The 60,463-nt window shown below is 50.1% G+C and overlaps 4 protein-coding genes, 2 long non-coding RNA genes and 2 other non-coding genes across 11 annotated transcripts; 3 read left to right on the plus strand and 5 right to left on the minus strand.

Moving 5' to 3' along the window:
- Nucleotides 1-8,479: 8,479 nt before the first annotated feature.
- LOC112897746 lies at nucleotides 8,480-9,698 on the plus strand. Its single transcript, XR_003229735.1, has 3 exons — nucleotides 8,480-9,092; nucleotides 9,250-9,497; nucleotides 9,561-9,698. It is a non-coding gene; the product is annotated as an uncharacterized LOC112897746 (long non-coding RNA).
- Nucleotides 9,699-17,085: 7,387 nt separating this feature from the next.
- Nucleotides 17,086-17,743, minus strand: LOC112898004. 2 transcript variants are annotated; one of them, XR_003229814.1, is made up of 3 exons: nucleotides 17,559-17,743; nucleotides 17,328-17,479; nucleotides 17,086-17,216 (listed from the first exon to the last, which is right to left on the minus strand). It is a non-coding gene; the product is annotated as an uncharacterized LOC112898004 (long non-coding RNA). The 2 variants fall into 2 exon arrangements; XR_003229815.1 differs by having other exon boundaries at nucleotides 17,086-17,253.
- Nucleotides 17,744-17,880: 137 nt separating this feature from the next.
- Nucleotides 17,881-20,315, plus strand: LOC112898003 (protein PHOTOSYSTEM I ASSEMBLY 2, chloroplastic). 2 transcript variants are annotated; one of them, XM_025966410.1, is made up of 5 exons: nucleotides 17,881-18,088; nucleotides 18,301-18,374; nucleotides 18,693-18,870; nucleotides 19,656-19,748; nucleotides 19,959-20,315. In XM_025966410.1, exons 1-5 carry the CDS (start codon nucleotides 17,974-17,976, stop codon nucleotides 20,087-20,089), a joined length of 591 nt encoding a protein of 196 aa, XP_025822195.1. In that variant the 5' UTR covers nucleotides 17,881-17,973; the 3' UTR covers nucleotides 20,090-20,315. The 2 variants fall into 2 exon arrangements, with proteins under 2 accessions (XP_025822195.1, XP_025822196.1); XM_025966411.1 differs by having other exon boundaries at nucleotides 17,884-18,088; nucleotides 18,301-18,371.
- Nucleotides 20,316-20,742: 427 nt separating this feature from the next.
- LOC112898655 lies at nucleotides 20,743-20,816 on the minus strand. Its single transcript, XR_003229915.1, has one exon. It is a non-coding gene; the product is annotated as a small nucleolar RNA snoR117 (small nucleolar RNA).
- A 2,181-nt stretch (nucleotides 20,817-22,997) lies between these two features.
- On the minus strand, nucleotides 22,998-25,404 carry LOC112897014 (activator of 90 kDa heat shock protein ATPase homolog 1). 2 transcript variants are annotated; one of them, XM_025965174.1, is made up of 3 exons: nucleotides 24,416-25,402; nucleotides 23,400-23,479; nucleotides 22,998-23,296 (listed from the first exon to the last, which is right to left on the minus strand). In XM_025965174.1, the coding sequence occupies exons 1-3, from the start codon at nucleotides 25,307-25,309 to the stop codon at nucleotides 23,203-23,205; spliced, it is 1,068 nt and encodes a 355-aa protein (XP_025820959.1). In that variant the 5' UTR covers nucleotides 25,310-25,402; the 3' UTR covers nucleotides 22,998-23,202. The 2 variants fall into 2 exon arrangements, with proteins under 2 accessions (XP_025820959.1, XP_025820960.1); XM_025965175.1 differs by lacking the exons at nucleotides 22,998-23,296; nucleotides 23,400-23,479 and adding an exon at nucleotides 23,554-23,907 and having other exon boundaries at nucleotides 24,416-25,404.
- A 460-nt stretch (nucleotides 25,405-25,864) lies between these two features.
- On the minus strand, nucleotides 25,865-25,946 carry TRNAS-GCU. Its single transcript has one exon. It is a non-coding gene; the product is annotated as a tRNA-Ser (tRNA).
- A 4,649-nt stretch (nucleotides 25,947-30,595) lies between these two features.
- LOC112897013 (probable E3 ubiquitin-protein ligase RHC1A) lies at nucleotides 30,596-33,986 on the plus strand. The gene is made up of 2 exons (XM_025965173.1): nucleotides 30,596-31,837; nucleotides 33,777-33,986. The coding sequence occupies exon 1, from the start codon at nucleotides 30,728-30,730 to the stop codon at nucleotides 31,814-31,816; it is 1,089 nt and encodes a 362-aa protein (XP_025820958.1). The 5' UTR covers nucleotides 30,596-30,727; the 3' UTR covers nucleotides 31,817-31,837; nucleotides 33,777-33,986.
- A 19,475-nt stretch (nucleotides 33,987-53,461) lies between these two features.
- LOC112898309 (homeobox-leucine zipper protein HOX27-like) lies at nucleotides 53,462-55,138 on the minus strand. Its single transcript, XM_025966658.1, has 4 exons — nucleotides 54,904-55,138; nucleotides 54,449-54,807; nucleotides 54,245-54,324; nucleotides 53,462-54,126 (listed from the first exon to the last, which is right to left on the minus strand). Exons 1-4 carry the CDS (start codon nucleotides 55,136-55,138, stop codon nucleotides 53,721-53,723), a joined length of 1,080 nt encoding a protein of 359 aa, XP_025822443.1. The 3' UTR covers nucleotides 53,462-53,720.
- Nucleotides 55,139-60,463: the final 5,325 nt, after the last annotated feature.

A 60,463-nucleotide genomic window follows, 5' to 3' on the forward strand; every position in this document is an offset into this window, starting at 1 on the left:
TTCTTCAGTGTGGATCAGATTTCGTTTTATTATGACCAAAAACCAGAAACTACGGTTCTTTTGCTAAGCCGCGAAAAGAAACTACTGGCTTATTCTGAAAACATGGTGAATGGCAAATTAATTTAATCATCGCTCCCAGTAGCTCTGAATAAAGGTAGTCTTTTTATCTCGATTTGTACATTTGACCATTGATTAATGATCAAACCGCTAGCTAATTCTACAATCCGCGCCGCCTTCTTGAACAATTTACTTCATTCTGGATTGAATGGGAAAAGGAACATTGGTACTAATGTACATATACACTTCGACAAATATATATATATATGCATGCTTATTTTGAATGTTGTCAGTTGCATCTAGGATGGCATACCCTGGAGCTAATGGCATGATTTGAGTGGTAAATGGTTGCCAATTTACTTTGAATGCAATGCAAATTTGTAAAATTTATTTTTTTAATATCCTTTATTACACCATTTTTCTGATTTAGCGGCTATTATATGAAGCTAATGGCTAGGAAATTATTAATTGGTTTACCCATTGTCCTTTGAAACATATATAATATGAAGCGCTTTTATACAAATGGAAATTATTCTCATGGATGCCAACAAAAACTGCAATCTGCCTTTTAAGGAAAAGGCTGGAAAGCTGTTGTTCAATAATTGCATATTCCTTAAAAAGAGCGCAGCGGCGGCAGTAGAATAATCATACCATCCATCATTATATGGGAAAGTCAGCCAACAATTAAGCGAACTTTGAAGCTTTGGGGTCGTATGTTTAGAGCTTATTATGTACTACACCTGATCGGTTAATAAACAAATCCATCTAGTATTACTTCTCAGATTTCTAAAAACAGGTGCAGCATAGAGTAGTACAAAAGCTATTGCATTTCATGTTGATCTATGCTACTACTTTTTAAGTCAAAACTTTGCGTTAATATTATTAATTCATTGAGATCAGCATTCAATATTTTCAAACATGTATATCCTTATATTTGACTTTTTATGGAGAGGCAATGTGCTACGCAATTACACTCGGCGTAGATAATAACTCGTAGACTAAAGCAGTGAACCAAGCATGAACAGTATTCATGTTGAGAGTTTTGTTCTGTCAAGTCCATCGTGTTGGTAATGTTAGCTGCCAACAACGCCCCTCCCAAACATTTCGCAAAGGAACATATGGTGCTAGCACACACTACTGAGCTTCATGCGAAAATGTGGGACGGCAAGAAGTTGTGTTTTTGTTGGATGATGCTCGTGCTATTTACTTTACTTTTTTTTTATACCCAGAAGCTTTATATTTTGTCTCGGATTAATTATGTTTGTGCAACTTCCAACGTGGCGTAGACTCCCCCCCCCCCCCCCCCCCCCCCGGGGCCTCCTTCAATTTAATTACCACAAATAAAGATGATGCGCACAAGCCCACCCTCACGCCTGTGCTCATCACAGTATGCATGCAAATTTGTTTGCACCATGTATTATACATGAATACAATTTAACATGATCATCATCATCATATACGCAAATGCCCACAAGCCTGAAAGAAAGGACCACATCATTGTCAAGCAAGAGAGGGCCACATACACCCAGACTCCTACATGTACATGTAACCAACCAAATTAATCTGATACAAGAGCAGAACCCATCACGTGCATGTATATGCATGACCACTTAATTTCGTATGCGTACAGTCGACATCGACCTCATGTGCAACATGTGTGATTGTTTTCACTGTCGTCGAGTTCGATCGGTAGCGAACTCGTGTAGCTCTAGCCTATACATGCTCGTGTGTACTTACTGTAGCTCTAGCCTATACATGCTCGTGTGTACTTACTTTTTTTTTTGTGTGTGTGTGTACACCGTAGCGTACCACGTCATGCATGCATCTCTTTGGCCTAACTAGGTTTAGCTTCGTCTTCTCCGAGGAGCCAGGAGTTGGAGCGAGGCCAGCCAAATGGCCAGCTGATCGATAGAGAAGCTGAAGCAGCTGGAATCATGCTTAAGTATGTTGACTTCTCGTTGTCTCAAGCAAATTGACTGCCAAAATAAAGCTCACTTCTGTAGCGTAGGATGGAGTTACTATATATAGGCCGTTCAAATCCTGCAAGCAAAATCAGAAAGTAAATGACCAGAAACCAACATGAGCATGTCTAATAACTTTCAACTTGTAAGGCGTGTGAGAGAGAGAGAGAGTGGATGGCCAAACTGGCGGCTAGGCCTGTGCTGTGCTGTGCCCCTGCACGGCGCTGCAGGGCGGTCAGGACGTCAGGAGCTGCCCACGCAAACCGCCACCAAACTGATGAAATACATGCACACTAGTCAGAGCTAGCTGCTGCAGTGCTGCTGCACGTACATACAGAGAGGCGTACAGCGCGGATGCAACGTACGTAGCGTACGTACACTGCGATCGAGTAGCTACGTGCCAGCCGAGAGAGCCCAGGCCGGCTTTGCACCTGCGGCGGACTCATCAGGCGGCAGCACGCGGCTCAATGCAACAACCACCGCCACTGTTCTGTACCGTAGCTATAGCTGAGACGTATGTACACATGTAGTAGTAGTAGTAGCAGCAGCAGCAGCTGACATGTTGTTATTCATGGGCACTGCATGCCAGCGTGCCAGTACTAGCTGCCATATGCCCTCCGGCCGGCCCACGCAGCGCCACAGCCGGCCACGGCCGGCCGGCCGGCCTCTGCATCTGAAACTCTGAATGCATGGCAGGCAGGCAAACGGCCGTCCGGATACAAACAAACTCGATCGATACATGAACTCGGCAGGTGTGAGTTATGACCATACAACCTTGATCTCCTAGCCTGTATCGGCGTGCTCACGATTGGTTTGTGACTTTGTGTATTCAGAGATTAGATACGATGGCACAAATGGACGGGGTTGCTCTGTGTGTCGACGGCCCCTCGATGGTTTTTCTGGCCGGCATCCCTGATGCGTCGCCCGAGGTTTCAGTTGATAGATAAAGCTTGTGCGTTGGTGTTTGATTTTGGGGAGCAGGTGAGGCTTCAATCTTGGATGCCCTTTGGATAGAAAGGCTAAAGAAAGGGTTGTAAAGTTTAGCGGTGATCACAGCCATTTGGTCTTTAGCTTCCTTTTACTTTTAGGTTGTTACACTTTTAGCTTTTGCTGTCAATATAATAAGACCAAGCCAGCTGCAATTGGCACTGCAATTATTCACAATTTCCGGTCTCCACTTTGTGTTCTAGTTCTAACAGTTGGTAATCAGAGCAAGGTTTGAGCTTGGGTGAGGATGTCTACCTCGTCCTCTCGCCGGAGAGCAGCTGATGCAGTGGCCACCGCTGCGGACGGGCGCGAGGCGCCCATCATCGTGGCCGAGCAGGCGGCTGAGACGGCCAAGGGGACCATCACCACGGCTGAGGCTGCGGAAGCCACCGCCGCCACTCTGTGCGCCGAGGACGACGCCAACCGCCGGCTGCGCGAGTCGCGGAGCCCTCATAGGCGCCGCAACATCTCGCCATCCCCAGCTCCGCGCCGCGCCGCCTGTGACCCACCCCCAGTGGTTCAGCGCGTCATCAAGGAGTCCGGCGGGAGCACGCCGTGGCCCATGCTCACCAAGACGAACTACAACGACCGGAGCTTGCTGATGAAGGTGAAGTTGCAGGCGTGCCAGCTCTGGGACGCCGTGGCCTACGGCGACGTTGAGTTCCATGAGGACCAGCTGGCGCTCGATGCTCTTCTAGCTTCCGTTCCGCCGGAGATGGTCTCTTCCCTCGCGGACAAGCCCACCGCCAAGGACTCCTGGGATTCCATCGCTGCGTCGCGCATCGGCATCAACTGCGCGCGCAGGGCGACCCTACAGAAGCTGCGCCAGGAGTGGGACCGCAATGCCTTCAAGCTAGGGAGGACGTCGACGACTTCACTCTCCGCCTCTCCGGTCCGGCGCAACAGCTGGCGCGGCACGGCGATGGTGACATCAGCGAGCAGAAGGCGGTGGAGAAGTTCCTTCGCATCATCCCCACCAAGTACACCCAGATTGCCTTGTCGATAGAGACCCTCCTGGATCTCTCGAGCCTGTCCATCGAGGAGGTAATAGGCAGGCTGAAAGCTGTTGACGACCGCAACGAGTCGCCGCCCGCTGACCCCGTCTCCATCAGCGGCAAGATGCTTTTCACCAAGGACCAGTGGCTTGCTCGCCAGAAGGAAAGGAGGGGGCTTGAGGGCGTATCCTTATCCAAGGACCGACGCAAACGCCCGCACAAGAAGGACCGGTCCGGCAGCAACTCCGGCGGTCCAAGCGGTGGAACCGGCGATAGATCCCGTGGCAACTCTGGTGGACAGGGCAGCGGGGGCGAGTGGAAGGCAACCCGCGATGACAAGTGCCTCAACTGCGGCCGTGGCGGGCACTAGGTCAAGGATTGCCGGCAACCCAGGCGTGGGGCGGCCCACTTGGCCCAGGCCGACGATGATGATGAGCCGTCGTTGTTTCTGGCCCATGCAAGCCTAGAATTACGGCTCATGAGGGCGTGTGCGGAGGCAACAACCCTAGCGCCCCCTCCTTCCCACTCCGCGCCATCACTCGACTCGCCCACCACTCCGCACCACCCCGTGTCGGCGCTGCTCCGCATCGACGAGCCTCGTGCGCGTGCCTTCCTTGGCAACGACTCCGGCGATGACAAGCTCGAAGGATGGTACCTCGACAGCGGCGCCACGCACCACATGACCGGCCATGTTGAGCACTTCACCAACCTGGACGGCGGCATCCGCGGCTCCTTCAAGTTTGGCGACGAGTCCGCGGTCGAGATCTGCGGTGTTGGCTCCATGGTGTTCATGGCCAAGCCTGGTGAGCACAAGTTGCTTTGCGGCGTCTACTACATCTCGGCGCTGCGAAACTCCATCGTAAGCCTTGGCCAGCTCGATGAAGGGGGTGCGAAGGTGGTGATCGACCACGGGATGCTCCAAATCTAGGATCCGCACGGGGGCCTCCTCGCTAAGGTCAATCGTGGGTGCAACCGGCTCTACATCCTCCACATGGAGGTCACTTGGCCGATATGCCTTGCCGCTCGCCATGACGACGAGGGCTGGCGCTGGCATGAGCGCTTCGTCCACCTCCACTTTGAGGCGTTGGGCAAGCTCAGGCGCAAGGAGATGGTACGAGGGAAGCCTCGGATCGACCACGTCGAGCAGCTCTACGACACCTGCGTGATGACCAAGCTCAAGTGGCGCCCTTTTCCCTGTCAAGCCTCGTACTGTGCGCAGGAGCAGCTCAAGCTCGTTCATGGCGACCTCTGCCAGCCCTGTCACGCTGGCGACTCCTGGAGGCCGGTGCTACTTCCTGTTGCTGGTGGACGACGCATCGAGGTACATGTGGGCCGTTCTTCTTCCGACGAAGGCGGCAGCCGCGGATGCCATCAAGCATGTTCAGGCCGCTGCGGAGAAGGAGAGCGGCCAGAAGCTCCGAGTGCTGCACATCGACAATGGGGGCGAGTTCACCGCGGCCAGGTTTGCGGCCTACTGCGCAGACGAGGGGATCCAGCAGCACTACTTCGAGCCGTACTCGCTGCAGCAGAACGGCGTCATCGAGCGCCGCAACCAGACCGTGGTCGTGACTGCCCGTGCCCTGCTCAAGCAGCGGGGCATGCCGGCGGTGTTCTGGGGTGAGGCGGTGATGACTGTGGTGCACCTGCTGAACCGGTCGCCGACCAAGAGCCTAGAGGGCAAGACTCCGTACGAGGCCTGGCACGAGCGCACGCTGGCGGTCAGCCATCTGCGCACCTTCGGCTGCATGGCTTATGCTAAGGAGCTGAACCACGTCGGCAAGCTGGACGACACGAGCACGCTGGGCGTCTTCATCGACTACGTCGAGGTGCCAAGGCCTATCGCATCCTCAACCCGATGACCCGCCGTGTGCGCACGACGCACGACGTCATGTTCAACGAGGGCCGCGGCTGGGATTGGGCCAAGATGGCCGGCCAGGATGCAAAGGCGGCACTGAGCGACTTCACCGTCGAGTACGTGCAGCTTGGAGGAGACGGGGGAGCTGAGGATCAGGCACCTGCACCAGCTTCCTCCTCTCCAGCACCTCGAACGCCATTAGCCTCGTCAGATTCATCTACCTCGGACTAGGGGAGCACCTCACGCACGCCTCCTCCCGCCTCACCAGCGGCTGATGCTCAGCACGTGCAAGTGTTTTTCTCTCCCCTGGCGAACGATGATGATTGAGTGGACGCCGCGCACGACGACACTCCCCTGCACTACCGCAACATCGACGACATCATCGGCGATCCGGTGGCCTCGGGGCAGGTGCAGCGCAACATCGACGCCGAGCTGCACCTGACGCACACTAGAGAGCCCTGCACGTTCGCTAAAGCTGAGGGAGACCCGACCTAGCGAGCTGCAATGCAGCAGGAGATGGACTCCATCGAGCACAACCGTACATGGGAGCTCATGGACCTGCCGGCTGGCCACCGTCCAATCACCCTGAAATGGGTGTTCAAGCTCAAGAAGAACGAGGTAGGGGAGGTGATCAAGCACAAGGCAAGGCTTGTTGCGTGTGGCTTCGTCAAGCAGGAGGGGATCAACTACGACGACGCGTTCGCGCCCATGGCCCGCATCGAGTCCATCCGCATCTTCCTCGCCCTTGCTGCCCAAGAGGGGTGGCGCGTCCACCACATGGACGTCAAGTCGGAGTTCCTCAACGGCGACCTAAAGGAGGAGGTGTACCTGCAGTAGCCTCCCGGTTTCATCATTACTGGCAAGGAGGGCAAGGTCTTGCGCTTGCGCAAGGCGCTTTACAGCCTGCGTCAAGCACCGCGCGCCTGGAACCCCAAGCTGGACGACACGCTCAAGAAGATGGGTTTCCAACAGAGCGCGCACGAGGCGGCGGTGTGCCGGCGCGGCCACGGCCGCTCTGTCTTGCTGGTGGGTGTCTACGTCGACGACCTCATTATCACCGGCATGGAGGAAGCAGAAGTGGAGGCATTCAAGGCTCAGATGAAAGCTACCTTCCAAATGGGCGACCTCGGCCCCCTCTGTTTCTACCTCGGGATCGAGGTTCACCAAGACGACGCCGACATCACTCTTCATCAAGCGAACTACGCCAAGCACATCGTCGAGTTGGGCGGCATGACTGGCTGCAACCCCGCCCACACTCCGATGGAAGAGAGGCTGAAGCTGAGCTACTGCTGCGAGGCAGAGGAGGTGGATGCCATGCAGTACCGGCGCATTGTCGGCAACTTGCGCTCCCTGATGCACACTCGGCCAGACTTGGCGTTCGCCGTCGGGTACGTGAGCCAGTTCATGGAGCGGCCGACGATGGAACATCAACAAGCTATCAAGAGGATCCTGCGCTACATCGCGGGTTCTCTGGACTATGGCTTGAGGTAAGCAAGGCGCCCTGGCTCAGCGCACTTCGTCGGCTACTGCGACAGCGATCTTGCTGGCGACATCAACACGAGCAAAAGCACGAGTGGAACCATGTTCTTCCTCGACGATTTCCTTGTGAGCTGGCAGTCCCTCAAACAGAGGGTGGTGGCACTCTCCAGCTGTGAAGCTGAGTACAGTGCCGCTACCTCTGCAGCAGCACAAGCTCTCTGGCTGGCCCGATTGCTGAGTGAGTTGCTCGGCAAGAAGACCGAGGCAGTTGAGCTCCGAGTGGACAACAAGTCTGCCCTCGCGCTGGCCAAGAACCCCGTCTTCCATAAAAGGAGCAAACATATCCGCATCAAGTACCACTTCATCAGAAGCTGCCTGGAGGAAGGGAGCGTCAAGGCCAGCTACATCAACACTGTGGACCAGCTCGCTGACATCCTCACCAAGTCCCTCGGGCGAGTGAAGTTCCTTGAACTAAGAACTCGAATCGGTCTGGTTCATATCAAATCTGAGGCAGCACACAAGGCTTAGGAGGAGATTGATAGATAAGCTTGTGTGTTGGTGTTTGATTTTAGGGAGCAGGTGATGCTCCAATCTTGGATGCCCTTTAGATAAAAAGGCTAAAGAAAGGGTTGTAAAGTTTAGGGCTAATTACAGCCATTTAGTCTTTAGCTTCCTGGTTGTTACACTTTTAGCTTTTGCTGTCAATATAATGAGATCAAGCCAGCTGCAATTGGCACTGCAATTATTCACAATTTCCAGCCTCCACTTTGGGTTGAGTTATTACGGCGCGAACGCTGCAGAAACAGGATCAGCGACTCAACTCGCCCGTATGATGATGGCGCATGTCCCACATGCTCGGAGATAGTAGATGGGGTTGATGATTAGATTATCCGTAAACAAACACTTCCACTTTACACTGCTGGAAACGGAAATATCCGCACCGTACGAGGATCATTATCTAAATGACCGTACCAAAACATGCTTAACCAGCAGCAACACTTAGCATTTCCTGGAAATTTGTTCGACATTTGCGTCAAGGATCCTGACGTCAGCGGCGACGGTAGTCCTCGATGCTAGTGTCTTGTATGTGCAGATAATGGATTAATACCAATTTTCCTTTCAGAATTTGGGGGCCTATATGTGAATATTCTTTTTGAAGGAAATTGGGGCCGGCGAGCGGCGACTCGGGAGTAGGCACATGGAGGTCCGCCGTCCGCGCCGCCGCCGCCGACCTCCGCTGGTTCGCCGCGATGCCGCGCGGGACTCCGCCAAATCCAGGCTCCGAGTACCCTTTGCGCGCGGCCGCCGGTGACGGCCTGAGCTTCTCGGGAGGTGCTTCCGTTGCTGCGGCGGCGCGCGCGTCGAGGGAGCGAGGTGCCCACAGAATGCCACAGTCGGTGCCTCCGAGTTGAGACGGAGACGTACATGCCCCTGCCCCTGGTGCAGAGCGAGCCGCCACATCCGGCCTCCAAGTTCCTGGTGGCTGGCTGCGCGTGAGCTCTGGCGCCCGGCGCGGCTATACGGCGGCGGGCTCCACTCCTCACCTCGCAGGGCTCCGCACTGTAAGATCCTCGTCCCTCCTCAACACGGCAAGCACGTACGGCACCATCTTCGCTTAGCTTGTTCGCTCACTCATCTCGGTCCGTGGCGCCGCCGGTTTGGATTGCGCTGCCGGCGGGGTTGCCCGCCAAGTGCTTGACGCTTTGGCTACGAGGAGCAACCAGTGCACAACGTGTTCTCCTGCAGTTTTGCTTAATGGTAAAAAATTTAAATTTTTTCAATGTGTTTTGCTATGATTCGTGTATTAAATGAATTTTTAGTGGAAATTGGAAAAGGATTTGTAGGAGCGGATGACACCCGGCCCGCTCCTAAAATCCTTTTTCTACGAGGATTGTGACTTAAAAAAAATTTTCAGATCCCGGGCGAGCGCGCGAGCAAACGCCGTTAGGCTGCCAAAAATTTCCGCCGCCACCCATGCGCGCGTCTTCTCCACCGCCGCCCGCTCCCAGCCACCGCCGCCGCCCGCTCCCGGCCTCCCCTCCGCGCGCGGCCTCAAGCTTCCCTCCGCGCGGTGCCTCCCTTCCCCACGCCTCCTCCCCGCGAGCGGCGGCGCCATTCGTCACGCCTTTGCCCAGCCCTTCGCCGGTGACGGGCATCCACCAGGTATGCCCCTCCCTTCTCTCTCCTCTTCCGGCGAGCTCTCCTCAGTAGGCGCCCCTGCCGCAGCCGCGGACGCCGTCCCCGCGAAAAGCCCGCGTCCGGCCGCCTCCAAGGTCCACGCCGCCGTGCTTGTCTGCCTCTTCGAGGACCCCAACGACGGGCCCCGGGTCCTCCTCACCAAGCGCGCTTCCTCCCTCAACTCGCATAGATAAAAGTGTGTCCACGGAAAGGGAGAGAGGATGCATATGTACTGTCAAGATTTTTAGCTTTTGTTGCAGATTAAAGATAAAGACCTTGCAGGTGGCTTGGAAGGCAAAAACTTCCACTGCAAAGGCAGTAGTAGCAAGAAGGTGGAGATATTCAGTGTGGTTGCCATTTCTGTTGTCTTCATAGCTCAATTAGTACCTCGTAGTACTTGTGTGTTCAGAAACTGGGCACGACCTCTCTGTATTTGTGCACGGTTCATCGTTTTATCTTGAATTTAAAGAAATTTAGATGACTTTCGGTTTTCTCTCTGTCCTTGTCCATAGTTCGTCGTTTTGTGTTTTTCTGCTACTTAAACACTGACGTGAGGTACGTTATATTCTGCATTTTTAGCTGGGTTACAACTGCCAAATATCAACTCATATATTAGGCACCCATTTGTTGCTGTTGGGCTGTACAGGATGCATCTGTTTATCTTTAATCCATTCAGGAATGTATGACTAGAACGTGTTCTGTATTTTCAGAAATAGGCTGATTTGTGAATAAACTTATTCACCTCCTATATAGTACCAAAACTTACTGTTTAATAAAGTGGGGTGTCAATGCACTACTACAAAAAGCATTTCTTTGATGGAAGGTTCTGGTGGTATATGTTACGAGTTTACCTGTTTAAATTGGTGATAATTAGTGCTGAGCAAATGGTGGAGACATATAGAGAGAGTGATAATATTGACATTGCGGAGCAAATGTTGACCTCTAATAAGTGCTGAGCAAATGTTGACCTCTAATGATGTATATATTTGCAGCATTTCTATTCAAAATAATTGTAATTTAATGTGAAATGTTCATGAATTAAATGTGAAATGTTCATGAATTTCTTATTTGTAAGAAATTTCTTTCTCTCATTTCGTTGTGAATTGAAATATTTATTAAAATATATATTCGATGGCTATGTAGCGTAGAAGTCGTAGATGGATCCTCCGTTGTCATCTTCCCCACGAAGGGATGATGCCGCATTGCAAGATGAGCTTGAACATATTGCATCCCAGATGGAGTGGGACAACGAGCATGACGTCGGTGACCAATCTGGGAACAAGGAGTCCGACAACGTCGGTGTCGAATCTAGGGACGTGCAGGGCCCTAGGATTGGACAAGGCGCTTGGGTAGGAAACAAGTAGCATGATCCGATTGATCCACACGCTGTTCCGGCAAGAGAAAGACGGTCAGGGGAGGCGTTCGATCCGGATTATGAACCGGAAGCACGCCAGGTAATGAATACACGATTAATTACAACGAAGCAGACCATATGAGTAATGACTTGTATGACGTGTATTATCTGTGTAGGCGGCTCCGACAGGAAGGAGTAAGCGCCGACGCCGACCCCCTAGCCCCACAGAGGAAGACAATGAAAGCTCGGGTCCCGATCCTACAAGTACAACCTCTGATAGCCAAAACAAAAGGAAACAGGGTTAGCGAGGAAGAAACCAATACCCTGAAGGGCCAATGCAATTAGCATGGCAGGAGAGCCTATAGATCCTCCGCAGATTGTAGCAAAGTTACGGAATGCTATCGGTGATATAATCAGAACAAAGATGGTTTTGGATCCAACAATCCCTAATTGGCCCCTGGTTCCTGAGAGGAGAAAAGAAGCGATGTGGCAATTATTGAGCAGAACTTTTATTCTGCCCAGAAGAACTAGAGAACAAGCAAAGCATTATGCTCTGAAGATGCTGGGTGAAACTTTCCGCCGGTGGAAGAGCGAACTGAATACCCGGTATATCCAGAAGGGTCAAACGCCATTTGCAGATTACGGAGATATTACACCAGCACAATGGGAAGAGTTTGTTCGACGGAAGACCACCGAAGAAGCTTTAGCTCTAAGCCAGAAGCAAAGTGAACTAGCAAAGAGCAACATACATAGACTCCACCTTGGGCCAGGTGGGTACCAAAGGATGGTCGAGAAGTGGCGTCGTGAAAGAGAGGCGACAATAGCTACTGGGCAGCCCGACCCTTATGAAGGCTTGGACGAACGTGGATGGTGGTGGCTTGAAGCAAGGAAGCCAAAGATAGTTGGAGGGAAACCAAAATTTAATCGACCCGAGACCGAAGCGGTGGCAGAAAAAATGTTACAACTTGCCGAGCTTCAGAAAATAGGTCAGTTTAAACCCCATAGGGAGAAGGATGTGCTCAATATAGCCATTGGGTCCAAAGAGCATGGAGGCTGTGTCAGAGGCCTGTCCTCTACGTTGAGCATCAAGGATGGGTTCGAGAAGGACCGGGCTAGGTACAGGAGCCATGACCGCTATAAAGAAGAAATCGTGGTAGCAGCAGAGAATGCAATGCAAGCAAAGTTCAAGAATTTGTTCATGGCAACACTTGCAGAGCAGCAGTAGTCGGGCTACTTATGTTCAACCCGTCGCAAGAGATGGGGCAGCAACAGATGGTGGTCTTGCAACCTCTAGTACTTTGCCAAGCGAGTCCGGCATGTGCACTGAGCAGTGATGCCTCGACTACAGCTCAACAATACCTGGTGGATACCATAACGAGTATTACTCCCTGCTTGTTGCTCTATCCGGTCGGCAGAGCTGGAAATAAAAAGAAAGTTGCCAAGACCCAGATGCATCCAGCTAGGGGTTTATTTGAGGGAAAACCGATCCCGGCCCTATATGCATGCGTACAAGTGGAGCAACTTTTGAAATAAGCTATGAGGATAACGAGATAGACATCCCCACTGCATATGGAAAGAGTTGCCTTGGAGAATGTGTCGGCAGCACCATTCTATGGCACAAACGAGATATCTTACTGGTTGGTCAGGTGCCATTGGCTGCTCCGGACTATATCTCGCCAGCACCACAACAACAAGAGCAGGAGGCAGCACCAGAGCATTCACTACCGGCCCTGCCATCACCACAACCATGAGATATTTTTTTATATCACCAGTGGCTCCAGTATCACGAGAGCCATCACTTCAGGCTCTGCCATCACCAACGGCTCCAGTATCATGAGAGCCATCACCAACAGCCTCACAATCACCGCCAGCTGGAACATCACCACCACCACGAGAGCCATCCCCACAGGCCTCAGTATCACCACTAGCTCCGCTACCGGCCCGATCACTGTTGCCTCGAGTGTTGCGGTCTTACCAAAATGAAAAGGAAGGGTCAGAAATTGTGAATAGATGGCACACCACAAACAAGAAGTCTGATGAAAACGCTAAGAAGGCTAAGTCAAAAGATAATTCAGCAGATTGTAGTGTCAGCAAACGGTGGAGCTTTTCTACACCCAACACTGACACGAAGCACAAAAAGGACATTGGGGTTGATGACCTTCCAGACTTAGATGATGCTCCTTTAAAGTTTCGGTACGGAAAAGATTCGCTACAGGACTGGGCACTAAGGGATTGTCCTAGTTTTATACGGAGGTTTTATAATTGGTACAAGAGGGCATGTATACTTGGGTTAAAAACTAAATATGCTCCGCACCATCCGGATGTATTCGGACTTAAGAGGCAACAAATCTTTGATATCACGTTTGATTTTGAAGACATCCAACATATGTTCCACCTCCAACAACTTGGTATTGAAATGGTTTAATTCTGATCCATGTAAGTGCCTCATGGATACTAATTTGATTTATATTATGACCTAAAGTACTGTATATGCACAAATATTTAATTGTCATGCATTATATTCTATAGGATGCAAACAATGGATGCTATTATTTTAAAGAAAAAGGTCCGATACCTTGACCCCGTAGCGATTTGCGAGGCCAGGCACGCCGGGCCAAAATGGATGAAGGACGACGACGACTACCTAAAGCCATTTGCAACAAAGAAAGAAAAATAAAAGGAACGACATAAATTTCACCAAGAGACTGTGAAGAGGGTTGCGCCCTACATATCGCATAATGACACGATGGGAAGATATGGATGTCATATTTGCACCGTACCACATTCAGCAAGTCTAATATCAACCATTTGATATAATAAACCACTCGATTGCTTACAAATCGTACATAATATTTTTTTCAGAAATTACTGGATTGCTTTCCATCTACAGCCAAAGCTTGGAAGATTACTCGTATTGGACTCCTTGGATTGGTCAACCAGAGACACCAAGAATTCATAGAAATTCTACAATTGTGAGTGAATTTCTTATCTTCCATATGCACATCATGCTTATTTCTATACAGAAGTATACATATATAAATTAACTTTCCATTTCTTTCATTTTAAAATAGGGCTTACCAGTTCTACATTCATAAAGGATCAAATCATCCCACCGACAAACCAGAGAAAATGACTATACGCACAAGGTTCCCGTGCCACAAGCAACCCGCGGGTTCCGTATACTATGAGTACTATATGTGCGAGCATCTAAGGGTGCAAGGGAGATATACTCCTGATCCCGAACGTGTAAGGCGCTACTCTTTATTAGGGAAAGATGCATATGTGTACATTGATTTTTTTACTGTAACTAGCACTTGGTTAGTTAATTTTACCATGGATTCAATAATAGCAGATTCACCTGGAGAAACACGGTGGCCGGCTCCACGAGAAATAACTTCTAGATGTAGTTGACGATTTGTGCCGTTTCATTATGCATGAAGTGGCCAACGTGAGGGGCAAATTTTTTCACGGAGCACAAGATTTGGCAACACAAGATAAATATATTGGACTTCGTGAGTGGGACAATCAACGGCACCATGCCACCTCTAGTAGCATTCCTAGGGAGGAATAGAGGAAAAACATATATTTAATATGCACTTGAATGATGTACTTTAATGATGTTTGATTTTCATATAATTTAATTTTGTATGCATAAGTATTTTTAGTTACCGAACATATTCCACGTCACGATCGCAAACTAGATTGAGAGATCAAAATTGGCGGGAACGCAAATCTCAAAAAATAGCGGGAAACCCATTTTTAGGGGCAGGTCACCCCCTCACCCGCCCCTGGAAATGCATTTGTAGGGGCGGGTGACGTGGAATACTTAGTCCCTATTTGTAGGGGCGGCTGGGGGGTCACCCGCCCCTGCAAATGCATTTCCAAGGACGGGTGAGGGGGTGCCCGCCCCTGGAAATGGATTTGCAGGGGCGCGTAACGCACCCGCCCCTGCAAACAGTTACTTTTAGCTGTGAAAGCTAGCAACAGATGCGCTACCCCTCCCTAAAAATACGTTTTTACCCGCTTCTAAAAATGCTTTTTTATAGTGAATGATACATACATTGCAACATGTGACTTCTCTTATTTGATCGATCAAACAAATTAGAAGTTCCAAAGAAAATCAGAATGGAAACAAAAAATGAATGAAACCTCAAGGGATCAAGAACAGTATGACATTCTTCGTTCTTTAACCACTCACAGTTGAAGGCCGAAACGAAGGATAAAAGCAAGAGTCATAAGGAGACAACTAAGAGGGAAAGACAAGAAAAAACAAATCTTTTTTTTTTACTTTGCTGTGCTGGCATTCTTGACCTCTTCTCTTCTACTCCACCAAGGATAGAAGAAACCAAGGAATAGAGGAAGCAACCATGCATTCTTCCCTGTTACTACCTAGCATCCGTTCACATAAGAAAGGCCTTACGGAATCAATTGAAATTTGTCCGATATGACTTAACGCGTTCGGTATTACCTGCTTTTCTTTTTCTTTTTGCAAATAAGAATACTTAGTCCCGCTGTCACAGACTCGCAGTCAAGTCGTCATAGTGTGCATATAGACTAAGTCAACGGCCTGTTGTGCTCATAATTGGTAGAGATAATGATTGAAGTACGTAGCACAACAAATCAGTTCCAAGTAAGGTTACTGTTGTCTCTTCATGATGGGAAGAGCTAACTGAGATACACATAACACACCATGAATCAATGACAGTCATCTCACAGCGAGCGTGAGGTGAGGAGGCTACCTCCATGGTTGGAAGAACCAACTAATATTTAAAATACCGTTAGCAGGTTACACCAACCGTTTTCCTGTAGGTCTCAAGCAGAGGTCCAGCCTTCCAGTTCAGAATAGAAATACAGTCAAAGACAGTGTGTGAAGATTCTCGAAGGAAGATTCGGATGACGACTGTCGGCAGGTTCTATTGGGTAGCAACCTTGTATAGTTTAACTACAGTATATCACTTTTATACGAGTGGAGGGACGTAGCAATTAAAAAGGCTACGCGGCAGTATATCCTTGCACACACACAACACAATGGAGAAGGCAGAAACAAGTAGAGGAGTTGGCCGCCGCCATTGTAACGCTACTACCTACTAGTGCTGCTGCCGTTCGGGGCAGCGGCAGCCACCGGGACGCGGAGTGGTGGCTGCACCAGCATCTGCGGCAACATCAGCATCCCCCACCCGTTCGGCGTCGAGCCCGGCTGCTACCACGCCTTCGGCTTCAACCTCACCTGCCACCTCTCCCACCGCCCGCCGAAGCTGTTCCTCGGCGATGGCACCGTGCAGGTGCTGGAGATCTCCGTTGAGCACAGCACGGTGCGCATCAACAGCAGCCGCGTGGAATTCGCGCGTCGCGGAGGTGATGGTAACGGCCGCGCCGTGAACGGAACATGGGGGCTCGGCCTCCCGCCACCGCAAGACGGGCCCTACTTCTTGTCGGAGGACACAAACATGCTACTGGTGGAAAGCTGGGACGTGCAGGCCGTCGTCCGGGGAGGAGAGAGGAACAAATTGGTCGCTTCTTGCAGCTCTGTGTGCTGTCAGGCAAACATCTATATAGGCTATTCTTTCTACAGCATCCAGATCAACAAGCTTGACGGATCATTCGATCCTGGTCGTCCGGAGTCAACAGATTCGATCTACATAGCTGACCAGGGTTACAATTATACCATTAGTGACACTAACTTCACGCCTCCTGAAACCATGCAAACGCTAAACTGGGTCATAGTTTATAACATGGCATGTCCTACAAATGCCTCTGCCCCAGAATGCCGCAGTGCCCCACAGCTATTGCCTATAAACACATCAGATTATGCCTGGGGTCCTGCTAAAGGGTACAAGTGCCAGTGCTCTGATGGCTATCAAGGCAATCCTTACATCGCCGATGGATGCCAAGGTATAGCAATAGAGTAAGAGTGTTGAACAGAATATGGATCTCTTGGAAGGTCATCGCGCAAGAGTGATGTGTTCAGCTACGGAATCATGCTTCTTGAAGTGTTCCCTGGAAAGAGACCCACAGGTCCTATGTTCGATGGAGTACTAAACATTGGGCAGCGGGTTCAACAAGCATGTCCTGCTGACCTTGCCTGTGTTCTGGACGATCAGCTGCTGCAAGATACTTCTTCTTCTACCTGTGGCATGAATGCCTCTCTTTTGCCAATATTTGAGCTGGGTTTGCTCTGCTCAAGCGAATTGCCTGATCAAAGGATGACGATGAGCGACATGAGCGAGAACGCACATTGTTCCCATTGATTGATTGTATCACTAGCCCTCCGTTCGCTTCTTCCGCAGTAGGACAGCATCGGCTGCAGCAAACTTCCACTACATTTTGCCTGCCCGTTCCTGTTATGAGCTCTGGTAACATTTCTGCCCAGTGTGAGATATTTGTGTACTGTGAAATGGGGAGTTAATTGATGTGCTCTAGAGATCAAAACTCTGATCCTAACTTGTAAAGCTTGTGCATACCTGAATTTGAAGATTCGATCATGAAGTTGTTTAGCTTGTAAGCGCGATCGCTACTGGTTTTCAGGTTCCAGTTTCTTAGGATTTTTTTTATTGAAATCTCCCATCGGGATCCAGTTGAGACTCGAGGCTGGGCACCAGCACGACCGGGAAATCTGCACGCAGAGCAGCCATCCTCAGCGCACCAGCACGACCGCACAAGCGGGGAATCAGAGGTCAGCTGGGAGGACGAACCGGGTCGCGGAGAACCGGCTTGGTGTCGTCCGGCGCGGGCCGGAAGGGCCGCTTCGTCTCCTCCGCCAGGCGCCTGCCGCAGCCCGAGGCGGAAGCCGGGGGGCGTGAGCGCGTGGGCGCGGACGACATGGCTCGGCCTCGGCGGCGCCACCGCCAGCGGGTGGTGCGTCCGCGTGTCGCCTCGCCGCCGGCCACTTGGGTTAGTCTCGGACTCTCGGGCTCTCGGGCTCTCGGCCCTCGTCCTCGTTGGGTCTGAGCCGGACTGGGCCGGACCCGGTCGCCCTAACATGGTCGGGTCCGAACCGGACCGGATATTTGCCATCCCCAATCTCCAGCAGCGCAGCCGCTCGCTCGCTCCTCTTCTCGTCCGCACAACACCGAGCAAGCGAGAGGCGACGGAGAGAGCCGGGTGGCAATGGCGGGCACCGGCTGCCACTCGCTCCTCTCGCCGGCCTCGCCGCTCTCCCCCGAGTTCTTCTCGCGCCGTCGAGCTTCCGCCGTCGGTAGCGGAGCCTGCCGGCCGAGCAAAGGTGAGTCTTCATGCTCTAAGGGAGAGTACTCTCGGAGTGCTCATGCTTGGGCAGCTAATTTTCAGGGTGTAGCATTGTTTCCGTGCTGCTGCGTAAACCGTAGTATTCTGCTTATTTTAGGGGAAATGGTTTTCTTGGAGAAATATGGTTGTGTTAACTTCGGTGATGACTGATGAGGCTAACTTTCAGTTTTTGGCATGGTTGTGCTTCAGTGCGACCTCAGATCAGGTGTTGCTCGAAAGGTGATGATGCACGGGGATGTGGAGACATGCGCAAGGACAAGGTTGTGAGTTATTCCCTCTCCTGATGTCCAATTCGTGATGTTCGCTAAACAAGCATCTGATTGCAGTGGCCTGTACAACATTTGTAATGTTCAAGCTAAGTTATCCCTTAGGCAGTTAGGCCTTAGGACCTACAAGGCTACAACCATAATTGAAAAACATGAATAAGGATGGTGAGCCTGATCTCATATTGTGTGTGGTAGCGCGTGGCAGGTTCTTACTATAATCATATCTTTAGCATATAGGCATTTTAGATTCTAAAAATTGCTTTTCCATTTCATTTAGAATAACAAGCTTAAGAAGCATCTGTTTCATTTATACAGGATGAAGAAACTAGACCTTCAAGACGAAAATGTCTTGTCTGCCTAGGTGCTGTAACCCTAATCAGTGCAACAGGCCCAACAATTTGTACACCAAATGGAATCGCCGCAGATATGACGAACAAGTCTGGGATACAGAAAGCTGTTTGCAGAAATTGCAACGGCAGCGGTGCTGTGATATGTAAGGGTCTCGCATCACTTAATCGCTGTGTGTTCCTGTTTTATGCTGAATGACTTCATCAGTTACAGACTTCATAAGATTTGCGTTCTTGAGAATCTGCAATCATATCAATAGAGTACCCACCTTCAGTGGCTGATCCAGGGATCGAAAGGAGAGCCTGGGCCGAGCTTAAGATAATTCTATTACGATATCCAGTAGAAGAAGATTGCGACCACAGCCGATCATGTTTGAAACGCTAGCTATTCAAACTGATTCTAGTTATTGACCCTCCTCTTTTAATTTTCTGATCTCTAGTGTTGGTTTGAATACACACGTGCTGACTACTACCTGCCTTGCTTCTCTCCAGTAGTAGCCAACGCACAAAAGAACTTCAAACATGATTTTACCGTTGCAATGTGCTAGCATTAGCTTGTTGCACCTATAGCAAGGGAGCCCGGGCCGGTGCCCACCTTCTATAAAAGAATTATAGAAACAGTAGTTTTGTTGATCGGAATAGCTAACAACTTGCCGTATGTCGTTCAGATGCAAATACAGCGAATCATGCTTTGCACTTCCGTTTCACTTCAAGTACCCACTGCCCACATCTTGTTTGCTTAAATTCTAGTAAGAACCAACAAAGCAGCAGAGTTTGCATGCTATTTTTTGCACAGCTGAGTTAATAATATTGGTCCACTATGTAGCAAGTTTTTTCCTCCCTTTTTGAACTTTATGTGGAGTATAGTTCTGGCAAAACTACAAATGGTGGTTCTTTTTCTTGGAGTGAATTCACTTTCAGCTGGATTCAGGTGATATGTGCGGTGGCACAGGAAAATGGAAGGCCCTCAACAGAAAGAGGGCAAAAGATGTCTATGAATTCACAGAGTGCCCGAATTGCTATGGTATGCTCTTGCTAGTTCTGCCTTTGTGGTATATGGAACATTTGTAAGTTTGATCATACCGACGAGATGCATATCCATTCAAAATCCACCCGTTTGGTCTTGTTATGAACACACTCCATATTTTAAGCATGTATGTTTGAACATTTTCTGAAAATTCTGTATGAGCATTTGTTTTCAAGTATTAATCATGCTACTTATTAATATCATTAGGCCGAGGGAAGTTGGTCTGCCCAGTCTGTCTTGGAACTGGGCTGCCGAACAACAAGGGACTCCTCCGGCGACCAGAAGCCAAGCAGTTGCTTGATAAGATGTACAACGGCAAGATATTGCCAGGGTCGTAGACTACACAGCCAGTCAGCCACAGGATTTTGCTTCAGTTATCGAGTAGGAATAACATTTGAGACAAATGTAGCTCTCGGAGTGTAAATTTTTGTACTAAGCTAAAAGATTAAAGCTTGGATTTAGCTTCCAAATTACCACAGATATGTAGTGACCGTGATGCAATAGTCTTCAGTCAGTTATTGCCAGCTACATTATTACACAGATATAGTGATTTTAAATCGCTCATATTGTACCAGAGCATCACCAACAGAGCAATGTCTGTCCGTTCTGTGAGCAATTTATCCAGCAGGTGAGGCTAGATCTACGCGTTCGTCCAGTAGCAATGAAAAATAGAAGCCTGCATAAATCAGCAGATCAAAGATGCAAGGGTTTTGGACTGCAAGGATCGCACTGATGCGAGACAGCGAGAGAACTGTTGGACATCGGGATGCACAAGCCGCACGAGAGAGCGGCGAATGCATGATAACTTATTCCGAGATCGCTGTCGGCAACGTACAGCGCTGAATGCGCTACGGGAAGAAGCGCATCAGAGACTCTAATTTGTTGCCATTGGGGACACCAAAAAGTTAAAAACGCATAACCACGGCGATACCAAATCAATACCAACAAAAAGAAGAAAAATGCAGCGAGCAGCGTTGGGGAGATCGATCTGGGGCCTCAGAAAATTTGGCAAATAGGATGCATCAGAAAATCAGATGGTACGGACAATAGATCTCTTCATCGGCCCCGCAACGAGAGAGGAAGAGAGATGGATGGATGGGCAAGAGGGATAGAGGGATGAAGGGCGTCGACGCGAGAGGTCGACGCTCCTACCTTCTCGCCGCGGCGGCGGAACTAGCTCCGGCAGTGGCGAGGCGGCGGGCTGATGGAGAGGAATAGGTGGACATGGGGCTGTTTATATAGTGGCCAACCCTAGGTCCCATTCAGAGTGGGCTACTTTGTTCTTCGTTCGCCGTTGGGCTGAGTCTCTGGTCCATGGCACTTTAGGCCCAGAGAGCCCATTGGAAAGCCCAGCTAGTTTTATCTTTTTTACCTAGTTGGATTTTTAGTCTCTGAATTTTATTAGAATCGCACGCGAAAGAAAAAGGAATAAGAAGAAAAATGGATTTGCTTCTATTGGCGGTGTGCCTTGGTGGAAGACTGGAAGGTAAGCCAACTTATTAAGGCGGAGGAAACTCAAAACGGTTAGATTTTTTTTACCGTGGGGGAACCGTAGGAAGAGAAATCAAATTTTAAGATGCTTTGGAATTTTAATAGTAGTTCCCTTGAGGTCTAGATCCAATGGTTAGAAAGTGAAAGTAACATATTACAATTGTTTAACGATTGTTAAAAGAATAAGAAATGTAGGATCATGTTATGGCCTCACTTTCCTTCATTTGCATGTGACATGTTACGCGGATGAAATGGATCATCTATTAAAACGGAGGTGTCTAATTTAATATCATATTCATTATACACTGAAAAGTGAAATCAAAATGTAGGTGGTAGTGAGAGTAAAGTGGTTATCTTCTCTAAGCACATGGCATAATCTCTCAGAAATCATGACAATTTGGAGTATGATCAAGTAGTTACTTATTGCAGGATATGGTTCTAGTAAAAGTGACTAAAGCTCTAAACAAAGTGATTAAAATGAGGGTCAAGCCCTCTCAACTTCTTCTTTTAGCTTCTTTTAGCTACTCTTTTGGAGCTAATGGGACTAAAATATTTTTAGTCACTTTTAGTCATTTTGTTTGGAACTTTAGTCCCTAAACTTACTAAAAGCGACTAAAAGTGGAAACCAAACAGATCCTAAAAGCAATGCTTGCTAATTGCTAATTCCATTTAATAGAGTGGTTTTGCACGCTAACTAAAGTCATGTGCAAATGCACACTGCATGAGCTCCCCGTTTTGAGAACGTTTGCCTTACGACTAATATACTAGAAATCTAGAGGAGACCATTCTCAGATATCATCCTCCAATGTGACATCAGCCATTGCTTCGTTGGGGGCATCACACCAGATGAGTCGCCAGCGCGTGGCGCTACACCACCACATCCCTAGATGATGAACACCGGTTCCGACAACTAGATTACTAGACCCTCAGTTCCTCCACTACGCCACCTCAGTTGTTTTTTTGAAAATAAACGCCACCTCAGTTGTGGAAACAAGATGTCTCATGGAGCTTAAAACGTGGCAGCAGAAAGCCTCGAGAGTTGAGACCATGTGATGTATGTCCACACAGTCATCCTTTCTCTAGTCTCCAATGTCGATGTACTAGTAGATAATATGGTGAAAATCAACAAAAGATATTATCGACAAACATACTTTGAAGCTTTGAAAAAGGTTTAAAACTTGGCCACTGCAAGATTCAAAATCTTTCTAGATTAATGCATACAAAGATGAATTCCAGGTGTCATCTAGCACAATTGCACCCCCATTCAATAGAAACTAAACAAGAATGGTTTTTACCCTTTTTTTCAAAAATTGCAAGTATGTTTCAAATGCTTTTTTATTGTTTTGATTCTTTTGCCCATTTTCATTGAAGATGCTGTGGCAATCCACTGGCTTACCCGTTCTTTGTTGAAGTCTGTACGCGCCACTTCGTACCACTCCATGTTTTTTTTTAGTACCACTCCCTATATCGGTAAGCCACTTGCTTAACATCGGTTAAATCCAGCCGGAGTTTTAGAAAATCAAGTGATGCTTACCAAAATACCCTATCAGCTGGAGGAACGCTTACAAAAACCCTACCAGCAGTACTCTAGCGGCAGGTACTCAACCTCTGATCCGATCTGCCACAACTGACATAGCAGATGCGAATAACAGATGCGACCAGCAGGACACGGTAATACTTCAGTCGTAAACCTAATTTCAATCCACGGCACTCCTTATCTACAGTCCATTACTCGTGTCATCGTGTGACACTAGCAGACACACAACCACAAAATGATCATGTTTACCAAACAACGCATTCTAGCGTGATGAATAACAGATGTTTTTTTGACCACCATGGTATGCTGAGTTTTGCCTTTTAACAACATGGAATAACTGGGTGAGTAAAACATGGATAACTATGGCATCCAAGGCCCGACTCAGTAAAAATTAGAGACCCAGCTTCAGGCTGTATCACTTCTTCAGATCCCAAAACCGAACACTCCACGTATCCGCTGGAAAATGAGTTCTCTCCAGCCCCTCTCCGTGTTCTCCACCACAGTTGAATTGCCATACCTACAATAGCGCAAGAGCGACATATTATAAGTAACTTGAGACTGTTTTAGCAGATTTGAAGTTCAATGCACAGGAAACGGCATGATAAATAATCAAAACATACTTGTCTTCCTCAGGCACATCAGTTTGTTTGAGCTTTATGATTGTAACTCCAGATTCGGGCTCATCGAACACCAACCTTACCTGCATTTCAAGTTTCATACCACAAAGTGAGGTGACACTGAAAATAAAATGGTTAAGGAAATCCATGCATGCACAGTTACATTTATAGACATAATGTCCGATAAGCCCACTATTTTACCTATTAAAGAAAAGAAATACAGCAATTGCCAGACAGCAGCACTTGAACAGATTGAAAACATTCTAGCTTGTTAAGCACCCAAAACACAAGGTAAGCAAAAGCCAACAATACTACTTTCAAAATTACATCCACCCACAAATGTAATGCAGTGTATGGAGGCGTTGCATACACAAATTTCAACAAAATGCTCAATTCCCAATTAATTCATGACAAAAATAGGGCACACTAACCAGCGCTGGTGCATATATTCACAAATAGCCAAATAAGGGTGTGAATTGGTGACTCTCACCGCTATTCATAGCAGAAAACCCTATTCATAGAAGAAATTTTTCAGCAACCTAAAGTGTTCACTCACTGATTAATCAACTCATAAAAAAAAATTGAATGATTCCATGACTAAGACACATTGCAGGAAACAGTATACCGATACTCACCAAAGCAAATTGAACAACCAAAAGCGAGCGTTTAACGTTGAGAAATATTTGCTGTTAAATGTATTTGGCTAGATGTAACAAAGTGAACATTTAAATTGACCGGCATGAATCCTCACATCCCATTATCGATTTTAGCAATTTGAATTCAGATGGGAGGAATCTACCATGCCTACCAAACATCAACCTCAATTAGGCAAATCAAACTTCTATTTGTTCCTTGACAAAACAAATATTAATCCTTGAGTGAATCACTTATCGTCGTTTACTTTTTTTCGACATCCTTAGTTTTGATATGCAGTATATGGTTGGCCATACCCAAGCAATACCAAAATGATTTATTGGCATAGATAGATAGATTAGGCATCCATCGTGTGAGAAACTTACCGAGGAATACAGGCCGTCCGGCCAGCTCCCGAACCGCCATTTCTGGGCAATCAGCTTTCCTTCCTGCAGCTCCTCATTGACGCCGGTGATGGACCCATCGAAGAGGCTGAATTCCCCTCCAACATCTCTGCTGATCCTCGCATTGCTCTGCGTGAACCCCTTCCATCTGTTCTCATCCATCAAGATCTCATATATGTCCTTGGCGCGGCAGTAGAACTTCTCCGTCATCTCAATCGTCTTGAACCCCTCCTTGTCCTTCCCCTTGGCCTTCTTCTCCTTCGCCGCCGGCTCAGGAGCGGGGGGCTCCTCCTTCTTGGCCGCCGGGGCGGCGCCCGGAGCGGCGGCGGGGGCCGGCTTCGCGGAGGTCTTCTTGGACTCGAGCTCGTCCTTGGCCGGGCCGCCCTTGGCCATGGCAGCGACGAACTCACGGATCTTCTCAAGGACGAGGGGCTTGCCGCGGGAGAGGAAGGCGTCCTTGGCGCGGCGCGCGAGCGGGGTCTCGTCGCCGCGGACGGTGACGCGGAGGTCGGGGTCCTCGTCGGCGTTCTCGTCGGCGAGGTAGGGGACCTCGGCGGCGCCGGCGACCTTGGCGGCGCCGGCCTCGGAGGCGGCCTCGGCCTCCCAGGAGAGGGTGAGGGAGAGCTCGTACCCCGGGATGACCTTGCCCTTGCGGATGTTGACGTAGGCCTCGCCGTCGAGCTTGTCGAGCGCGACGGTGCGGAGCGTGAGGCCGCCCTCACCGTCGAGCACAGTGAGGCCCGCGAGCAGGGAGGAGAGCCGCGCGCGGGACCACTCGAGGCAGTCGCGCTCCGCCCAGTGCCAGTTGTGGACGTTGGTGCCGTCGGCGCGCTCCTCCACGATCCACCGCTTGTCGCCCTCGCCGTACCTGGCCATGGCTCGCGCGGAGGGTTGGGGGAGGGGGAGGGAGATGCGGGGCTTAGGGTTTGGTCGGGCTCGGGTCGCGTTTGGATCTGCCTGTGTGGTGCGGGGAGGATGACCGGAGTTTTTCTAGAGCAGGAGGCGGCTGCTTCTGGATGCTTCGGTGCTGGCTCGGAATACTCTGGAAGTCCAGGGGCAAAGGGGGAAGGTGTCTGGTAAGTTCCATCGCTATACTGGAAGGGGAATAGCAGGGATGCAAGGGAAAATTGGATCATACCATTAAAATAACCGATCTTTAGCTATTTATCATAAAAATAATACTATACGAAGCTTTCTTCATCGATAGCTTCATTTTAAATCAGCGTGAACACGTTATAAACAAGAATCGAGTTGAATCTGCTAATGTTTGTATTCTCAAAATACCTTACGGACATTTTGGAGGATATATCCGAAATACAAAAAGCGGATAAATTTTTTTGCGTCTTTTTGGTATTCTTATAATATCAAGATCTGATAAATATAAAAATGAAAGAATGTTTATGGAACCATTCTGCAGAAGAAAAAAACAGCCGACGCCTGAGAGATTCGAACTCTCGCGGGGAAACCCCATGTACTTAGCAGGCACACGCCTTAACCACTCGGCCAAAGCGTCGTTGTTGAGATGCTAGGTTATCAGGGTTAGTTTTTGTTACAGTGCGGCTTTGTGCCAGAACAAAAGACTTGCGCTGTTCGTGGTGAATTCGATGGTTTAGGCTGGAAATCACGATCAAAGCTGAGAACGAGTGGCCAAATGAAGACATCGGTTTTAGTTCAGGCTTGAGGGGCTTCTACGTGACCCAAACCAGCTAGATTGGGCCAAACATAACAAGCTAAATGGGCGTGTTAGTCCAAACGTTTCTCATTAAAAAGAAGGTATTTCTTATTATATGATAATTGTCTATTTCCTTATATTGTTTCCAGTCAAAAAACGACGGCTTAAACCACTTTGTCATTCGTATTTTGTTTTCAGTTGTCATTTTCTTGTGTTTCATAGGCCGAAAGCCAACAGCAATTGGCCAACACGGGCCAACCACCATCCGAGCCCACCAAAATTGCTCTGTTTCAGGCCCAAAGAAGATCATTGCGGTGTTGAACCGTGTGACATCATTCGCAGTTCATGTACAGCAGTATAGTACCTGCAGCAATTACTTGCGACTATATATCTAGCAACGTTTCTGATGCACTGTGGATTTGTGGTCATGCGGCCGTTGCAATTAACTTGTTCCCTTTTCTTCTCTACAACAAAGAGGACAGTTCACATATGCAGTCATCGGAATGTCTGAAATCTGAATCAACGAGTATGATGCATCAGGACAAAAGGAAGGCTAGCTATTGGACCAACATCGGTGACTAATCCTCCTCCCAGTTTCCAAACAGAGCAGACGAATTCAACTTATTCTGTTACATCTGCAATGCCCGGCCGCTTGCAGACTTGCAGCCAACAGCAGCTAGAGCACAGCAACCATGAGAAAGAAACTTGTCCATGTGTTTCTTTCCCGTGAAACGCAGCAAACTGTGCAGAAAGACGTACTAGTGACCAGTGAGCAATGCATTCATCCGTTTTAAGGCAAAAACACGAACAGGCTTTCCTAGTCTCACGAACGAGGCCTTGTGAGTGGGACAAAGCCATGAACGGGACGGTGCTCACCTGCAACGGCTTCGTTCTTCGACGGGAACCTCTCCCTCGAGTCCTGCTCATCATGCTGGCTAATGGCACCACGGTGCTGAAGGGGCTGTGTGAACAAACGCAGCCCGGCGTGACGTTCTTCTCCACGGCGTTCGTGTTCGGCACCATCGGCCAGTACTACGACATGAGCTGCCAGGCCAGGGCGAGGGCATGGGCATGTCCTTCGTCGGTTCGTCGTCTGCAGGAGCAGGGACTTCTCCGGCGCCGCTGCCGGCCGGGCCACTTCCAGCTTCCTGTGTCTGGTCAAAACGCCGCCGACAACAGTGACGCGAGCGACCACCTCTTCGCGATCGAGCTCGATGCCTCGATATCCGCGAGCAGCCTCCTCCGGTTACAACGATGGCAAGGCCGGCCGCTCGTTCTGAAGCATGGCACTTGTGTGGGTGGAGTGGAGTACGATGCCAGGCCAGGAGCTCAATCTGACCATGCACGCCGCCCGGCTGATTTTGTCCTCATTTTTCAATCTTCCTTTCGATAATTTTCTGATTGTTTGCTGTATTGTATTTTCTTTCTCAACCAGATTTGGGTAGAGGCCTTTGCTGCATATCAAAGTCTCGTTGGTTAAAAGGTGATTGAAAACACTCAGAAAAAATAGCATGACATCATCTATGGGGCATGGGGTGTTAGGTGTATACATGGAGTGTTAGCGTATAGCTGGCGCGCAATACTCCGGGTGACAAGACAATGTAGCGGGACATCATCGATAATACAAACCAACTCTTGCCGATTCTTCTCACCTTCTTGCCGATTCTTCTCACCTTTGTAAGGAAAGGAGCATCCTTATGCGATTGACACGCAACCAATGTTGGAAATAGCTTTTAGGAGATCTACCATTATGCTATGCAATATTTGTCTGCTATATCCACTAAAGAGGTTTTACGAGATTTAGCAAAGCTAAATACCCACTAAAGTGACTTTTGCGAGATTTAGCAGTGCTAAATGTCAAGTTGCTGGTAGATTTTAGTGGTGTCATTGGTTCAAAGAAAGAACCGATACAACTAAATGAATGTAGTGTCGACTGTTAAGAGATATGTTAGAGTTTATTTTTTGATGTTAGACCAATAATGATTATAATTTTATATCTAATTATTAATTATTTTATCATTCCGTTAAATGATTTGGCTTTCGCTATAGTCCGCTATACCTTTCTATAGCTTTTAGAGAAGGCTGCCACTAAACTTCATAGCTTGCTATTTACCACATTGCATGCAACTCTAACTCACGGGACTAGTGTCAAGTATGTAGTGCGACACCGTCGAAGCATTATATCGCCAATGAACGTGATGTGTACTCCATCCATTCTAAAATATAGATTGTTATAGTTTTTCTAGGTTCATAGATTTGTATATGTATCTAGATATACATTATAGCTAGATGCATAGCAAATACTAGAAATCTAGAAAAGCCAAAATGAACTATATTTTAAAACGAAATGAAGGGAGCAGTTGTTTGTATGTAGTGCGAACATGTTTTTAGTCTCCGGAAAGAGTTAACACGCTCTCAACAAGCAAGATACATCTCATATTACAAATTTTGAGCCGGTACCACACCATAACAATGCAATACCGTTAAAGAATGATCATACATGACACAACCTTCCGTGTTTTCTAGAAAATTGACACTGCTAGATTTTTGCATTCCATGCTGAAAAAGTATAGCATCAGCCGGGCATGTGCAACCTTGAGTTCACAAGAAAAATGTTGCATGTGCATCATACTATTTTCACATGAGCGCCATAGTGGTAGATATAGATGAAGATCGATATGACTATTCTTATCACATAGGCTGACTAATTTTTATGTACATTAGCAATCATTGATTCTTATGAAGTTATGATCAATAAGCACAATTCTCAAATATATGTGGCATCATGCATAAGTGTAGGAGTGTTAGCGAATATCGGACACGCAACCTTGAGTCACACATGACAAGTATTGGGCATGTAGTATGTCATCATCATCAATACAAAGCCAACTCTAGCATGTTTGATCTTCTCGCCTTGTAAGGGAGGAGCATCCACATACTGGCATACCATAAGATCCAGCTCGCATGACAAATACCAATGATATAGTGCACCACAAAAACGCAACAATATTAAAGAATGATGCAATGCGGCGCGTCCTTCGTGTTTCCTCGGTCCCATGTCGTTGAAAAGGTACAGCGGTGCATCAGATATGCAATCTCGGTAGTCGGTTCCCATAACAAATGTTAAGCGTATAGCGCATAATCTGTGTAGGAGCGCCATAATCACGATAGCAAATAACAATCGATATTTAACATGCATTTGCAGGTCTCACGGTTTCACGGCGGGGAGGAACAAAGGATATCTTTGACATTGTTGTATATTTTTTAATATTATTTGTTTTTTAAGGGAACAGGAGGGTAGATCCCCTACTGGATATATATTAAAGGAATTAAAAGGTACAAACTTTACACAGAACTAATGGTGCTAAAGTTTTCTAGCCATGTTGTCTTGAATGGAACATTCCTAGCCTTTGCTCGATGGATAACCATTGCAAAGTTATGCTTGAAACACTCTATTGCACTCAAAACTGTAGACGTTCTCGAGTAAAAAACAAGAGCATTCCTAGAGATCTAGACACTCCAGCACATTAAAATTATTATCTCCATGAAGAATGGCACTTAAAGGTTGTTCTGAAAATTTTAAGGACTTGTAGTGGATTCAAATTCAGATTACTGTGTAAACCAATGAGAACCAAACATTAAGAGGCAAAGCTGCAGTGGAGGAGAGATGCTCCAGAGATTCTTCACACCCTGAATCACAAATAGCACAATTATAATAATCAAGAAACATATTTTTTCTTCTAAGTAGCCCCCTTGCACTAAGTCTATATTATAGCAAAAGCTAGAAGAAAGTTTTGTGTTTGAGCTGGCAGCATGAATTCCAAAGTCACTTGTAAATCGGATCTGTTTCAGAATGTCCTTTTCGATGCCGGTAAGCTTTTGAGCAAGAGTAATGTTGGCCCCAAATGTATGTCCAAATATCATTTTCTGCAGTTACCATAAGTATTGAGAGAACACTTCATCTGAAAAAGGAATGTGAAATATGTTGTATAGCTGAGACAGAGATATGGCCTTTTATAGAGAGATATTTTTATTCCTGGCAAATGAGTGTAATTCAGTAAATCTTAGTTTTGGGAGTAGGACATTCCGCAGATCATCCCAAAAATAGGTTGATGACACATAATGAGTATTTAACATTTCCAATCTTTATATTGATCTAAGGTTGATGAGCTAGAATGAGCATGAAACAATTATATGTATTTTTTAGAAAAAATGATGAGTAGACACGTCAGTCTCCTTATTTCATCAGCTTGTTAATTAACGTGACTATGCTTTTAACGTTCGCTTTGCGTCTTCGCCGATCGCCGCCGGGCCGATGAGCACTCAACCTAAGCGGAGCGGGGAACCGAAAAACCCCAACAGGAACGCTTGAAAACCCCTCCCTTGCATTGCCGGCTGGCGACCGCGGGACAACTGGACAAAGGGCAGGCATGTCACATTTCGCAGAAGCCGGCGGGGCCCCACTAGGGCTTCCGGGCCCGGAATTTAACGCGGCCGCGCCGTGCGTGGCCCCCGCAGCCAGCAGCGGGCCCCGCGGTGCGGAAAGGGAGGGCGCGCCGCGAGCGGAGGCGCGGCGCTCCCGCAACAAATCCCCAGCCCCCGAGACGAGCAGAGGAAAGGGGATGCCGAGGCGGCGGCGACCCGGAGGAGGAACCGAAGGCGGAGGTCCCGAAGCGGGAGGACAGGCCCCCACCATGTCCGCGTCCGCGTCCGCGTCCGCGCCCTCGCCCTCCCCGCCCGCCGGCGAGCCGCCGTCCCCGCCGCCGCCGCCGGTGCCCGGGCTGTTCTACTGCTACGAGTGCGGGAGGACGGCCGACCGGCACGGGCCGCTGCCCGCCCCGCCCTCCTCTCCGCACCGCGTCTGCCCGAGCTGCTGCCGCGGCTTCCTCGAGGAGAACCCTCCGCCGCCGCCGTCGCCGCCCCCGCCCCCGCCCTTCCCCGGCTCCGTCTCCGTCTCCGGCTCCGGCTCATCCTCCTCATCCGAGCTCTCCGACGACGACGACGACGACGACGTCGACCTGCTCAGCACGGACTACGACTCCGCGCGCGAGTTCATCCGGCGCTTCGTCGGCCACGGGCCCCACGAAGGGCCCCTCGTCGGCGACTTCGCCGCGGTCGCAGCCATGTCCGCGCTCCGGGACCACCCCCACCGCCCCGGCGAGGGTGCCGCCGTACTCCACCGGCACCTCGGCCTCCCCCTGGCCCCCGCCGCCGCCAGGGGCGGGGAGCCCCCCGCCTCGGCCGCGTCCATCGCCGCGCTGCCCACGGTCGAGGTGGCCGAGCCCGCCGCCGCCTGCGCCATCTGCAAGGACGACCTGCCCCTCGCCTCCCAGGCACGGAAGCTCCCCTGCGCCCACCTCTACCACTCCTCCTGCATCGTCACCTGGCTCGAGATGCACAACTCCTGCCCCGTCTGCCGCTTCCGCATCCCCTTCCCGGAGGGGGCCGCGCCGTCGGAGCAGGACTCGCCGCCCACGCGGATCACCATCCGCTTCTCGACAACCACCCGCCGCCGCGGCCGCGTACACGCTGGTGCGGCGGTGGCTGCTCCGGTCTCGGCGTCGCCCACGCAGCTCGCGCAGGCTGTCACCGGGGACGGAGCTGGTGGACCTGCCAATAGCGGCGAGACCGTGTCGTCTGAGTGGCCTCCGCACCCTGAGTCCGATGCAGTCATGTCGGAGGCCCGCGAGGGGGATGGCTTTTTTGATTGAGCCAGAGGTTCCCATTATCAGGTAAACAAATCGCAGCAAATCTCTCAACCTTACTTGCTGAATTTGTTTTGCATCCCTGGAGCATGAATTGAATTGCTTAGCCTTTATGAACTAAACAATTTCAGTGGAGTCAATGGTTTTCATGCTCTGTAATAGTGATCATAATATGTCGTAGGTCATGTTACACTTTGGTTTTTTATTTGGCTGTATGTTTTCGGCTAGTTGATCGGGCAAATGCCTGGGTAGCTGACTTTCTTCAGTTAGAATTTTAATAATCAATTGTATGACGCTGAATCATGTGAGCACTACAAAATTGAAGTTATGTGAATGAGTTGTTTAGGCACTTTCTGCTCTTGATTATATGAGCCTTGATCATGTGTTGTCAAAGATTATGCGCATCTGTAAGTGTTCTTATAAAATTGTTGTTACTTTCTGTTAATTTGTCTCGGTGTTCTTCAGTTAATTTAAGCGCATGCTTACAAATCATGACTTGATTAAAGCATCCTAATCATTTAAGATGTGCATCTGCAAGTTGCTTCTGTTTTAGATCTAATATCTTAAGTCGTAGCTAAGCTGGTAGTCATTACTGTGCAATAATGAACAGGATATCTATGGTTTTGAAGTATCATTATCCTGTCTTTTTTGTCTAAGGCTAGAAGATAACTTTAATGCTCGACATTCTGTTTTCATGATGTAGATGTGCACAAATATAGGAAACTATTGTTTTTCTGCAGAATTTTGATTGAAGGAAAGAAAGGACTGAACTAAAAAAGATGATGTGGACTTAAGTTGTTTACCACACTGTTTGAAACCGGTTTAATCTGCTAGAATGTTCATTTTGGGCATTGTTTAGAATCGACTTCACTAGGTTAATTAGTTTTTCTGTGGAACCTATTATTTGGATTAGTTATTTTCGTCCACGAGGTGCTAGAAAGAGATTTTGCAGATTCTGCCTTGATGTCCTTCAAATGAATGAAACTAACTTATGCTGCTGTAGTTTGACAGCCTTAATTCCTGAATCTTTTTTTCTTGCTTTTAGCTCTAAATATCCTATCTTCTCATTATTTGTAGTTTGTTTGTTAGTGTTTGACGCCTCCATTCTTTCTTTATTGTGCTTCCTGTTCCTGCTTCATGCTAACTGTTTTAGTATAGCATAAGCCCATCTACTTCGTCAAGTTTTTCTGCTATTAAAAGATTTTGCTCATAACCTCATATACATGCACCATTCTTGCTGTGTTGTGAAAAAATGCTGGAACAACTAATCGTCTGATTGATGGTCACAAAAACCTGACCATCACATGTGCAAGCATAGAGACGTACCTGGTTCATTGAAATTCTGTGCATTGGACAGCAAAGAGGCTGATAGAGTAGGATTCACGCATGACCTAAGCCTTTGAGACCTTAAATGCTTATCCCTTTGGTGATTGGTTTTCTGTCTGCCAATCTTTTATTCTTACATAAGCCTTGAGAGGAACTGAAGAAGTTCCAACTGCTTCAACAGACATGCTGTTATTTGAAGAAATGGTGGACTGCTTGACTTTGGTTGCTCCTGTAAGCTCGCTATTAAGAAAGCTGAAGTACAGTGCTTTATGAGTGTGCTAGTACTTCACTTTACACCACAGATAGCACCTTTGTGCCGCTAGAATTAGTTGACACAAAGAAACGTCCATCTTAATTTCTATTTTGGTGAATGAGAAATGTAGTTAGTGGTGGCAAACTAGCTAGGCAATAAAGCTGGACTTCTTATGTGGTAGTAGCATTTATCAACTTGCGTAATGAATAAATCCTTCGTCTGGAACTGAACTGATATTTCAAGAGAATAAAGTTGTAAGTGAGCCGCAATTGCTTCTTAAAGGGCCACCCGATGGCATCTTTTTGACTTTACGATCCTAATGAATAAATCCTTAAAGCTTGCAATGTCTTATCAGTTGCCGTGCTCATATTCTTCTGCCCTTTTCAGGTCATAAGGTAGCTGTTGTTAGCTGTCAGCCAACAAGAGTAGAAAGGAGTCCATGATATGCCGGTTTGTCATGTTCCTGTCGATAAGCATGTTGTTACATGCTGAACTAAGTTGTCCAATGAGGATACCAACGGCATTCGTTGCATGGGTTCTCCGTGTCTTGTATATTGGTTAAACTTATTTCGTAATTAATAAATATAATTATGTACAGTTGGTGGTGTTTGATTTCCCCCGCATTGGTAGATAAATATGGGAAGGTAATGTTTTCGCCTAGATTATACTCTAGTTAGGATGGGATAGTAGCATTGTAGCAAGACGAATTTAATAAGTCTAATTAATCTATAATTTGCTATAGTGATGCTACAGTAACAATTAGCTAATCATGGATTACTATATCTCAATAGATTCGTCTTGCGAATTAGTCTAGAAGTTCTGCAATTAGTTTTATAATTAAACTTTATTTAATGCTCCTAAATGATAAAATTATTTTTGATGTGACATGGCTAAAGTTTAGCCCTTCGGAACCAAACAGTTAGAGTCATTGCCTGACTTGTAGACTTGGCACAGCATTCAGGTCAACCCAGCAGAATCGGTGTGCACGACTTCAAGGGGAAAAAAAAACGGAACCAATGAAGCCATTGCCTGAGTCAAATGGCCGGACCCCACAAGTAACCAGTCTGTCCGGATTGCAAGAAAAGATTGCCGTAAACTAGAGTTCTGAATAGCACTATTCAGAAACCTTTGGTTGCAAGAATTTTAATGAAGCAGTGAAGTTGACCAAGAAAATGGAATCTCAACCAGGTCGCACTCCGCTTGAAAGCATATGGAACCTTAACGCTGGGAATATATTTTGCACGTATCTAGCATATCATGGGCATGGCTTAGCGGTGATAAGAAATTTTCATCTTTTCATTTTTTTATATAAAAAAGATTCGCATGCCATGAACAAGGAGTTCAAGGGCCCAGACGCCTAGTCAAGTTGCCTGATTTGTACTAGCTGCTGGGGACAGAAGGTTTGGTTGTCTTTCCTAGAGTCGTAATTCATGGGATGCTTTGGTCTCCATGTAGTTGTAAGGAAATTCTATTCCCATGAAATCGTTCGAACTTTCTTCATAGAACATTCAGCGGGCCGGGCAAGGGTTATGCAGCACATGCCCTTACTCTGAATATTCTGACGGATAACGATAGCACAAGGACTGATGAGCCTCAGGATTCAGTACTGGCACACGCACACACATTCGAATGATTTAGTACTCTGTTTCGAAAAAAGAATGATTTAGTACTCCAATTCAAGTGACTATGCCTTTCTCCACAGTTATCTAAAATGTTCAGAACAAGTTGTGTGTGTGACTAAACCACCTACAAACGCTTGATGCTGCAGTCCCATTGAAGAGCATTAGGAATCATGCCTGCTCACTGATCTCACTAGATTTCATGCAATGCCAGGAGCCCAAGATTAAAGGGGAAGAAAAAACAGAGGCAGCTTCGTGGACCCCATTGAGAGAGGCAGGGAATGAGTGAAAGAAGGCGGGTAGGAGAAGTAGGTCCATCAGCCCATCACCCAGCAGGCCCAGCTCCAAGATGACAGTGATTTGATGGCAACAAGGAGGGCTCGGTCCCAACCCCAAATCCAATCAAACAGTTGGAGGCAGGCAGCGGCGAGTGGGCGTCAGAGATCGATCGTGGCGGCAGCGAGGGGGAACAGAACACGCCGGAGGACAGGCAGCAGGATGCAACAATCAGGGAGCCTCACGGCGAGCCTAGCCTGCCCCCGGCGCAGCAACGTGGGGGCCCTCCTGCTTGGCCGGCGTCCTCGCTGCTCATCACCATGCCAGGCGAAGCATTTGCTTGTGTCAATCGCGGAATCACCTCACCTCCGTCAACTGGCAGAGCTCTGTTGCTGGGGCGTCTCGTGTGGAAATGGACTAAATATTAGAAGAAATGGTGAAACAGGCCCGTACCTAAGTTTCGGAGGCCCTCATGCGAAATATAAAATGGGGCCTTATACATAGAAAATATAAATAATCAGAATGTATTTAGATAATTTCACCATGTAATGGTACCATAAACATTCATACTAAAATGAGCAAAAATAAGTCTTCCTTACCGATATTTTTTTAACTTCTATTAAAAAGCATTATGCGTCTAGTATTCTTCAAAATAAAATCTTCGACTATATCTTCATATTTAATCTTCTTGAAAATATCATTTTCGAGTGCAATTGTCGCGAGCCCATTGAGCCTTTCTTGCTTCATAATACTACGCATAATACTACGCATGTAGGTCTTTAGCAACTTTAATTTGGAAAAGTTTCCGCAGGAGGATGCAACTGTCATATACAGAAATAGTTAACAAAATTCTGTATGCAATCTGAGCATTAGGAAAACAGAACATCCGTTTCACGAACTTTAGAATATCAAGAGGGCCCGTATCTTATTTAGGAACGAATTCTTGGAGGAACTTTAACTCCACATTTTAACTCCACATGTAACTCTTCGCCATCAATATCAAAATGATCACCACTCTTCAGTGCAACCTCAAGATGAGCACAAGAAGTCACCAACTCTTGTTGTGTGAGGAGCACAATTTTTGTGAAGTAAACAGAAAGCCAAAAATCTTTTCATACCCTTGGTATTGTTCGAAATAGCCTAACCCCTCTGATTGTGATGACGTGATCATTGATCAGTAACAAATTAACAATAGAAAATGTTGTTTAGTATTGCAAATAAATAATTGAATCAAGAATCATTGACGTTTACTGCTAGCAGATCATGGAGCTACTAGCACGTATACCTGCACAGGCGGCCCGGCGTCCCTCACTCCCTGCAATATTTCGGCGGCGGCGGCTGGGCGAGTCGGCATTGTGCATTCGTGCTCCCGTGGCGGTTAAGGTCTCGATTCTCACGAATCGGCTACCAGGTGTCGGTTCGACTTCGTCGCTCGAGGGAAGCAATTGCACGGCCGGCTGGTCGGAAAATCAACAGGGAGTTCCTATCAGTATTGGGCTATTGGCCATTTGGGCCTGTACTGGACCAAATATTTGGGGGCCCAAATATTTGGGGGCCTGGTGCGGTTGGCCCAGTTGCACTGGGTGATATACGGGCCTGTGGTGAAATTTTGTTTGAAAATAAGTCAAAGTGTTTTTCAAATAAACTTTGCTTAGATACTGATGCATCAAAATTTTATGTACAGTCAAGATCTTAAGTCCAAATTCCATCACTTTAAAAGATGCAAAAGGACAAATTTCAGATGCAATAGTTGAAATTTGTCTTCCTTGCTGTTTTTTAGTGGGAACAAATTTGGACATCTGTGTCTGTGCAAACTTTTTTAATGACAAGGCTTAAGGCATTTTCAAAGATGATGCACCCAAGAATTGCCCTTCCATCCACCATCCTTGATGAGAAACAAAATGATGGTAGGAAGATGGGAACAGTGTACTCCAGTCCAGTCCTGCGCTATTCAGGGAGGATGCGCATCAACCGCTGGACCTTTGCACAGTGGCAAGCCAGGCCATCAACTCAACGATCAGGGTTCAGGGAAGCATTCTAAGAGGTTCAGAAGCAAATTGTGTGCGAGGGGACAAGACTGTGCGCGCTTCTCTCATCTGGAAGCAACAACAAATGATTAACGACAGCCCTGTCTACCGATCACGGGTCAGCCCTACACAACAGAAGCATAATCATGATTGATCTATTACAAAGCGCACACATGCTTAATGACAACATTATCTTGCTTCGTTTTTGTAGTTTAGTGTCAAGTCACACTTGGCGTAATCACCTGGTTGGCTATTAAAATATGGGTTTTGGAGTGGCCCATGATCTGCTGACTACAGCCATTAGTTAGGTGGTGCGTCAAGGTCATGAGTTTAGGTCAACCCTCTAATAATTTTTGTGCTAGTATATATCTCATGATCAATGCTTGCTTTTGTGCTCGACGGATGCAAGGAAGGAAAAAAAAGAAAAAGAAAAGAGGAAGAGTCTATTTGACAACCAGATGAAGATGGCCTCACATTTTAAGACCTCTCTGCTCTTTGGATAGGCATCTATTGGCTCAACTTTCTCTACTGTTCATCCTCCTTCCAACACACCATCTCTTTCTCCCATCTATCTCATATCCTTCTCTTTGCCTATGAGGATGTCATTTAGATCCCCCATCCAAAGCATAGAACTTCGTCCGGGGTGGGGGGTGGAGCCCCGCTACCCCTATGCATCCCATGGAGCCCCCCAAAGGTCTCCAGCAATTTTCAACCATGAATGAAGAAGAGGAAGAAGAAGAAGAAGAAGAAGAAGAAGAGAGGAGGAAGGAAGAAGAAGAGGAAAATAAGCCCCCTCTTAGATTTACATCCTAGATTCGTCACTGGGTATCGCCTATCAAGCCCGTTGTTTGTTTTCTTGCCCCCATCTTCAAATCTTCATCACCCCACCTGGTATTGCCTTAAGCCCTGAACTGTCAAACCGCCTGACATTGGTAACCCAAACTTCTCATGCAACTAAAATGAAAGCTTTACTTTATCTTATACATTTGCTTCCATCGAACACCACATTTAATTTAACTAATTTGGATTTGAATATAAAAGGACCAACTAAGCAACTCAACTAGACATTGATGTCAGGAAGCCTCGGAAGAAGTCTAGATTACCCCCCTCATCTCTTACCATGGTCTAAAATACAACCCCCATCTAGAGACCACGTACGTGACCCCCCGCCCAGTTCGCCCCGGATTTCAGCGGCAACCATGTCGACCCGAGCGTCCTGACGCCACTTCATTTTTAAATCCTCTCCCTGTCGGCCTTTCTTCTCTGTCGGCAGCATCTCTCTCTCTCTCTCTCTTCTTCAGTTTCTTGTCTCGCTCACTCGTCTCGCTCGAGCGCAACTTCAGCAAGCGGCGGCGCTGAAGATGATGGGATTTCTTGGTCCTCTGTTGCTTTATCAGGAGGGGCCAATGGAGTATGAACCGGCCGTGTATTGCAGGTGCAACAAGAAGGCACCGAGATGGGTTTCCTGGAGGATTCTCAACCCTGGTTGGTACTTTGCTTCATCTTAGTTTGTTCTATTTGATTTTTGTGTGAAGCCAAATGTTCAATTTCTGTTCAATTTTTGCAGGCTGGGGGATGCAATTTCTAGCAATGGCATGATGGTGAAAGCACCACCCCTTTTGTGAAGCAATTGTTGATCGATTTAAGGAATAAGGTTTGGGCTTTGGCTAAGGAGAATGCAAAATTGAGAGATTCAATTTCTGAGGCAAGGGCACAAATCGACCAGCAGCTTGTTCAGAGAGCTCATTTGGAGCAGATGCTTGTTCAGATAGTAGAGGAAAGTGATTTAATTGGAGCTCAGCTTGTTCAGAGAGCTCATTTGAGAGCTCTTTTGTTGGAAGTTCCGATCCTGTGTCGAAAGTTCCGACAGATTTAATTGTTACGAAGAATTTTCCAGGTTTTTGAGATATGCCTATTCAACCCCCCCCCCCCCCCAATGCATCACCAAGATCCTTTCACTTTTCAACAAGCTGAGCTCTTGCAATGTTGAAAATTGTTATGCATGGAGCCTTCGCACACTTGCAGAACATCTGCCGGTAATCCTTTTTCTTGAATTTCTTCCTCCAGTTGGCATAGATATGCCTAGCACAATTTCTATGCTCAGCTCTAGGAAGCCAGGCTTCAACTACATTTAGAATCCCCTTTTGTTGATATGAGATAATAACCCAACCATCTCAATCTCCAATACCCAAGTCTCTGCATAGCAACTAACAAAACCAGTCCCATGAATCGTTTGTTTCCATCTTCACTACAGCCCAAGCTATAGGGTAGATTTGGCTGTTTGCATCCCTACCAATAGCACACAGCAGCACACCTTTAGTTGCTCCTTTGAAGAAGCAACCATCGAGACCAATTACTTTCGTACATCCAGCTTGAAAACCCTTGTTACATGAATCTAGGCACACATAGATTCTCTAAAACACAGGATCCTTAAATTCTAGATCCAACTTTATAACAACGGTGCTGCCTGGGTTACTCCTTAGAAGTCCCCCCGGGTAGTCATAAACTCTAGTGTACTCACCCTTTGTCTTGTCTAACCATCTACCCATTACTATATGTTTTGCTCTCTTGCACTTAGACAAACTGACATTTGCAAATATTTCCTACTGAACTGTGGCTTGAAGGTGATGCAAGCTCCATGCTAGGTTTGCTTTAATCAACTCTTCAAACCTATCTGCAATTTTTCTAGATGTCACAAGTTTATTATCTCTCCTTTTGGGACATGTGTTCTCATCATTCAGACTAGTCACAAACCAGCTCTCTGACGAAGTAGTCTTCTTCAAAAGGCATACACATGGATACATGGGCCAATCACATACAGCTCTGACCCTATTTCCTTCATCCTTGCTAAATTTCATAACCTTCCTTTTAGAAATACCATACTGAATTATTGCATCCTTGAATAGTTTCTTATCACTGAACTTCATTCCTAAAACAAATTTAGGGACAACAGCCTTTTTGTCAAACCTGGGAAAATTATCTTCTTTCCTGAGAACCTCTCCATCAGGGCCTTCTTCAAATGATTCATCTTCATCAATAGAGTAAGCATATGGTGTCGAATTGCCATCTAGATGGTCACAACCATCCAGTTGGTCAGTTTCAGTAACATGAGCACTGAAAAGTTCTCCAGAATTCAGCTTCTTCTTGAATTCCATCAATTTCTTGTTAATTTTCGCATCTTCCTCATCATCTTCTGAAGTACAACAACCACTGGGAAGATGATAATCACTATCTAAACTGCTATTCATTTCTTGTTCCTCCCCAACCTCACCGAAGCAGTTCTATAGCTATAGACTTGGCTCCTCTAGTTTGATTAGGTTGCCTTAGATACTAGCCATCTTCTTCTCACCAATAAATTGCACTTCATTAGAGCTATCATCAACTACACTAATGAGTTCTCTATCTCTCATCTCATCTACAATCTCATTTGCTTCACCATCACTTCTCTCATCATCTGCAAATGCTTCCAATTGCATTGCCATAGACTCAACAAACACATCTGCAATATTATTGCCGGTAATACAATCTGACATTAACTGGCACACATTGTCATCGTGCAACACCCTAAGCCCATTGTCCAGTTTTTTACCAGAAATAACCAATGCAGCAACACTTCATCTGTAACCACTCCATGATCCCTCAGGTGGCCATGAATCTCAGATAAAGAAATCAAATATTGTCAGACCCGGGACCACGGGGCTGTGTACATAGCGTAGTTTAAGAGATTAAGTCCGTCTTATCTCTTATTTACCTCGTTTATCTCTTATTTATTCCGTTTGAATAGGAGATAAGGCTAACTGATACAGGGAGAATCTACTCGAGGTGTGTTCTGGTATGATTCCTTAGCTGGTGTTGGTTAGTATCATTATAACCCTGGCCTCTTGGATATATAAGGGAGGACAGGAACTCCTCTCAAAACACGATCTCTAGATCATTCTACACCAAAGGCAATACAAATCACCATACAGGACGTAGGGTGTTACGCATCTTGCGGCCCGAACCTGTCTAAGCTTTGTGTTCCTTACACCTTTGAGTTCCTGATCTCGGCGTCTCATCACCCAAAACTTACTACCTTGGGTATATCCCTCGGTGGGCAGCCATTTAAACACCGACAGCTGGCGCGCCTGGTAGGGGAGCGCGTCGAAGATCCGCCGGCGAGCTCGATGGCGACTTTCAAATTCACCAGGTCAGTTCCCTCTCAGGGTACGACATTCGTTTTTGGCTCGTGGGTCTGCATCGCAGATGGTGTGGGCAATTTTCGATGATTCCTCGTCGACATGAAGCCAAAGATTTCCGCTGCGGATCTCTGCAGCAACCTCGACAAGTTCGTCATGATTTCGACAACTTGCCAACCTGTGCTTCTGCAACAAGGATCGAGATGGAGTCTGCTCCAGACTCGACTTCTTCCAGTGTTGCGGCAACTTCCCCTGGGTTGGACTCATTCCAATCTAGGGATCTGCATAGCCGATCCCAACTCGGTTCATGCAAACCGGCCACTGATCTTCAGGAGGCCAACGTCTCTGGGTCCCTCTCCATATTAGAGAAGGACCTGGACTTTCTGCTCCAGGACGGAAAGCCTGAAGCCACCGCGTGTCGGGGGGCTTCGGGTCGTTCTGGTACCGGTGATCTAGTGATCACCTCCATGCCGAAGGGGCGCATTGTGCATTGGAGGGACATGGTGCTCTTTGATCTACTCGAGGCAGAGGGTCGACTCGTGGCTCACCTCGAGCCCTTGCCCTTTCAAGAGGGCAGGCCATTGGCTACCGTGGCGGAGGGGTCGACTGAACTAGTTGACGCAAGTTCTCACGAGCTTTCCTCCCGCCAGGTGCTAATGGCGGAAGAAGGCGAGGACGATGGTGGTTTTCCCATCGTCGACTTCGAAGCGGTCTCCGAAGACGAGATCACAGCCAACGCCGGCGACGAGAACGACGCCGATCGTGAGGCGCGGAGGGCCAGGAACAGGGCCCGCACAATCCGGCGGAGGAGGGCCAACGAGCGTAGGCGGTGTATGCATCGCGAGCTTGATCCTGAGTTCGCTGCTGTAAGCGAACGGGGTTTTAGGACTCCGGTGGCCAACATCGCCAGGGTAACGGACATCCTCGAGCACAGTCATGATCTGGATATGCGTCAAGCACTCCTTTACGCGCAGAGGGCTTGGATCCAGCTGGATCAGCACAACCCGGCGTCCACAATCAGGGAGGAGCGCGTGGGTGAGAGTCGGAGCTAGGCTCACAGCCGAACGGCTGGCGGCCGTCCTCGGCACCAACTCAGCAATGACAACGCTCGCGGAAGCCAGATCCCTGGCGGGAGGCAGCAACCACAGCCAGGAGGTCATCCGCGACAGGCCAATCATCGACTTCCTCCAGAGGACCTGCGCCAGCACTTCAATGAAGGTCGCAACGCGCGGACCGTGATCTCCTCCAGGCGCAAGGTCCGCGAAGAAGTCGAAACTGAAGGTACTGACTGTAGCGACTGATTCCCTGCTTTTTCTGCACGTTTCAGCAGCTACAAGTATCCAGAGGGCTTCAAACCAATCGGCATCACCAAGTACGACGGCAAGCAAGCTCCTCAGCAGTGGCTCCGTTGCTACTCCACGGCCATTGAGGTCGCAGGGGGTTCGAATATCATCAAAGTTGTCTACTTCCCGATGGTTTTGGACCCTGCGCCGCTCACTTGGTTGGAAAGCCTCAGCAATAACTCAATCGACTCCTGGGAGCGCCTCAAGAAGGTCTTCATCGACAACTTCCAGGGAGCGATCGCTCGTGCAGGTACTCGTCACGATCTTGCTCAGTGTAAGCAGAAACATAACGAGCTCCTGCGGTCCTACACACGTCGCTTCTTCGACGTCCGCGCCACCATCGTGAACATCTCGGAGGACGACATCATCGATTGTTTCTACAACGGCATCACCGACCCAGGCATCTACAGGGATTTTGGGCGGAACTGGCCAAAGACTATTGCGGGTCTTCGTGATATGATGCACGATTGGTCCGAACAGGAGGAGAAGATGCGGGTGCGGTTCCCGCGGCATCAAGATAGCAATCTGAGGCGTCCAAACGACAACCGCAACGACAAAGGCCAGCGGGACTTTTCGGGTCCACCCCGGAAATGAAAGCCAGATGATATCATCGCGGCTATCGATCGTCCTTCGCGGGACAAGAAGTCGACGACGCAGGAGGAGTTTGAGAAGCTCCTGCAGAAGAAGTGCTCGTGGCACCCAGGTGCCAATCATGCTGCCATCGACTGCTATCATCTTCGGAGGACGTTCAGCAACTCTGGTGGCGGTAAGAAGAACAAGAAGCCTGCAGACAAAGAACCCGAGGACGACGATCAAGAGGACCACGGGCGCAACCCGAAGTTTCAAGACGCTTCGAAGGTCGTCAACGTCATCTTCGGGGGAGATGAGGATTTTGGCTCCTGGCGGGACCAGAAGCTGCTTCTCCGGGAGATTTTGTCCGTCGAGCCGGCGGTACCACGACCACTCCGTTGGTCGGAGGTCCCCATCCTGTGGTGGCGGAGGTCAAGCTCACCAAGGTCCTCACCGATGGTGGGAGCGGGCTCAATCTTATCTTCGTCAGCACTCTGAAGAAAATGGACCTGGATTTCAAGGACATGCTGGTTCCCAGCAAGTCCCCTTTCTACGGCATCGTCCCAGGTAACGCGGCACACCCGCTTGGTACAGTAGTCCTCCCAGACACCTTCGACACGCGGGAGAACTATCGTACTGAGTTTATCAAGTTCGAAGTGGCTAACTTCGAATCTTCTTACCATGCAATACTGGGTTGCCCGGCACTCGCCAAGTTCATGGTAGTGCCGCATTACGTTTATCTGCTTCTCGAGATGCCAGGGCTCAGTGGAGTACTCACTCTCCGTGGCGACTTGAAGAAGTCGTATGAATGCAATCAGGAGGCGATCCAGTATGCTTCGACTGCTCGCGTGCCAGATGCTTCGGAAGAAGTACTCGCGGCCGCGCAGCAGCTTTCCCAGTCCGGGCTGGAGATTCCCTCCAAGAAGGCCAGCAAGTCGAGCATCCAGTCGACTGATGACGTGGCCCTCAAGACGATCCAGCTTCAGGAGGGAGATTCATCTAAGACCGCTGTCATCGGCGCGGGCTTAGGTGACAAATAGGAACTCGCGCTCGTTAGCTTCCTTCGGGCTAACCGAGACATATTCGCGTGGAAACCAGCGGATATGCCAGGGGTGCCCAGAGAGTTGATCGAGCATGCTTTGAATGTACACCCAAAGGCTACGCCTAAAAAGCAACGCCTGCGAAGGTTTGCTCACGATAAGCGTGAGGCCATCAAACGGGAGATAGCTAAACTTCTCGCGGCTGGATTCATTAAAGAAGTAATCCATCCAGAGTGGGTAGCGAATCCCGTTCTTGTAAAGAAAAAGAACAATGAATGGAGAATGTGTGTCAACTACACTGATCTCAACAAGCACTGCCCAAAGGACCATTTTGGGCTGCCGCGCATTGACCAAGTTGTCGATTCGACGGCTGGTTGTGGCCTTCTTTATTTTCTTGATTGTTACTCAGGTTATCATCAGATCGTGCTCAAGGAGGAGGACCAAATAAAGACCGCATTCATCACCCCGTACGGGACATATGACTACAAAACCATGTCCTTCGGGTTGAAGAATGCAGGAGCGACCTATCAGCGTGCGATCCAGATGTGCTTTGCGGATCAGCTGCACCGGAATGTTGAAGCTTATGTGGACGACGTGGTCATCAAGACCAGGGAGTCCAGCGACTTGATTGTAGACTTGGAGGAAACATTTAGCAGTCTTGTAGATTTCGGTGGAAACTCAATCCTACCAAGTGCGTTTTTGGAGTACCTTCAGGGAAATTGCTCGGGTTCATCGTTAGCAACCGGGGTATCGAAGCCAACCCTGTAAAGATCACGGCCATCACTGATATGGGGGCTCCGGCCACAATCAAGGATGTGCAGAAGTTAACAGGTTGTATGGCGGCCCTGAACAGGTTCATTTCCCGACTCGGGGAGAGAGGACTACCCTTCTTCAAGCTCCTAAAACGCCAAGATAAGTTCCAATGGACGGAGGAGGCCGAGCGGACCCTGCAGGATCTGAAACATCACCTTCAGTCACCTCAAATTCTTACAGCACCATTGCCAGGGGAGGATCTACTACTCTACATCGCGGCAACAACTCATGTTGTCAGCAGTGCTATTGTAGTCGAGCGAGGCGAGGAAGGCCATGCGTTTGGAGTGCAGAGGCCTGTCTACTTCGTCAGCGAGGTCCTCTCCGAATCTAAGGTACGATATCCAGCTGTTCAAAAGTTTTTATATACAATCTTAATCACATCAAGAAAGCTATACCATTACTTCGACGAGTACAAGATCACTATGATCATGGATTTTCCGTTGGTGGATATTCTTCATAATCAAGATACCACGGGGCGTATATCCAAGTGGTCAGTGGAACTGGGGGCTTTGTCAATCGACTTCAAGCCACGCACTGCAATCAAGTCACAAGTTCTAGTCGACTTCATGACTAAATGGAGGGAGAATCAAGTCCCAACTCAGTCGACAAGCTAGAGCACTGGACCATGTACTTTGATGGGTCCCTCAAGCTCGACGGCGGCGCTGGTGTTCTACTTATTTCTCCACGAGGTGAACAATTGAAGTATGTCCTTCAGATCCTGTGGCGATATCCAACAATGAAGCCGAGTATGAAGCCTTGCTTCACGGGCTTCGTTTGGCGGTGTCACTAGGGATCAAGCGACTACTTGTGTATGGCGATTCTCTTCTTGTTGTTCAACAAGTCAACAAAGAATGAGACTGCAACAAAGAGACGATGGATGCCTATGTACAGGATGTGCGCAAGTTGGAAAGCAAATTTTCTAGCTTGGAGGTTCACCATGTGTTGCGGGAGCACAATGTTGGCGCGGATATCCTGTCCAAATTGGGGTCAACACGTGCTCAGGTCCCACTGGGAGTCTTCGTCCAGGAGCTCAAGCAGCCATCCATCAAGTCTTCTCCGCAAGTAACCATCGACACGGGTCCCCAACAACCCGATCGAGAGGTTATGGTGCTGGGGGAGGACTGGCGAGAGGCTTTTATTGACTTCATCCGAGATCAAAGGCTACCAGCGGGAATTGACGCCAGGAGCGCGGAGGCAGCACGCGTCCTGCGCAGAAGTAAGGGTTTTGTCCTGATCGACGGCAGGCTCTATCGGCGCGGCGCTCGGTCAGGAGTTCTCATGAAGTGCGTCACAAAGGAAGATGGTTACGACATACTGCGGGAGATCCGCGAGGGTGTCTGCGGAAACCATGCAGCTTCAAGAACGCTAGTGGGGAAAGCATACAGGGCCGGTTTCTGGTGGCCCACTGCAGTGACCGACGTGGAGGATCTCGTGCGCAGGTGCCAAAATCGTCAATTCTTCGGCAAACAGACTCATGTTCCAGCCCATAGCCTCATCACTATACCGCCATCCTGACCTTTTGCTTGTTGGAGCCTCGACATGATTGGGCCCTTCACAACGGCGCCAGGCGGTTTCACCCATGTTCTGGTGGCTATCGATAAGTTTACCAAGTGGATTGAGTACAAGCCGATAGCCAAGCTCACACCAGATCGGGTTGTCGACTTCATCTCGGATATCTTGCACCGTTTCGGCTTTCCCAATACCATCATCATGGACTTGGGATCAAATTTCACGGCCAACCAGTTCTGGAAGTTCTGCGAGAATGCTTGCATCGAAGTTAAATATGTCTCGGTCGCACACCCAAGGGCCAATGGACAAGTTGAAAGGGCGAACGGCTTGATAATCGACGGCCTCAAGAAGAGACTTTATGATGAAAACAGCAAGAAGGGAGGCAAATGGGTGCATGAGCTGCCACATGTCGTCTGGGGGCTTCGGACTCAGCCGTCCAAAGCCACAGGACAAACGCCTTTCTTCCTCGTATACGGATTTGAAGCCATTTTACCAGCCGATATCATGTGGAAGTCTCCATGGGTCGAAATGTACAATGAAGGCGAGGCGGACGAGGCGAGGCAGTTAGAGCTCGATTCTGCTGAAGAGGTTCGCTGCACCACTCTTGTTCAGTCAGCCCGATACCTGCAGGGGATCCGGTGATATCATGATTGCAACGTGAGGGAGCGGTCATTCAGCGTTGGTGATTTGGTCTTGCGTCGCATTCAGAACGAATCCGGCCTACACAAACTCAACTCAAGGTGGGAGGGCCTGTTCGTCGTCAAGCAGGTTACAAGGCCAGGGTCATATCGGCTACAATGTCCTGAGGGTCAGGATGTCCCGAACTCCTGGAACATTCAGAACCTGCGCAAGTTCTACCCATAAGAGGATGTCCGGTGATAGTTGACTCCCCGGGGGCTTAGCAGATCTGTTTTCCTCAAATCAATTTGGAGGCTATATACCACAAGATTCGGGTTGTAAATTCCTTTATGGGCACACGGAGGCCGCGGTCACGTGCAACACTTATATAAATCGACTTCTTGTCGTGAATGTTACGGAGGTTACGGCCACGTTTATATCTTATTGACTTCATTTTTTGACGGAACCCACGGCTCCATCCAAATCCTCTACATATCGACTTCCGCCGCGACCTTGGATGGTCGCACGCGACAGCAGTTGCATTTTCCCCAACATAATCGATCCGTTCGACTGGTTTATACCCAGTTTGTTGGATGAGCTCGTACAAAAGAGCTACCTCAACTACATCCTGAGTGGTGGCACCCAGGGTAGTCTCGTTTCTGCCAAAGAGCACGGCAGACCAGCGGCAACGCCCGCATTTGCTCCCAACAAGTCCGATCCGTCCGTCCGGGTCTTACCTAACTTGCGGAGCGCGCTCATATGAGGAGCGACCCTGACTACGTCCAAAGTCGACACTCGCGTTCTTTTCTAACAGTTTTAGACCCGCGAGATTGGGTTGTGGATAACTTGTTATATAAGTTCCTACATGGAACTAGGGCTACCTTTAGGGTCGTTGCACCCAGGGTAGTGTCTACTACTTAGCCTTTTAAGCCTGGATTCCAATTCAGCTAAGGCACACAAACAAGTAGAGACATAACAAGAGACCATATATATACAAGGAAGTGAATACTTGTTTTTAGTACCCTAATCCTGCATTACACTTTGAACTATACGTTTTGATACAGGTTGAGCTTCTAGGAGGTATCTGTCAAATTGATCCTCGGTGCAGTCCGCCGCCATTCCTTGAGCAAATATTTCCAGCTGCGCGTTTGGCAGGAAGGACTTCACAATCGCGAGGGCGTTGCTGACGCATGTGACAGGAGCCTCGGAGAGGAACTTGAATACTTTCTTCGGGGCCTCATGGAGCCGCTCTAGCAGGGGCCGAGGGCTTATTTCGCCTTCTTCCGGTGGATCCACCATGTCCACCAGCTCTCGGGCGGCCCCCCTGAGGTCTTCGAGTTCTTCACCCAGCGTCTTGATTCGCTGAAGGCCGTTGACGAACTGTCACTCAGTGTCGCCGATCACCTTCTGCAGCCTCTCAACGTCATCTGTACGGTGATAGAGCAGGTTCTTCATATCAGTAAGTAGCTCTTCTTTACTCATTAAGATTCTCCTAAGCTCTGTGGTGGAAAGATTTTCAGAATCCGAGGTGAGTCATACAGTGCAAGTACTCGAGGGAAGCAATGGCTTACCTTGGTGCGCTTTCTTTTGCTCCTTGAGCTGCTCCTGGTGCGCGTGCTTCTGTGCCTCGAGCTCCTTCTTCTGTTCTTCGAGTTGTCGCTGGAGCTCGGCGTTGACTTTCTCGAGATGCAAGTTCTCCGTCTTCTCGTCGTCAACACGTTTCTTCAGCGCAGCAAGTTCTTTGTGGTCACTCACTACTCCCCGCAGTTTCCCGGATATCCTCCGGGAGTCAGTGATCACATTCTGCATAAGGAGGGAAATCTAGATAAGCAACTCGCCGTTGTCACCAGCAGGAAAGTGCTCAGGTCTTACCATGACAAAGTCACACGCCTTCTTGAAGTTTTCCATGTTGTCGTCTGTCAGCAACGGGTCATCCGCCAGCTCGGCGGCAACGGCATCTCGATAACCTGACCCAGTCAGGAGCAGCTCAACGGGTCTCCTGGAGGTTCCTGCGGTTTCCTCAGAAGCCGACTGCTGAGCACCTGCAGTCACAAATATTCTCAGCTTACAGCACGCGGATCCCAGCAGCCAGCCGGGGTGGTCAGATGCTCACCTGTGCCATCCGTAGGAGCGGCATTTGGTGCCTCGACTTGTTCCCCACCACCAGCTCCGGTCTCGACTTGTTGGAGCTTGGGAGGCGGCAAGTCGGGCAGCGTTGCGTCCACCTCGGGGGCTGGCTCCGCGAGCGTCGACTCTTCGGGGGCCGACAGCTCGGGGGCTGGAGCTGCTGTGATGGGCCCCGCACCTGCAGATTCTTCTCGGGTCGCTGACCCGGGGGCTGGGGTTGTCGAGGCCGGCGTTAGCTGGAGGTCAGCTCTAACGAAGTTGAAGCCAGTCAGCGCACAAGTCGAAAGATCAAAATATTTATTGTGCAACCAGAGGCAGACTTACAGTATCGATTTCTTCTTGATGGCCCTTTTCATCCGCACGGCCTGTCGTGGCGTTTCCGTTGCGGGCGGCGGGGCTTCACCAGCCAACGGTGCGGCCCCCGCCACGGCGATGGTGACGGCTGCAGCGGCTGCTGGGGTTGTTTCTTCTTTTTCGGGCTCGGCCCGGGAGGAGGAGGCGGAAGGACTACAGGAGGACATTGTGAGCACGGCATAATATCAACATATGGCAATACAGTAAGGCAAACAACAAGTACCCGGAAGATTCGACTTCTTGCGCCTTTCACTTTCGCACTATCCGACGACCTTGCGGCACCAACAGCAAAGCGCCGGTCAACTCCACGATTGGCTCGGAGGGGTTGTCCAGACACGTTTCCTCTTCAGCTTCCTCCCCCGCCTGGGAGCTCACATCCTCGGTGGACCCGCTGCTGCGCTGAGCTGCGGCAATGCAAGCTCTCTTTGCCTCAACAGCGGCACTGGGGAGGAGGTGGTCTGGCCGGGGGATGTCGGGTCGCGGCGGATAGCTGCGGTATAGCTCTGTGTGTCCCTGCAGAAGTTTCTTCAGTCAGTAATGGATTAATAGAGGTTGATTTCAACAAAAAGTAGTCGAATACTCACTGGTTTGGGCGGATTTCGCGCGGAAAACAACGTTGGCACATACGGCACGGCGTCCACGTCCAGCAACACCCGCTAGACTCGCTGGAGTGCGGCTTCGTCTGATATTTCCTTTGCGCACATGCGAGAAGGATCAGCAGGGCCTGTGTACTCGAATCCAAGTCGGTGGCGTTGTTGGATTGGCTGGACGCGGCGTTTGAAAAAGGGGAACATGACGGAAGCACCGGTCACTCCCTTCCTCTTTTGTGCCTCTATGATGTCCAGCAATTCCCTGACTTGATCCATATCCCCATCGGAAGGTTCAAGATTCCACTCCGGCCTCACTACAGGCGGTCTGTTTGATTTTGCTGGGAGTTGGGGAGCATGGTTGTTGATATAAAACCAGTGATTTTTCCACCCAGAAAGGTTGGAGGGGAATTTGTATGATAGATATTTGTGGCCGGCCTGCTGACGCAGTTGGATGCCGGCGCCCCCTGCAACAGAAAGGTTTTTTGTTGTGGGCTGTGGTTTGATACGGAAGAGGAAGCGGAAAAGATCCCAGTGGGGTTCGATTCCGAGGAAAGCTTCATAGAAATAGATAAAAATCGAAATGTGGCAGATGGAATTTCGGGTTGAGGTGATGGAGTTCAAGCCCGTAATAATACAGAAGGCCGCGGAAGAAAGAAAAGAGGGGAGGGCCAATCCCCGTTCGGCAAAATGGAGAAACGTGATGATTTCGTCAACATTTTCCATGGGGAAAGATTCACGGTAAGAAGGGCGCCAGTTGACAAGGTTCTTCTCTTACAGCAATCCCTCAGAAGCTAGCTTGTTTAGATTGTTGAGGGAGCACTTACTGTGTGTCCACTCTGCGGTTGACGGCTGCGCTTCCTTTTTCTTCCCTTCAATCTCTGACTTCTTGGGCGCCATCTCCGATTCGCTTGCCACGAGATGCTCGGGGGCTACGGGGAGAGGGGCGGGGAGATCGGAGCGGGAGGATTTCTTTGGGGCAATGGCGGCGGCGCTTGGCTCTGATTGGGGATTTTGGTGGTTCTTGGCAAAATACAGATTGAAAGCACAGTTTTTTTTCCACTGTTGTCGCGAGGTTAAATAACCAGCGGGGTGGGGAAAAGTTACTGTTCCGAAGTTCAAGAGTCATTTTTTGGGAATATTCCAAAGATGAGGGGTCATTTGGTGAACTGTTTGGATTAAATATTCGATTACCGAAAAAAGGGGTTTTTCGGGTTCATGGTCTAATTTCCATCATTTGTATCATCAGTTTGGTAATTTCTCAAGTTGTCATTTTTTAGCCTGCATGCCACGGTTTTCGGATCCTTATCTCCAAATTTATGGGATTTTGATTCAAGGCTCGGGGGCTGCGGGATACGTGGCATCGACTACTTATTTTTTCAAATTTCTTTGAAAGATAAGGAGGATTACAGACTAATGGGACGCTCAGCCTGATTCTCCGATTCAACCTAAGGCTTGAGGGCTACTCCATATGGAGTGCGATTTTTCAAATCGCACACCATGTTAAAAATAAAATTCGGGGCATGAGCACCTCATAGCTTCGATACAGCCAAGCAAGTACTCGAAGAAGGACTTCAGGATGAAACTTTTTGAAGAAGTCGAAGTCTATTTCAGAAGTACTCGATAAGTCTGCAGTACTCAGTTACGAAGAGCTCGAGGGCTTGTCAGACCCGGGGCCACGGGGCTGTGTACATAGCGTAGTTTAAGAGATTAAGTCCGTCTTATCTCTTATTTACCTCGTTTATCTCTTATTTATTCCGTTTAAATAGGAGATAAGGCTAACCGATACAGGGGGAATCTACTCGAGGTGTGTTCTGGTATGATTCCTTAGCTGGTGTTGGTTAGTATCATTGTAACTCTGGCCTCTCGGATATATAAGGGAGGACAGGGACTCCTCTTAAAACACGATCTCTAGATCATTCTACACCAAAGGCAATACAAATCACCATACAGGACGTAGGGTGTTACGCATCTTGCGGCCCGAACCTGTCTAAGCTTTGTGTTCCTTGCACCTTCGAGTTTCTGATCTCGGTATCTCCTCACCCAAAATTTACCACCTTGGCTATATCCCTCGGTGGGCAGCCGGTTAAACACCGATAAATATCGATCTATGTCAGATATTCCTTTAGACCCACTGAGATAGTGCATCATCTTCCCAACAAAGAAAATCTCTCCTCCAAAATAAAATCTAACATCCAGCTTATCCATATCATCCATTTAAAAAGACGATATCCAAATCTTAGTCCCTAACCAAAATCATAAGAACATAACAGATCCAGAATCTACAAGGAGGATGACTCATCTTAACAACAAGAATCTCCTACATCTAGAGGGCCCTAGTTCGTGAAGAAGAGAAGCTGGTCCGTAAAGAAGAGAAGGCAACGGGAGCCGCCAGGTTTGGAGGGACAGCGTGAAGGGAAAAGAGAGTTGCTCCTCCTTTTATCTAACTCTAATCTAACGTGGATGGGATGCTCCTCCTTTTATCTAGCTCTAATCTGACGTGGATGGGGACGTCGAGTCAACGTGGCTGACAGCAGGGCTGAAAATCGGGATAAACTGGGCGCGGGGTCACGTACATGGTTTGCAGAGATCGGGGGATCATTTAGACGGATTTGTAGATGCGGGTTGTATTTTAGACCACGGCAAAAGATAAGGGATTCCCAAAATTCAAATTGAGAACCCAAATTTTAGAATTTGCACTGTTAAATTTTGAATATACACCGTACTGTTCCACGTGAAATCGGATTAGTACGGTGCAAGCTACAAGACCAATCACATAACCTTCCTTTTCAAAAAAAAAATCACATAACCGGCGCTCATAAAGCGATCTGACAGCACGCCGGTGTACGCGAGCAAAATCTCGAGAAAATTTCCATCCCTCGGAACCCGTGCGGCGCCATAATTTCACAAATCTGCAACCCCTCGTACGAACCGCGAACTGCGAAGCAAATGCACTTCATGAACAGTGACAATGGCAGCACCGTCCTTCGATCCGAGCTGCCGATCGAAAAAAAAATGTAACGAATTTCTTCGCCCTAAACAAAGCTTAAACCCTGAACCGTTCGTGGTTAACACTAACACTCCATGTTCTCAAACAGGTGAGAGCACTTGGAAGAGGAAAATAAAAGAAAAGGTTAACGAACGCAGTCCCAGCAGCCTCCGCTCCTCGCATCCCGGCCGTCGACGCGACGGCGACGGACGGCCTCGGAAACCCCAAAAATTCTTACGAGAACCAACCAGCCATCGGAAGCCGCGCGGGGACGGGGCGCGTATTTACAAGCAGTTGCTCGCCGGCGCCGGCGGCCGCGGCTGGGAGCCCAGCGGGAAGCTGCGGGTCGCCGCGAACAGCGCGGCGAACGACGAGGGCCGGGGCTCGCCGCGCGCGGGCGCGGCTGCGACGCTGTTGCTGTTTGCGGTGGCGACGGAGGCGGCTGTGCCCGGTGGCACGGACGATGCGGGAGCCGAGGTGGAGGCGGCGGAGGTGGGGTTGGAGGCGACGCGCTCGCAGGAGGGGCACATGGAGAGCGTGGTGGCCGGGAGGTGCATGTAGAAGGGCGGCGCCGACTTGAGCGCGCGCAGCTCGGCGATCTCCTTGTGCAGCCGCCGGTTCTCCTCCGTCAGCGCCTCGCAGCAGCGCTTCAGGTACTCGCAGTCCACCTCCGTCTGCTTCAGCTTCGTCCTGCCCGTTGCCGGAGAAGACAAGGTTAGCCGAGCCTGATGAGCAGCTCCCCGTGGCTGGCTGCTCCGGGGAGGGACGGTTAGGAGCAGAGATTTTTTTTGCTGTGCATGCACCGTACCTGGCGCGGCGGTTCTGGAACCAGACCTCTACCTGGCGCGGCCGGAGGTTGAGCTGCTTCGCCAGCGCCGCCTTCTGCTTCTGCACGCCGCCGCCGGCGAGAGGCAAGCAAGGTTCGCCTTCGTCAGTCAAGAACGAGGTAGCAATACAATACGTACTAGTTTCCCGCGATCAGAAATGCTGAAGCTTTCCAAGGGATGCTTACGGGGTTGAGGGTGCTGTGCTCCTTGAAGCTCTCCTCCAGGAACGCGGACTGCTCCTTGGAGAGGCGCAGCTTCTTGCGCGCGGCGGACGCGCCTTCGTCCTCGTCGCTGGCGCGGGACGACGAGCGCTCCCCGCCGGCCCGCGCCGCGGCGCCCTCGGCGCGAGCGCCGCGGCCCAGGTCCAGCGGGAAGGAGCCCGCGCTGTCGTTGGGCGACGACGACGACAGGGCCCCCACGCCCGGGTCCTCCTCCTCGTCGTCCTCCAGCGCCGCGAACGCGCTCGCGCTCGCGCTCGCCGCCGCCGATGAGGGCGCCCGGTTCACGTCGAACCCGCGCGCCGGCGCCTCGGAGGAGCGCCCCCCTGCACGCCAGGAAAACAACGGAGAACGCCGCCGTCAGCACAGCACCGGGCACGCGAATCGAGAGACGCGACGCGAGGACACGGCGGGGCGCTCACCGCAGTCCGACGAAGCCGGCGGCCACTGGAGGCCGAGGCTGGACACGAGGCTGAGCCGCACCGCCGGCTCCGGCTCGGCCACCGGCGCCGCCCACCACCTCGCTCCCGCTCCCGCCGCCCCGCTCCCCCTCCCGCCGTCCTCTCCCCTTCCGGCGGCACCGACCCCGAGCCCCAGCCCCAGCTCCGGCCCCGCCCTCCCGGCGTCCGGCTCCCCCAGGCTCAGCCCCAGCTCCATCCCACACCAAAGAAACAGGCTCCGGCGAGCTATCAGTACAGCGCCGGCAGATGTCGAGCCGCGCGGTGGAGGCGTGGAGCTAGCAGCTGAGCGGGGGCGCGACAGCGAGAGTGAGAGCGCGTCGCTGAGCTCAGCTAGGTGCGAGCGAGGAGAGACCGAGAGGACGAGAGGATGGACCGGTCCAGGGGAGGTCTCCGGCCCGGTGCTGGGTTTTGACCCTCCGGGACATGGGTTTGACGAGCGCACGTGAGTGGCCCGGCAAAAGGGTGCGAATCATGAGGGCAGGATAAAAAACCGCAGGGCCATGGGCACGGCCGTGCTCTCTTTTCCGGATGGCATGGCCATGGCCAGCCATGGCATGCAGCAGCGTCGCAGCAGCAGCGGCAGGCCAGCGGCGGCAGCATGGGCCGGCGGGCAGCTGCTGCTAATAATTATGTTAATCATGGCCGTGGGCGGGCCGGGCGGGGCGCCGGATCTTTCCCCTTTGGTTAGTAGCGCCCACGATCTTTACCAGAAAGCTGATGGGCGCAGGTGCACCTGCGTGCATGCTCCGGTGCTCGGCTGCTGAGGCTTCCGGCTCTCCGCTCGGCCGGGATGCGCGTATTTCTTGGGGAGCGTATTGGTTTTTGTCCCAGGTGCTGCCATGGGCAACTTGTACCAGAGCTTCCCTCCCTTTTGCTACTCCTATTTTTTCCCCTCCAAAGACAACGTATTGAGAACCGAGCGTAGCTCGGATGGATAGCGCTGCAGGTGTGCAGCAGCCCGTCCGGGTACGATCCTCAGCGATCGTAATCTAGATGTGCATGCGGAGGTGTGAGTGCTTCGGTACGCCGTATTCTAAGACTACTCGGGCAGCCTCGTCTATTTAAAAAAACAACTTATTACCTTGAAACATCTTGGACCATCTTGTGGACACATGTTCTTCAGGTTTCCTAACTTTTTGAACTTAACAGGTTTCCTAACTTGACACCGAAAGAAGCGTGTGCCTTACTATCCTAGTAGATGCAGCGAGCTATGTTCAAACATTTTTTATGTGAGTGCTTAACAATTCCAGTGTCTTTTTATAATTTCTTTCTCGAGTAGAAGTTGTTTTTTTTTCTTGGATAATTTGCATTGTTTTCCAGCCCACTTATCAGACCGTAAACAAAAAAAAATTCTAACAAGCCTACTAAAACCCTTAGCCACTTGTTAAAAAATCATTGGGAAAAGTCTGTAGTATTGTAGTGAGTAGAGTTTTTTTGGTAGTTTTTTTCTAAAAGAAAAGAAATCTAAATACGCACATGGTGTAAACGTACTTCTGTTCCCCCTGAGAACAGTTATACTTCTATCAGCTGTAATAAAAAATGGCACTAGATGTTGTAGAGTGCTGGAGACGGTCCGGGACCAAAACACGGCACGGGACACGCCATGCAGATGAGGAATCATCTACTACAGCTTTTCGCAAGAAAGCCTTCCTCCAAATTCCAAGTCATAGACGGCATGTTGACGAGGCATTGTTAGCCGTATAGCCCACGACATGCTTGGTACCTTCACTCACCACCTTTGAGCGTGCAATGATTCCGCAGGCATGTCGCCCTACCCTAAACCTCCTTGTCCAAACAAGCAAGGCCTCGTAGTAGGTCAGGTGCTGTGTGGATCGAGAGCACGGAGCGGGCCAAAACTGTTCCCTGGACGGACGCGCAACCATGATTACGGCCATCAACCCCCTCGTCCGACGCCATCATGGTCGCGCCATGGCTGTGCGTGTCGCTGTCTCGGCCTCACCATGGAGACAAACCGACGCGTCTGTTGGCTCGCCCAGTCGCCCCAATGCAATCATGGTGTCGCCGGGCGGGCGCGCGCTGCGTGTGGGTTTGGCCGAGCCCGTGCTCGCTGCCGGCTGCCGTGGGGCGGGTACGATGATGCCCGGCGCCCGGGGAGGCTTGCGGGTCGGACGGCTGGCGATGGCAAATCAATCATGCGCACGAGATGGATGGATTCACTTGCTGCTACTAGTTGTTTGCCGGCGGTTGCTGCGGCATACGTGCCAAGTGGTGCTGGAAATGGCAGATGCGTACGGCTACTAGTTGTTTGTTGCACGCATGTACGCAGGAGGACTCGTGTACTGTCATGAGGAGCTAGCAGGTAGAGACACTTCCGGACGAAAGGAGACGCCGCGCCTGATTTTCGTCACGAGAGAAGAGGCTAAACTCAGCAGTAGATCATAGCAATGCTGAAACGCAAGTATATACAGCTAAAACCAGCGCACCGCCGATTACAGCGAAAGCAAGCGCGCCGCTGCATGCGGCGGAGGCCTATCCGGCTATCCGCGCACGCGCACGCGCTGCCGTCGCCACACACACCGCGCAGGCCACGGCGCGCGTCGCCGTCCGTCCGCGCCCACCACGGCCGCTACGTGACGGGATCACGGGGGCATGGCAGGGTGTGGTGTGGGGGACGGACGACGCGGCCCCGCGTTAATGCCCGTGCGAGGACGGGGGGACCTGCCGGCACGCCGATCCACCGGCGGCCTGTTGCGACCCTGCTCGACTCCGTCTGTCGCCGCGCATTTAACGCGGCGCCATGGACGGCCGGCCGGACGCGCCACTGTCTGCGCCGCGCCGCGTCTGCTGCTGCTGCCCACGCTCTCGCTTGCCCTCGGCTCCTAGCTGCAGGGAGGGCTGCAGCTCGCGCGGTGGTCCATGCGGCCATGCCCCTGTGGGTGGCGCCAATCTGTAGCTGCACGATGCCGCCCCTTCCTTCTGCTTTGCCCCCCCCCCCCCCACCCCCGGGGCCCCGCCGTCCTGCCGCGCCAGCAGCGCAGGACGACGATGGATGCATGCGGCCACCAGGCCATGGCATGTGCGGCAGCGCGTAGCTGTGCCTGTCCCGACTGGTTGGTTCCTCCATGCTCAGCTGCTACTCAGCAGCGGCTACTGCGGCTCTGTAGTAGACGGTAACACGTACAGATGGACGGACCTGGGCGCAAGCATGCAAGAAGACCATGCAGTTACTCGGCCGTGTCAGTCTGGCCTTATCTTGTTTGTCGGACGCGATTCTTCTTGGCTCGCCTAGGCCTAGCTACAAGCTAGTACCAGCCTACCACGACGGCCCCGTATCAGCTAGGGCTGCTGTGTGCGCCGCTGCTCCTATCGGTTGGTGTCAGTCAGGCACTGTGCTTGTTGTCTGATGTCATGACGACCTTCAGTCCACCAGTGCTGCAGAGTAGTGTGCTCGACTCTACCAATACGTGTACGAATATACGGGTATTTGTACATGCAGCTACCATTGTAGTCTGATGTCATTTCACACCACGCTCAGCCGGGGGGCCGCCTCGGTGGCGTCGCGCTTGTCGCGCCGGCCACCGAGCGGGCAGGGGCGCCGGCACGGCCGCGGCAATTATTGAAGCCACGCAGAGCAATCAAGCGATCAGCGCAGGCCGTTCAGACGGCCGGGCAGGCAGCGCCAATCGGTCGAGACCCGAGGCAGGCCGCAGGCAGCGGCGCGTCGATCGGCGTGGTAGGGAGGGCCTGGGCCCGGCCGGGGAGCACAGGTGACGCGCGAGGGCCCCACGTGGGAGCCCACGGCATGGCCCGCTCGCTGCTCCCTACGTCGTCGAGGGGCCGGGGCCGGAGCCGGAACCCCACCGTACCGACCCGTCCGTCGATCGCTCGATCCGGCGATCGTGCGGCCGCGGTCGCGCCGGTGCGAGAGGAGGGGCGACGGGGAGGAAGGAGAGGCCGCATCGGCGGTGCGCGGCAAGGCAACCCCGGTGCCCGGTCACGTCGCCGTTGCTGTTCGTAGCAGCAGCGGAGATCTTTTCTGACCCGGATAGATCATCCATTCGTACCGGATGCACGTCAAGCAGCTAATGGTTTGGGCTGAGTCCAGTTTCAATGGTCTGGTTTTGCTATATGGACTCATTTGGTTCGGTGGCAAATGGCGTAAGATATCTACCGGTCTGGTTTGGTCTGGTACAGCTGGTATAAGGACTGGGTTGGGTTCAGGTTGGGGTTTTAAAATGACTGTTTACAGAATCAGCACACTCGAATTTTCCAGATCTACGGTTGGCCTTCATCTTCAACCTCCAGTCAAGAGCATCGCTTCTTCCTAACCGAGCTCATTCCCTCGTGGTGCTCATCGGTGACGTGGACACCGGCGGAGGCGGGGCTGCGACGCTGGTTGCTTCAGCGGCTGCAATGGGCGGAGGTCGGTGCTTAGCCGCTTCACGAGCGTGAGCGAGCGGAGCCCTGGGCTCAGCAGCCGGTGACGGCGCCCACCTCAACCATGGTCGTAAGCGCATCCAGTTTGGTCTTGGTTCGGTTTCTGAAGCAAGCAGGTTAGTGCGGTGCGGTTCGATCGATGAGCATACTAATAAATGGTTTGGTGCGGTTTTGGTTCGGGTCTTTAACCATTAGCAGCTTGGGATGCATGCGGCCACGGCCGGGACCCAGGCGGGCTTCGGCTCGTCCCTCTCCTTCACCATGAGCTGGGCCTGGCGTGATGCACGCCGCGTGGAAAACCGGGGAGGATGATTCCGGACGCGCGAGGTGGTAAAAGAAAAAGTTTTACCTGTCTCGACGGTTGAAGGAACAGGGCAGGTCAAATTGGACGGCGATGCGATGCGAGATTGTGCGTGCGGATCAGAGACCTGAGAGGTTGCTGCTGGTGGCGCCGACGGCTGATGGCGACGCGACGCCGTCCCGCTGCCGTGATAGATGGTGCGCCTCGCCAGCGTGTGCCGGCGCGAGGAGAGGACCAGCCGCACATCGAGTGCGGAACGATGGTTCGAGCGAGCGATCACACACTTCTTTTGCTCACTTCCTTTGAGACACCGAGCAAGGTCTCCTCCATCACTCCATGAATCCACTACCTACTGAACACTCGCGCCAGGCATTGAAGTCTTTCAGCTAGAGCGGTCGCTGGCCTCACCTTCAGTTCAAGTAGTAGCATGCTGGGCGAGCTAGCAGGGCCCGGCTCGGTCCTTTCCTTTGGATCGATACGAGCGGTGTTTGCGGCAAGTCCGAGGTGCCCACCAGGGACGACCCTCTTGAGCTGCTGGCTGGCAGTGCACTCGTATCTCGCACCAAAGTACGTAGGAGTACATGCCGTCGCGTAGAGGTGGCGCGGCTCTCTGTCTTTGTGCAGCACCGGCGGGTGGTGCTCCTTCCTTGCCGGGCGTGCCGGCTCGGCAAGCATGCCGCGACGGCGCGATGTGCCATCTGCCGGGCCGGGCCACTGGGCCAGGAGGCGCGGAGCGTGGGCGTATCCTCTCAAATTTCCTCCTGAATCCCGATGATACGGGGCCAGGCCCAGCTGTCGGGCCCTGTCCGACAGCGAGCCAGG

Source organism: Panicum hallii, chromosome 6 (assembly GCF_002211085.1).
Source record: "Panicum hallii strain FIL2 chromosome 6, PHallii_v3.1, whole genome shotgun sequence".
NCBI classification, from domain to species: Eukaryota; Viridiplantae; Streptophyta; class Magnoliopsida; order Poales; family Poaceae; genus Panicum; species Panicum hallii.

Bases quoted from the DNA above. Each gene is read 5' to 3' on its own strand.
- LOC112897013 (XM_025965173.1), top strand. From the start codon at position 30,728: ATGCCGAGGCGGCGGCGACCCGGAGGAGGAACCGAAGGCGGAGGTCCC.
- LOC112897014 (XM_025965174.1), bottom strand. From the start codon at position 25,309: ATGGCCAGGTACGGCGAGGGCGACAAGCGGTGGATCGTGGAGGAGCGC. The intron at 23,480-24,415 runs GTAAGTTTCTCA...CTTGAAATGCAG, and splicing joins CGGACGGCCTGTATTCCTCG to GTAAGGTTGGTGTTCGATGA. The intron at 23,297-23,399 runs GTATGTTTTGAT...GCGCTATTGTAG, and splicing joins GATGTGCCTGAGGAAGACAA to GTATGGCAATTCAACTGTGG.
- LOC112898003 (XM_025966410.1), top strand. From the start codon at position 17,974: ATGGCGGGCACCGGCTGCCACTCGCTCCTCTCGCCGGCCTCGCCGCTC. The intron at 18,089-18,300 runs GTGAGTCTTCAT...GTTGTGCTTCAG, and splicing joins AGCCTGCCGGCCGAGCAAAG to TGCGACCTCAGATCAGGTGT. The intron at 19,749-19,958 runs GTATGCTCTTGC...TAATATCATTAG, and splicing joins AGAGTGCCCGAATTGCTATG to GCCGAGGGAAGTTGGTCTGC.
- LOC112898309 (XM_025966658.1), bottom strand. From the start codon at position 55,138: ATGGAGCTGGGGCTGAGCCTGGGGGAGCCGGACGCCGGGAGGGCGGGG. The intron at 54,325-54,448 runs GTAAGCATCCCT...GGCGGCGTGCAG, and splicing joins AGCACAGCACCCTCAACCCC to AAGCAGAAGGCGGCGCTGGC. The intron at 54,127-54,244 runs GTACGGTGCATG...GGCAACGGGCAG, and splicing joins TTCCAGAACCGCCGCGCCAG to GACGAAGCTGAAGCAGACGG.